Source organism: Phyllostomus hastatus, unplaced genomic scaffold (genome assembly GCF_019186645.2).
Source record: "Phyllostomus hastatus isolate PE091 unplaced genomic scaffold, TTU_PhHast_1.1 phas_scaffold_78, whole genome shotgun sequence".
Lineage (NCBI taxonomy): Eukaryota > Metazoa > Chordata > Mammalia > Chiroptera > Phyllostomidae > Phyllostomus > Phyllostomus hastatus.
Genome location: NW_025334041.1, coordinates 101132431 through 101204519, shown reverse-complemented (window position 1 = coordinate 101204519; position 72089 = coordinate 101132431).

The following is a 72089-nucleotide window of genomic DNA, read 5'->3' as shown; positions in this document are numbered from 1 at the left end:
TGGTACAATTGTCCAGAAAATAAACTCAAAATTTAGTTTCCAACTTTTCCCAATAAAATTTTATAATTATAATTTTCAGTGTAGATATACTCCTATTTTGTTAATTTTTTCCTCTCTCCAAAAAAAGAGTTAATTTACCAATTAATTTATGTCTATTTTTTAAAAACTTTTGTAAGACAGGTTTAAAAGATGCATATAATATCATGAAATGATATCATTGAGTAGGATAGAATGGTTCTCTCTATGAATCAAAAGTGGAAATTTAATTTTTAATTCTAAAAAAATTAAATCTAAGACTGACTTTGTTACACAGTGACTATTACATTACTTTCTTTTCATGACAGAATGCTATTTATCTTTCAACACCATAATTCAAGGCCAGCTCTACTCTCAAGATAACCCCAACCACCAACATCAGAAAAAATTATATAAAAGGAGAAGAGTGAGAGAAAAGAGCATGCCTCTCTATGCTTTAATACTTTACAGAACAGTATTATTTATATTGGATACTTTCCTTTTCATTCAGGCATTGGCTATGAGCTCATTAGATGGCAAAAGACCATGATTTTATCATCTTCACCTTCCCAATATGTAACAGAGTGCCTATTACTTGGGACCATTGAATTGTGCTGAAAGGATGTCTAAAAATAAATTGATCGTTATTTTATGTCAGTGACCCAAGTCAAAGACAAGCAGGAGCACACTTGTAATGGTGCAACATGGATTCCTGGATTCCTGGATTCCTTCCGTGTTGCAGTGAGGGAGAACTCACACTGGGGGGACATGGGGTGTTCCTATAAAAGACTGTTAGAATTTGTTATAGGATTTAGCTTTGGTTGGGTGATCTGGGGACAATTTAGGCAAGTGGGGGTTTACTTTACATTGGGTGCTGCCAGAAAGTGGGGGCAATTCTATAATTGGAAGTTAAATAAATTATCTGTAGGAAGGGGGAATAGTGGAAGAATAAAGTTGTAATTGGTAAAGAAGTAGCAGTCATACATTGTGGCTGGATAATGGGCATTTTTATTTTAGTGGGTGGTAAAGGAAACTTTTTATCTCAGCTTGGAAAAAAATTATGACATGGCCTTACTTTGTCTCATTTTATCATGAACTCAAGTAACCTTTTCCAAAGTTAGTATTCTGCAAGATTATTTACATCTAATAGGAGAATAACACGTCCCTGCTGTGTGGCTGGCTTCTGAATGCCAGAGGCTGCCCTTTTCTTCTTTTAGTTTACTTATATTGATCATCTTAAAATTTAGATAACTATAAAATAAATTATAAACTGCTTACAAATGAAGCTTCTAAAGTGCCTATAAAATATTTTAGAGACTATATTGTTGAATAATGATTATATATAAAATGCAATTTACTAGGAATTTTGGGGGTAAATATCACCTCTGTCTGCTTTAAATAAAAAATATGGGATGTCATTAATAGATGTGTTTAGATGACAAACTATGTGTGTTTGATTTATATTTTTCAGATATATTTATGCATAGAGTGAAAACCTAGAAGAAAAAAATGATTATGGAAAGCACATTCAGGATATTACCAAAGAAAAAAATAAGTTGTACAGATCATACTGAAGTCACCATATCTTATTACACATTATTGATTTGTAAAAAACATCATTAGATATAATAGACACATAACCAAATTTAAAAGGGTTTTGATTATTTCTTTACAGAACTTGTTTCAATAACTTAATTTCCTAATATCATATTTTTACTGCATCTAAATGCAAAATGACAATAACTTTCATATATCCTCAGAATCTCTCATTTCCAGCCAATCCTAAATTTGTTTTCGTAGTGCACTCCTGATACATACTGAATACACAATGCATTAAATGCTTATTCCAAGCAATACGCTCCAAGTCCACAGCATTTTCTCCCTACCAATACCTGTCCAATACTTCTTTCTGTATACTACATGTTCCTTATCAGATAGTAATGCATAATTTAAATAACTATACAAATTTAATTTTAATTACATGAAAATTATCCTAGTTAACCACACTTAAAGCTTAAATCTCCTTATTGTTTTAAGGTTTATTTTTTCTTCTCTATCCTGGACTTTTAGTCTGTCATATTGATTCCCAAAGCAAAGTGTTTACAAACTTGATTTCTACAGTTTGCTTAGATTTGACTTCACATGTATGAATTCCAGCCCTGTCATTTACTAGTTCTTTGAACTTTCTATGCTACAAGTGCAATATCTGAAAAATAGGAGCAATAATAATATCTGTTTAAGGATAGTTGTAAGTAGTAATGGAGATAAAATGGGTAAAGCAATTAAAACAATGCTGGCACATAATAAGCCCTCAAAAATGTTCTTGATATCAAATCTGCATATTTTCTATTTAAACCAGACATCAGTTATTTCTCATTTTCTAGTCTGCAATTATTTCCACTATCATTTCACGCATTCTACCCTCTATTTAGCCACTACCTTTCTACTTCAGAATAGTCCTTCTAAAATTGTAATTAGTTTATAGCATGAGTCAAATGATTTAATTATACAATTCCTAAACATCCATTAATTAATTTCTTTCCCAAGAAAATATTTATAAATAGATCATCTTGAATTCCAAGCCTCAAACATTTCATTTGTTCATTCATTAATGTATTCATTTAATAAATATCCATTGAGCATCTACTACATGAGAATTTTATCTTACACTGCTCTCTATTCCCAAATAAATCCATATGCTTTTCCTTATATTTTTTTTCTCTTAGTGCTTCCTACATGTAATGCCCTGCTCTCTTCATTTTTAAGTATCTTTTATTTAGAATGCCTTTCTTGGGCAACATAGGATGTGAACTCATTTTTTATTGAAACTTCATAGGATTTTCTATTACCTTTCTATTATTAATGCTTACTCTCTGCCTTGATTTTGTTTGTTTTATCTAACCATTCTGTGATGCACTGACCTAAAAAAATAGGGTCATGAAAGACTATTAGGTTATTATTAAATTTTTAAATATGAGGTTGATGAATTTTAGCTAGTCCCTGCAGTCTCATTTCAAGGTTTTAAATTAAGTAAATCTCAGCACAACATCTACCAAACATACAGATACTTATTAAACAAGTGTTTATTAGTAAGCAGTTACAACACATTTTATTCAACATATTCAGTAAATTCTAGGTAAAATTTAGCTGTTATAAATACCACCTCATATGAATGTTCATGTGAGACATATGCAAGTATTTTCCAGAATCAGGTTTTGTTCTACATTTAGCTGAGAACAGAGAACCAGAATCACTCCCAACTGATGACGTGACATAAAATCATGTAAAGATGAAGCTTTAGATGTCACCCCTAAGGAAGCAGGAGAGGGGTTTCTTTAGATTCCTAAACTTCATGAAAGATGGACAGTATCTCAAAAATATTTTATCTAATCCATATTTAATACTTTTAATTTCACCAATGAAAGTTTATTTCCAGTTATAATTACTAGGGGAGACCCTCAAAAAACTAGAATTATCTTCTGGAGGGTGGACCCATTTGTAGCACAGGCTTTCCCCACTAGCCGAGTGTTCTAGGAACCCATCTGTGTCAGTGTACCAGCTGGCACTGTTGTGAGAGGCTGTGTTCGGCTTCAGTGAAATTTTTTAAAACCCTTTCAACATGTTTGCCCATTTCATGATGGGTGATTTAGGAATGCACTCACCCACACCACACTGAGTGTTCAGCAGTTTTTTACCAAAAATGGCATGACCCCTATACCCCATCCTCCCTATTCACCCAATCTCACCACAAGTGACTTTTTTTTTTCCTGGGATGAAAAAAGTCTTCGAAAGGAAACATTTTGCTGATGTGGAAGAGGTGAAACAAAAAAAGGGGATTAAGAAGTACAAACAGCAGTTATAGAATAGCCATGGGGATGTAAAGTACAGCATAGGAAATGGAGTAGCCAACTCATGTGCATGACCCATAGACATGACCAATGGCAGGAGGATTGCCTGAGGGAGTGGGAGGGTGCTGGGTAGAGGGGGGCACAGGGGGAAAAACTGGGACAAATTTAATATATAATCAATAAAATATAATTTTAAAAAGCAACAGAAGCACTAAAAGCCATCAATATTGACAAGTTCAAAGACTGTTTTGAGCAGTAGAAGAGAGTTTTGTCAGGTGTATTACATCATATGGAGAGTACTTTGAAGGTGACTGAAACATAAAATGTAAGAATACATATTTCTTTACAAATAAATTCTGTTTTGGGCAGTCCCCCCTCATATACTAATTATTATACTTTTAAGTTAAAAATAGTTAATTAATGTTAGTAAGTGAAGTCTGAAATATTGAGATATAGAAAAAATGCTTATTTAACCTTCTTTAGATTGGGGCTGAAGTCCTAACCATGCACCGAGTTCATGTGTTAAAATAGCACAATGGATTGCCCAGGAAGATGTAAGCTGACAAATACATACTTAGTATTACATGCTGATATATCTTAAAGTAAATTACAGACACTGAAACATAGCCCATCACAATAAAAATACATTTATAAAAGGTAGAAGCCACAAATTTCAGCACTATTACTACCTGATGAGAAACAGTCTCTAATGAGACACCTAGTTTTTAAAATGGACTGATCAAAATACTGGTATAAAAATCTAGTGAGAGCAATTTTGTCACAGTAACCATTCTAATGGTGTCACTGGCATTTTACTCCTAAAAACAATGTATGCAATCAATTAATATGAAGGTTTCTTCTCTCCTGAAGCTTTAAGTCACTATTAAAAGAGTAGATATGACAAATATTTACTTTAAAGGGTAACTTCAAAATCTATCTTAGCCTTCTGAAGTTACTCTACCTCCATATTCAAATTCTTATTTTTTGTAATTTGTTTTTTTCAAATTCTATAATGTAGCAATATTATCGCTCTAGCAATATAGCTGAAATGTATTTTAGACCAGAAAATGAACATGTTATTTGCAAGAGATAATAATAAAATCTGGCACAATAATGATGAATTTTTCTTCTTTCCCTATTAATTTTTAAAATTTGATTTTATATAAATTTGGGACAATTTTATTAGTTACACATATGTTTAGAACTGTTATAGCTTTTGGTGTGTTAATTCTTTTATTTAACAAAATATTCTTCTTTATCTCTAGTAAGGCCTCTTGTGTTTCAGTCTCCTCTTTATATTTTTAACAGAAGAACTGTGAAAATTCTCAATGCAATATAACAAATTATAAAAATGTAGTAGTTTGAAATGTCACACTTTTTTTTTTTAATTTTACAGTTTCCAGGGTGAGGAATTCATGCATGGATTACCTGGGTCCCCTGCTCAGGCCCCACATGACTGCACTGAACATGGCCTGGCAGGGCTGCCATCTCATCTGCTATTTGGGATTCTTTTCCAAGCTCAGGACTTATCGGCAAAATTCTCTCTCTGCAGCTGTAGAACTAAGGTGAGTGCATTCTTTTTGGCCACTGGATGGGAGTCACTCTTAGTTTCTGGAGGATGCCCTTAGGTCCCAGCCAAGGGGCCCTCTAATACTAGCGTACAGCTTCAAAGCTAGAAAGGAAGTCTCTCTCTTATTGTCTCCCATCAGGGAAGGTCTGGACTCTCTTTTAAGGGGCTCACCTGATTAACTCAAGTCCAGCCAGGATAATCTCTTTTTGATTAACTCCAAGTCAAGGGACTTGAGACCTTATTTACAGGTGCAAATCCCTTCACCATTGACACCTTTCACAGAGTGGAATCCCAGCACAGTCCTAAGAGCCACCTTCACTACAGGGACTCTCTTACTGTGCAGTGCAAGGACCTAAGTGCCCTAAGAGCACTTTAACTCTGCATGACTCTCTTTACCTTTTTTTTTTAGTCATATATTTTTAAACCCCAAAAGGCATATTATCATTGTTTATATTCGATTTTCATTATATTCACAGATCTATTTACTGTTTCTCTACATTCCTTCTGGCATGTCTGTACTTCTGTGTGAAATAAATTTTCTTCTGTCTTTAGTGATAACATTAGTATTTCCTTTTGTGCAGTTTGGTTACTGACTAATTCTGGCATTTCTTTTTCCATCTGATTTATTGTGAAAATGTCTCTATTTCAATTCATTTCATTTTGTAGGGATTTTTTTTTCTTTGGTAGCTGAATATTCCAAGAAACATACGACCAAATGTGATTAGATATAAAAGAAATTATTGAGAGTAAATGTCTATGTGAGGAAAGGGAGGCGGAGGGAAAGGCTAAGAGAGGACAATGCAGAGTCATGGGGAAGAGGAAGGAGAACGAAAGGGGAGAACGTTTCACTAGAAGCACCTTCATTTGCAGTGTTTCCAAAGAAAATTCACCAAGTCTATGAGAGATTCCCATGAGAGGAGTCCCTAATCTCCTTAAAGATCCTGCCTTAGTACCCCTGCCACACTCAGTCATTAGCTAAGAACAGCTCTGAAATTAATTTAGGCATGAATTTCACAACACAGAAGCTGGGGCCTCCAGTCAATTACAGTCCTGGCAGTGGGAAATCTGAGAGGAGCTGCTATGGCAGCCACAGTCAGATTTGTTTTCTTATTTACTTATTCCCAGGTTTAGAATATTACCTGTTATTTTCTAGTTGCCATTGTTTCTGCCAAAAAAAAAAAAACAAGAATCAGCTCTCAGTCTTTTTATTGCTTGTTTGAAAGTAAGTAATATGTCTTTTGTTTTTCTGTCAAGTTTTAATAATTTTGTCTTTGATTTCTAGAAAGTTTTATTGTGAAGAGTCAAGATGGGGATTCCTTTGTATTCATCATGTTAGTTGTTTTTAGAACACTTTAATCTTGCTTCATGTCTGTCATAACTTCGGAGAATTCCTAACCATACATCTGTAAATATGACTTGTCAATATCTACTTGGATGATACTTTTGTACTTAGTGTACTTTCACATTGCCCTAATGTCTCATGACTTTTTCTATGATTTCCAACTTTTTGCATTTTTATGTTTCAGATTAGATAATTTCATGTGAGCTAACTTTCAGTTCTCCAATCCTCTTTCCTATTATGTATAATCTAACATTCAGTCCATTTGTTGAGTTATTTTCAGTTAATGTATTTTTAATTTTAGAATTTCCTTTTTAAAAATATACTTTCTAGTTCACTGCTTTCACTGCTAAACGCTCCACATTTTAGTTTACCATCTTAAACATTAATCACAGATAATTAAAAGTCTATGTTCTCTAATTCCAGTATTTACATTGCTTGTAGGTCCATTTTTTTTAGATTTTTAATTAAAAATAAGACCTGGTTAGTTTTGACTGGATGCCATACATTGTGTTTAAAAAAATGAAAAGATACTATAATATTGCTTTTCTCAAGACTGGATTAGTTTTTATACCTACTTCACTTATAAAATTGCATATTAAATAGCAAAATTTAGATGTATAAATAGTGAAAATTAGAATTAAATGCCTTTATCTTCACAAAAGTTGAACTGCTTTAAAGTTGGTTTCAGCCTTTGTACAAGGTCATCAATTTCTAATTCACTGTCTGTAAGCCTTAGCCCTTTCGATTTCCCATGTGAAAATATGAAGGTCTATCTCTAAGCTGAGATCTAAATCCAAATGTGTACCTTCTCCATTATACTAGATGCAGGAAATCCTCAGCTCCCCAGCATCTGTTTTTAAGTCAGCAAATTCTTTGAGGAAAAAATAATTCCAAATATTGGGCTCACCTTCCTGATCCTCCCTTTTATGGGTATTGTGGCCCTTCAAATTCTTGCTACTTTGGTAGCTTTCTGATGTTGTCAAACAAATGTCATAGTTGTGATTTTTGTGTTATTACTAACATTATTATTATTATTATTACTATTACATGCAGTGTTTAGTTCTACTCAGTAAGAGGGTTAGTCTGAATAAAGCTAACACACAAAGGGGAAAAAAGATGGTAGCTGAGTAGAGGGAAGCTGAGCCCACTTGTCTTCCCCCAGCACAGCTTTTCAACAGATCTTCCAACAAGTGACTTGATCAATCAATGGAATCTCAGCTGATATGAACTTTTGAAGCCAAGGAGTGCAGAAGTTGCTTTGCACCATTTGGCAAAAAATCTTGTAAGTTCAGGAGGAAATACCCTGAGCTAGGTACCTCAAGCAAAGGTGAAAGCAGGGGAGAGAAAGTACAGCTTGGTTGCTCTTGCCCCTCCTGGAATCGGATGACAGTTCCTCAAAGGAAACCCCCAATCCTAATCAGGAGAGATTTGGGAGGATATATGGAGTCTGGGAGACTTGGCTGCGTGTATACAGCAGCAGTAAGTCCATGGCTGCAGCCCCAGGAAGGTCCAGGAGAGAAATTCTGGCTCCTAAGAATGTCAGAGACACTGGAAGGCTATGGCCAGCCATGACTGAGGAAGACTTTTTGCCTTTTGGAGATGTGAAATGTGCAGAGAGCTGGACAGTGGCTCAGAGCTGCAGCGTGGGTGCCACATAGGGACTTTTATTTTTAAGAGGGGAGCGGAGGCATGGCTGAACAGGGAACCTGAATGCATGCAGCTGACCTGCCAGCAAAGAGGCGAAACTCGAAGCGCATTTGTGCCCAGGAAACCCAGCTTGCCAGGAAAAGTACAGGCTGCATAGTTGCAAGAGCCTGTCCAGTGTGGCTGGAAAGTGGGGGCAGGACAGGGAGGAGGGACTGCTCGTAGAACAGAATGTTTGAGTCTGAACCAAGAGCTGGATTGGCTAGAGCTGAGTCCAGAGATTCCTTGTAACCAGGTAGGGCCACCCAAATCAAAAAATACAAAGGTCTGGGAAGGGGAAGGCATGCTCATTCCCCATAGCAGGACTGCAATATTCTCAGAACAGTAAGGTCAGGCTTAAAAACCCCTGCCTGGCACATGTACATAGGGGAAAGAAAGAGAATATCCAAAGGAGTCCTTTATGAACTTTTATCAGACACTATGCTAGCTTCGCCTCAGGCCCTATTCAACTGAAAACAGCAGAGCAAAGAGATTAGAAATTATCTCATCAAGAGGCATTCAAGGCCCCACCCAGCCTCGGTTCTTACACAGAACTGCCATCAGCACCAAGTGGGAAAGAGATGACCCTTTACACAGCTAGGTCCTACACATGAAACAGAAAATAAATTTATCACAAACTGTACATTAATGTAAATCTCTGGGACAGACCAAGACATGTGGCTGTAGGGGCAAGGAATGCACATACCATCTTCCCTAAAGGCTGAACAGTGCCTCCCAGAGGGTGATCTAGGGATCCCACACTCTTGATCACACCAGAGTTGTCTTCTGGAGACTGGTGAAAGTGGTTCAGGCGATGTTATTGGGTATTAGATGAACCAACACTAGGCCTTGTGCTAATAAAAAGCCAGCAGCACAGAAGAGTGGGGACCAGCAAAGCCTGAAGGAGACAGCCACAGACTTTGGATCACTTGTGGCCTCAAACAGGCTGCCTAAAGCTATACTGGGAAACCAGCTGACATCAGGGATGGACGGATCCTGAAGGAGAATTAGTAGGCCAACAAATACTAGACTCTGCTGAGATGAATTCCACCTAGTTCTTTTTCATTGTTTGCTCTATTTTTTCTCCTGCATACCTTTTTAACATAATTTTTGTCTTCAATTTTGTTCCTATTATTTAATTTTTATTTGTTTTAATACCTATCTCATATTTTATTCTTCTCTTACTTCATTTTGCCTTCATCTTTCTCTTTCTCATCTTTGCTTTAAATTGTATTTCTTTCCTTTCTGCACCTTATTTCTATTCCTCACTATTACTATTTCTCCTACCTCCATCCTCTCTAAACCATCTTTCTTTCCATTAGTCATTTCACATTTTTTTTCCATTTCTTGTAATACTCTTATTGTCATTCTGCCTTTATTAATATTTGCTTGATTGTCATTGATATTGGGGTTGTTGTTACATTCTGAAAATTCTATCTTTAGATGTTCACTTCTATATTATTTTATTTTAAATCTCATATTTTACTGTTCCCCTGTGCTGCTCCATTTCATTCCTCCTGCCCTGTCTTATTTTCATTTTAAATTTTTTCTTCTCTCTTTCTTAGCCTGGTTTCTAAACCTTATGCTTATTATTTCTCCTCCCTCTGTTCTATTAAAACTAGTTTTCTTTCCTTTATACATTTCGCAATCTTTTTTATTTTTTCCTTTCTTTTTTTTAAAGATTATATTTACTTATTTTTAGAGAGGGAAGGGAGGGAGAGAGAGAGAGAGAGAGAAGCATCAATGTGTGGTTGCTGGCGGTTATGGCCTGCAACCCAGGCATGTACCCTGGCTGGGAATCGAACCTGGGACACTTTGGTTCCCAGCCCGCGCTCAATCCACTGAGCTACACCAGCCAGGGCTTCTTTCTTTTCTCTTTCTTATATTATTATTCTCTTTCCACCTTTACCAATCTTTGCTCCTTTGCCATTTATATCACTGAGGTGGTTGTTTTACTGCAATTTGGTTCCTATTTTTCACTATTTTTTTCTCCAAACGTTATATCATTCTATTCCCTTATCTTACTCTAGTTTGCCCTATTACCTCCCTATTTATTTACATGATACATTTTATTTTCTCCTCTTTTCCACCTAGTTTCTATTACCTAGTCTTATTATTTCTCTTCTCCCCACCCTCTCAAAGTCATTTTCTTCCCATTAGTCCCCTCATATTCTTTTTTTCCTTTTGTATAATATTCTCATTTTCTTTCCACCTTTATAAATCTTAGCTCAATTGTTGTTGATATCACAATAGTGGTTAGGAGGTATTTTTGCTGGTGTGGGTTTTGTTTGCTAAGTTGTTTTGTTTTGTTGTGGCAGCTCCTTTACAACAGCATACAAGATGTGGTGGGGATTGTGACTATCAGTCAGCCAGCCAGAGGAGAGAACCCACCAAGAAAGGAGACAAAAACAGCCAATACCCAATTACAACAAGAGAGCCCACAAAGCCTGCATAAAGGGCATCCCTAGAGTGTCCAGCTCAGGAATTTGGGGAGAATGAACCACTGAGTGCCAAAGGACTGCTACCATGGAAGGCCAACCCACAAAGACAGGGAGTCAAAGAAGATCAATATAATAAGCAGAAACAAATAAAAAGAGCCACCTAAAATGAAGAGACAAAGAAACAACCCCCAATCTAATGGAAAGGAGGAATCCCCAGAAAGAGTCCTAATGTGACTGAGGCAAGCAATTTATCAGATATAGAGTTCAAAGTAATGGTTATAAGGATACTAAAGGAATTCAGTGAGAACTACAAAGAACTTAGTGGAAACTATATCAGCATGAAAAAGGACATAGAAACTATGAATAACAACCAGGAGAAAATGAAGAATACAACATCTGAAATGAAGAATACACCAGAAGGAATTACAAGCAGGCTAGATGAAACAGAGGATTGAATGAGTGAGTTGGACGTCAAGTCAGAACAAAATACCCAGTCAGTGCAACAAAACAAAAAATGACTCAGAAAGAACCAAGATAGATTCAGGAAGCTGCATGAGATATGCAACATAACAATATTCACATCATAGGGATTCCAGAAGGATAGGGAAAGGAGCAAGATAGAAAACCCGTTTGAAATAATAATGATTGAAAATTTCCATAAGTTGGTGAGGGAAAAAGTCATGCAAGTTCAGCAAGCACAAAGGGACCCAACCCAAAGACATCCACTCCAAGACACGTCATAATTAAAATGGCAGATTTTAAAGACAAAGAGAATCTTAAAGACAGCAACGGAGAAAGAGCTAGTAATACACAAGGGAACTCAGATAAGGCAACCAGCTGATTTCTCAACAGAAATACTACAAACTAGAACGGAATGGCACAAAATATTTCAAGTAATGAAAAGTGAAGGCCTACAACCAATACTACTCTACTCATTGAAAATGGAATATGAAATAAGGAACTTCCCAGACTAAAAAATGTCTAAAAAGAGAACATCACCACCAAACCATCATTGTAAGAGATGCTACAGGGACTGCTTTAAGAAGATAAAAAAAAGGGGGGGGGGAGGAACATAGGCACAAAAGGGAAAAATGGCAATGAATAAATACCTATTAATAAAAACCTTAAATGTAAATAGATTAAATGCTTCAATAAAGAAACATAGGGTAGCTGAATGGATAAGAGAACATGACCTGCATATATGCTGTTTACAAGAGGCCCACCTCAGAACAAAAAGATCTACACAGGCTAAAAGTGAAGGGATAGAAAAAAAACATTCCAAGCATATGGACATGAAAAAAATGCTAGGCTAGCAATACTTATATCAGACAAAAATACACTTCAAAACAGGCCATAACAAGAGACAAAAAAGGTCACTGAATAATACTTAATGGAGTTGTCCAATAAGAGGATATAACCCTTGTAAACATATATACATCCAACATAGGAACACCTAAATACATAAGGAAAATCTTGGACACTTTAAGGAGGAGATTGACAGAAATACAGTCATTGTAAGGAATTTTAACACCACAGTGTCAACCATGGACAGATCATCTGAAGACAAAATCAAGAGGATATATGTGGCATTGAATGACACCCTAGATCAAATGGACTTAATTAATATTTACAGAGCATTTCACCCCAAAGAAGCAAAATATACATTCTTTTCAAATGCACATGGATCATTTTCAAGGATAGACCATGTGGTAGGACATAAAACAAGCCTCAACAAATTCAATAAAATTGAAATCACATCAAACCTCTTCTTGGATTACAATGGTTTATAATTATAAACCAACCTCAAGGAAAAAACTAAAAAACATTCAAATACTGGAGACTGAATAATATTTTATTAAATAAAGAATGGGTTAACAATGAGATCAAGGGGAAAATAAAAAAAAATCTAGAAACAAATGAAAATGACATACAATAACCCAAAACTTATGGGACACATACAAAGCAGTCCTGAGAAGGAAATTCATAGCAATGCAGGCCTATCTAAAGAAGACAGAAGATCTCAAATAAACAACCTAAGCCTACATCTGAAAGAACTAGAAGGGCAATAACAAACAAAGGCCACAGTGAGTAGAAAGAAGGAAATAACCAAGATCAGAGCAGAATTAAATGACACAGAGACTAAAAGAACAATTCAAAGGATCAATGAGTCCAGAAACTTTTGTTTGTTCTTTGAAAAGATAAATAAAATTGACTGACCTTTAACCAGACTGATCAAGAAAAAAGAGAGGACCCAAATAAATAAAATCAGAAATGAAAGAGAAGTAACCACCAATATCACAGAAATACAAAGAACTGTAAAAATTACTATGAACAAATATATGCCAAGATATTGGATAAAATGGACAAAATGGATAAATTTCTAGAAGCACACAATCTTCCAAAACTGAATCAAGAAGAAGCAGAAAGCCTGAATATACTAACAACAATTAGCAAAACTGAAGCAATAATCAAAAACTTCTAGCATACAAAAGTTCTGGACTGGATGGCTTCATGGGAAAATTTTATCAAACATTCTGAGAACTAACTCCTATTCTTCAAAATTATTCCAAAAAGTTCAAGAAAAGGGAAGAATCCCAAATTCTTTTTATGATTCCAGTATTGCCCTAATTCCAAAACCAGGTAAAGACAGAACAAAGAAATTTACAGACCAATATCTCTGATGAATATAGATGCTAAAGTATTCAACAAAATATTGGTAAAAGGTGAAAGATTTATGCGATCTGAAGAGAAACCAGAGTATAACTCAACAAGATATTGGCAATCTGGATCCAGTGATACATTGAAAAGATCATACAACATGATCTGGTGGGATTTATCTAGGGATGCAAAGATGGTACAATATTCACAAATCAATAAACATAATACACCACAAAATACAATGAAGGACAAAAATCACATAATCATATCAATTGATGCTGAAAAAGCATTTGATAAAATCCAGCACCCATTATGATTTAAAAAACTCAGCAAAATGAGAAGTAGCATACCTCAACATAATAAAGGCCATATATGAGAAACCTACAGCCAACATCATGTTTAATAGGCAAAAACTAAAAGCTTTTCCACTAAGATCAAGAAGAAGACAAGGGTGTCTGCTATCACCAGTCTTATTCAACATAGTACTGGAATTTCTAGCCACAGTGATCAGACGTGAAAAAGAAATAAAAGGCAGCCAAATTGGGAAGGAGGAAGTAAAACTGTCATTATTTGCAGATGACATGAAGGTGTACATAGAAAACCCTATAATCTTCACCAAAAACTACTCAACCTAATAAATGAATTTAGCAAAGTAGCAGGATATAAAGTCAATATTCAGAAATTGATTGCACTTGTATATACCATTAATGAACCATCAGAAAGAGTAACTAGGGAAGAAATCCCATTTACTATAGCAACAATGACAACAACAATATAAAATACCTAGGAATAAATTTAAGCAAGGAGGTAAAAGACCTGTATTCAGAAAACTATAGAACTCTGAAGAAAGAAATAGAGGAATATACAAATAAATGAAAGCATATACCATGTTCATGGATTGGAAGAATTAGCATCATTAAAATGTCCATACTACCAAAAGCAATCTATAGATTCAACAGAATCTGTATTAAAATACCAATGGCATATTTCACTGATCTAGACCAAATATCCCCAAATTTATATGGAACCAAAATGATGCCAAGTAGTGTCAGCAATCTTGATAAAGAAGAATAAAGTTGGAGGGATCACAATATCTGACATAAAACTATACTACAAGGCCACTGTAATCAAAACAGACTGGTACTGGCATAAGAACAGACACAGATCATTGGAACAGAATAAAGAGACTAGAAATAAATCCATGTCTCTATGGTCAATTAATATTCAACAAAGAGGGCACAAGAATACAATGGAGTAAAAATAGCCTCTTCAATAAATGGTGTTGGGAGAACTGGAATGGTACATGCAAAGAAATGAAACTAGACCACCAACTTATACCATATATCAGAATAAACTCAAAATGGATATAAGACTGAAAAACAAGCTATGATACCATAAAAATCCTAGAGAAAAACACAGACAGTAAAATTTCAGATGTCCTACTTAGCAATACTTTTGCCAATATATCTCCTAGAACACAGGAAATAAGGGAAAAAGAGACAAATGGGAAACATCAAATTAAAAACTTTCTACATGGCTAAAGAAAACATAATCAAAATGAAAAGGGAATCGACTGTATGGGAGAACATATTTGCCAATGACAAATCAGACAAAAGTTTAATCTCCAGTACATATGAAGAACACATACAACTCAACACGAGGAAGACAAGCAATCCAATTAAAAATGGGCAAAGGACCTGAACACACACTTCTCCAAGGAGGACATACAGGTGGGCCACAGACATATGAAAAGATGCTCAACATTACTAGCCATCAGAGAGATGTAAATTAAACCCACAATGAGATATCAATTCATTCCTTTCAAAATAGCTAACATTAATAAACAAACAAGTGCTGGTGAAAAGGAAACCTTACTGCATTGTTGGTGGGAATGCAGACTGTTACAGCCACCGTGGAAAACAGAATGGAATTTCTGCAAAAAATTAAAAATGGAACTTTCTTTTGACCCAGTGATTCCACTGCTGGGAATATACCCTAAGAATCCTAAACACCAATTCAAAAGGACCTATGCACCCCAATGTTTATGGCAGCACAATTGACAATAGCCAAGTGCTGGAAACAACCTAAGTGCCCATTAGTAGGTGAGTGGATCAACAAACTGTGGTACATTTACACAATTTAATATTATGCAGCAGAAAGAAAGAAGGAGCTCCTACCTTTTGTGACAGCATGGGTGGAACTGGAGACTATTATGCCAAGTGAAATAAGCTAGTAAGTGAAAGACAAACACCATATGATCTCACTTATAACTGGAATCTAATGAACAAAATCAACCAATGAGCAAAATAGAACCAGAGACACAGAAACATGGGACAGACTAACAGTGGTCAGAGTGGGGGGTGGGGGGAATGATGGTGGAAAAAGAGTTAGGGACTAATCAAAGAACATGTATGAATGACCCACAGATATGGGCAATGGTGTGGCAATTGACTGTGGGAGAGCAGGGGTGGCTTGGGCTGAGGAGAGCAAAAGGGGGGAAATTGGGACAAGTGTAGCAGTAACAGTAACAAAAAATAACTAACACACTATTGTAGGAATTGGCAATTCTCTTAATAATTTTCAAATAGGAGAAAAATATATATGAAATTCTTGCTCTATTTATTCTAGCAAATTTCATTTCCCTTATTGAGATGTAAAAATGTAGTGATATTTTACTTTCTTTTCTTTATTTGTTAATTCATGGGACTATGATTAATTTTCATTAATAGGAGAACACATATGCAAATGTATTATAAACCCTATTTAAGTTAATCTATTTTTAAACAGGCATGTATTTGATTCCTCTTATATTCTTACTTTTACCATAGATTTCAAAGAGAAATCCATGTTAAAAATTATATTACTCTTGATAATAACTAAGATCAACTTTTGTTGTAATTATATTCTTTCAAATCCAATGAGACTATAGCTGAAGTATCTATAGGACAGTTAATAATGTAAAAGTACCTACTTTACTTTTAAAATTGCATATTAAATAGTAAAATTCAGATTTATAAATAGTGAAAATTACATTTCAGTCTGAAAGTTAAGGTCATTTTTAGCATTTTTTAAACCTAAGAGTAGCTAGTATTAAGTTTATGCCTAATCATCATCCAATTTGGAAATAAAGGTATAGGCTATCATGTATAAGGAACATTTTTATTTGAAATGTATTTTCCCCCAATACAAATACGGGAGCAAGTTACACTTATTACTTTAGCATAATTAATGGTTCCAACTACATTTGAAAAAATAAACAGAAAAATTATACAAGGTATTAGGAAGTCTAAAAATTACGCAATTGGAAAAAAAATGTTTTTTATGCTATGACTATGTTGTTAAAAATTTTTACTTTTAATCCTGCAGGAAAGGATTCTATTCAATGGTCAGACATACTAATCATTGCACAGCTTATTTGGTATGGTTATCAGTTTTAATTGTGAGATAAAAAAAGGAAAGTCAAATTCTAGGTTAATGTATCTTCAAGAATAGGGACAAGCCTAAGCAAAATTCAATAAAACTATATTCAAAATAATATACATCACTATTAAAAGCATATCAATAAAAATTATTTTCTTCATTGTCACAAAATTGAAAATGATTTTACTCTAACACTTGCAATTTTCTTCACCTACTCCTATAAATCTTTTCAAAACTTGATATGCATAAAAATTGCGTGGAGAACCACTACTCATCAGTTAGAATACCCAAAATCGAAAAACCTGTAAATATCAGTAGCTGATGACAATGTTGAGTGACAAGAACACATACACTGCTGATGGGAATGCAAAATGGTAGAGCCACTTTAAGAGACAGTTTGGTAGTTTCTTACAAGGCTAAACGTAGTCTTAACCATGTGATCTAGCAATCATGCTCCCACATATTTATCCAACTGATTGGAAAATGTATGTCCACTGAAAAACCTGCACGTGATTGTTTATAGCATCTGTATTCATAATCGCCCAGAAATGGAGGTGACCATTATATCCTTCAATAGATGAGTTAATAAACAAAGTGTTACAAATCCACACAAAATTATATTTTTTCAGCAATAAAAATAAATGAGTTATCAAGCCAGGAGAAGCTATGCATGAATCTCATCTACATATTGCTAAATGAAAGCAGCCAGTCTGAAATTGTCACATACTCTCTGATTCCAAATATAATGACACGCTGGAAAAGAAAAACTACAAACATGGTAAAAAAAAAGATTTTTTCCTAAAAAAAGTTTTTGTTTTTGTTTTTTAAAAAATTTAAAAAGGATTTTATTTATTTATTTTTAGAGAGGGAAAGGAGGGAGGAAGAGAGAGGGAGAGAAATATCAATGTGCTGTTGCTGGGGGCCCTGGCCTGCAACACAGGCATGTGACCTGACTGGGAATCGAACCTGCGATGCTTTGGTTCGCAGTCTGCTCTCAATCCACTGAGCTATGCCAGCCAGGGCTTTTTTCGTAAAAAAATGGTTTTAGGAAAGAACAGGTTGATTAAGTGATGTATGGGGATTCTTTAGGACAGTCTAACTTTTCTGTGTGAAACTGCAATTGTGGAAACATCACATCATTTAATTTTCAAAGTCCATAAAACTTTTCAGCACAAAGAATAAACCTCAATGATATGTATTAATCAAAAATAATTTAGGAGCTCAGAGGAATCCAAGGCTATATTGTAATATATTTAAAACAACCCTTAATTTATTTATGAATACATGAGAAAACTTCAATAAAGGGGTTAAAAGAACAACATGCTTATCTAAACTTTGTAAATAAGTAAAGTTGGTTAGATTAAAGGCAAAAGAAGCTATATGTAAGCAATGAGTATATGAAAAGTCTTTGTACTGACTTCATAATTTTCCTGTATATCTAAAACTGTTCTTCCACATACACACACACACACACAAAATAGGAACATATTACTTAGATAATCAGATAGTGGATACAGGAAGTACCCATATATTTGAGGATTACTGGATTCAGGGATTGGGTTGTTGGATACACAGGCTGGATTGGAAGTGATATACAAAGATCCAAAGCACCAGATAGATTTATAGTTGTCAAAATGAGGGCAGATGGTGTGTCCAGGTAATAAAGGCAGTCCAGGCTGATATCCAGCTCATAGTGAAACTTCTGAGCTCATGAACCCACATAGTGGTCACTTCCTCCATTTCCAAATGTATGATTGGATTGGCTAAACTTGGTAGTTAGCAGAACACTCAGATTAGAGCTTTGATCTGTGGGATAAGACTCACAATAGTAGGGAAAGCTAAATGAAATCCCCTGAAACTTATTCACTAAGTTAAGTTAGTCTATCAATAACAATATTACTAGGCACAATTTCTACCATGATAGAGTTAATAGAATAAAGGGAAAAAACCCATAGGATCATCTCAATAGATTCTGATAATTTGACAGATATAACATTTATTTCTGATCAAATGCCAACAAATTAGAAATAGAGAAGAATTTCCTTAAAAGACATACTCAAAAAAGTTATAGCTAGCAATGTTATACTGGTATACAGGTAAGAATATGGAATAATGGATCAAAACTGAGATTTCAAAAATAAAGTATTAAATTTGGTTAATTACTTTTTGGCAAAGAAACTGAGATGATTAATCAGAAAGAAGTTAGTTGTTTCAACAAGTTGTAATGGGACAATTATTTATGCAAAAAATTAATTTAGAACCTTACTTAACAATGTATGCAACTATTTATTCAAAATGGGGCAGAAATATAAATGTAAAACAACGTTCCAAAACTTCTAGAATAAAATCTAGGAAGTACTCCTCAGATTCTTGGGTTAGGCAAAAATCTCTTAAATACAACACCAATGAGATTCATCAAAGAAAGTATTATTTAATTTAACTTCAACATTGAAAACTCCAGTGCTTCAAAACACATCATTAATAAAGCTGAAAAGATAGGCCATATTTCAAAGTCATATACAGGGTCTGACAGAAATAAGGCTTGCTTGCCTTGGGTTGGTAGGGTACATGAATGTCTTACATGAGATGGACAGCAGTTTGAACATTTCACCTACAATGTCACATGGTGTGCTTGAGTGTGAAATTGTTGTGTTACAGAATTACATGCTTATGATTTTATAGTAAAAAGGGGTGTTATTTGTGCCAGAACCTGTATTTAATACAGGATTAGTATCTAGAATATATCATTAACTCTTTCAAATTAATATTTAAAAGATAAAAATTCCAATTAAGCAACAGGTAAATAATTTGAATAGACAGTACATCAGCAAACTTATATGAATGTCTAATATGCACATGAAAAGATGCTCAATATCCTTTGTAATTAGAAAAAAAGGCAATTGAAAAACATTGAGATGCCACTAGACACACATAATAATGGCTATTATCACAAAGACATAAAACAACAAATGTTGGTCAGGATATGGAAAAATATGGATAAGCTATGGAAATCAAAAGCAGACAATCGGTTGTCCAGGGCTGACAAGAGTGCGAATTGACTGAAAATGGCAGGAGGAAACTGCCGGGGTCGTAAAAAGGTTTTACTATTGGATTGCAGTGATGGTTACATAGCTCCATAAATTTACTACAAATAACTTAGTTGTAAACTTGTTTCTCAGTTTATGGTACATCAGTGTTAAGTCAGTTAAGCTATAAAAGATACCTATCACATCCTGGCGAGAAGTGGCAGAGCACAGTGCCACTCCCAAAGAAAGGTGGCTCCATTTATCTCTCCATTTAGTTCACTGGTCTGGCAACTCTACAGAATGTGCTCCACTCACATGTCTGCTTTGGGCTCAATGCACCTGTTATGGGTGGAATAATGATCCCTCAAAGATGTCTACACCCTGACCCCCAGAACCTGTAACATGTTAGGTCGCATGGTAATGGGAATGTAAAGTTAAAGATGAAATTAAGATTGATACTCAACTAAATTCTAAATGGGAAGATCATCCTGGATTATCCAGGCAGGCCCAATTTAATCAAAGTATTTTTATAAAGTGAGTGAGGCAAGAGTGTCAGTGTTAGAGTAATGCAGCATGAGAAATGCTCCACTGACTTCGAAGATAGAAGAAGGTAGTAAGACAAGGAATGAGGACAGCCTTAAGAAGCTGGAGAAGTTAGAAAGAAAATGGATTCCTCCCTAGGGCCTCCACAGCAGAATACAACCCTGCCAACACCTTGATTTTAGTCCATGAAACTTGTTTCAGACTTTTGACTTCCAGAACTGTAAGTAATAACTGTTGCTTTAAGCCACTAACTAAGAGATCATTTTTAAACACAGCAATAGAAAATTAATGCAGCATCCATTCCCCAGGCTGTTGGGAATACAGACTACTGATGACTCAGATATGTCTCTAACTGGGAAATGTCCTAATTTGCAGGACATTATCTAGTCCATAGTTTTTCTTCCTTCCAGAGTGTGTGAATGATTAGCTGAAGTGGGGTTACAAAGGCCTCAGTTAACATAAATTTCAGGTCAATTTGTCACTCTGCTCAGGCTTACTTTCATTTCCTTAAAGGTGTATATCATGAGACTATTTCCTAATAAATCTTCTGCACAAAACTCCCCATCTTAGAGTTTGTTTCCTGTGTCACAGCTTCGTTAGCATAGACTCCACCTAGAGTCTGCCACTTCACTGACAGCCACCTAAAAACCCGTGTCTCAAATATCAGAAATTTTAAAAAGTCTAACTCATTAGTTTTCCATAATACACTATTTTCAGTTTTTCCTTCATTGCACATTTTAGTGTCTGCATTTGCAATGAGGACAAGGCTTTTAGTACACTCTGATTTTGCTAAATCAGTCTTTAAAAAATGTATTTGACTGTACATTCAAAACAGTGGTTTGGGTAGGTGAGGCTGCAATTCAATGTGTGTGTAGAAACGTCAATTTACGTTATTTTATATTGGTAGTCCAATACTAAATCCACGTGGGAGATTTCTGTAGACTTGCCTGAACACTGTTATACATTCAGTCCTCGTCCTTTTTGAGTGACATCACTCTAATTAATTGCTGTTCATGACTCACAGCTATCAGACACTGGGTTTCACCTGAATCAATAGTTAATAAAATTCATAAATCTTGCAGAGAGGTCCAGATTCTGAGAAGCACTATTATTCTTTCTTAATTTCTCCTCTTGGTGAAATATGGATAACTTAAAAAGTTATATTAGTATTATATTAGTATTTTTGGTCATATTAGTATTTTTACTATTTCTTCATTTAATGAATTTTCCTTGAGCAAAATCAGGGAATCTTGGTATGTATTGGCAAAAAGTACATTTTTATTACTGAACTGCTTGTTCAAATCATTCAAAATTAGAACTGAAAGAGACCCCAGAGTGATTCCTGCATGTCAGGAAATCTGTTGAGAGAAAAAGTAGGTCTCAGTGTCCTCGTTCTTTACCTAAGGAAAGAAGTCTTAAATTTTATGTGATCCCAAGGGTTATACAGCTAGTGGTTGCAAAGGCAGGATGAGAACCCAGGGCTAATGCTATTTCTACCAAATGAGACCTTAAAAGCTGAAGAAGGAAGAGGAAAAGGGGAATCAGGTGGATTCATAGTCAAAGAGAGACTTGATCCACTATTGTTGGGCTTTGCAGAGGGCCATGTTGAAAGCATGAGGAGGAATTGAATTCTGCTAACAACTAGTGATTTAGGAAGAAGGCACCAAGCCCCAGAAGAGAAATGGAACTGTCTGACATCTTGATTTCAGCCTTATGGGACCCTGAGTTATGAAGCCAACCATGCCATTCTGGACTTTTGAACAATGGAAACTGAGATCAGAAATGGATATTGTTTTAAACAGCTAAGTTTGTGGCAATTTGTTACACAGCAATGGAAAATGATTTACTTATTTTGTTATTTCCACTGTATGATGCATGAGTAAAATATTTCTCTTCAGTGTTTTCTTGATTCTAGTCACAAAGACTGGGCCATCTAGAAAGGTGGGTACCCTCTACATATGGCATTCTGCTGGAAGGGCGATTCAATGTGGAGCCTCAAAGTAAGGATGAAGTTGGGGACAGTGCTTTTGGTGACTGATTTAGGCAGTTGTTGGCTGTGTATCTTTAGTCAAATCTCTCTGTCTTACATTTCATGGCTAAAAAATGAGAAAATTTCCATTCTGATGATCTCTTACATGGTGAAGATAAGTAGAAACAATATTTATGAAAGTAAAACATATATCATATTCATGCCAAAAGACAAATTCTAATTGAAGAGCTGAGAAGAAGAATGAAACAGGTCCTAAATATGTCTTTTCTATTATAGCTTTGGCTAGAAATCTCGACTGTCAAGGGCCTCCCATTTCAGATATCCATATACATCATTTCTTGGGAGATCCTGACTGGCTTAACCCACATTCATTATTGAGACTATGTTCAGTGAACTGTTTTCTGTTTTCAGCATACTAGAAAATAGGCATAGACTCTGCCTAATATTACATCTATTGAATACCTCTTCACTGTTATAGATGGTTGATAGGTGAAAAGTCTGCTAGTCACATTTATAACTCACAACCCTTACAACTCACAAATAAAAACATTAAGACATACTAAGTGCTGGCATTTGCTAGTCTTAATACAAATATTTATCCCGGCACTTGTTTTTTTTTTTTTAAGCAGGAACTTTATATTGGCAGTCCTTCATTTGCCTATTAAATGAATTGTGGGAAGCAGTAATTTTTAAACAATAATAAAAGTTGATTTCTCCAAAACTAGTTTCACTATGATTGTGGAGGTTGGTAGGTCAGTCAATCACAGCCACCTAGGTTTGCTTTATGGAGACAGTCCATGAAACTAACACAGCATGTCCAACTGTCAGACTCTTTCATTCACAGGATCAGCTGAGATGAACAAAGATAGATAAAAAATTTTAACTTTTTTATGTCTATAACATAGGTGTGATAATAATACCTGTATCAGTCAGGTTTTAGCCAGATGTATAATAAAAGATTTATTAAAATTGGCTTACAACATTGTGGGGTGGCTAGGCAAATATTAATTCAACAGAACAGGGAAGCTCGAGGCATTGGCTGTAACTTCTGCCCACATGTGGAATTTCTTCTTCATTAGTGTGGCTCAGCTCGCCTATTAAGGCCTTTTAACTGATTGATCCAGGCCCACCCACAAAGAATGATCTACCAAGACAACAATATCACCTCTATGAAATTGCTTCATGGCAATTTTTAGATATTGTTGAACTAAATAATTGGTGACTATAACACAATCAAGATAACATCAAAAAAACCATCACAGCAACTTAATCACAGGCTTCTTTTTAACATCGTGAAAGGGGATACACATGTTCGTATGCACGTGTGTGTTGGTGGATGTCTGACACATTTTTGTGTTCAGAAAATTCCAGCTATGCTTCATCATGATTGCCTGTAAACGATTGGAATGAATGGTAGAAACCGCTGAAAATGCTGCAACTCTATGTGTCTCTGAACTGAGGTGCTTTTCCTGGAATTTTTTTTTCTATTACAAAAGTGTCTTTTGCCTCTATCTGATGTATTATCCAGTTTTATTTTCCACTGGGAGTAGCACTTAAGTACCACTTTAAATGGAAAAAATAATTAGAAAAATATTTTCTCATTTTTTGGTACTACAACACTTCCATAGTAACATCGAATATTTAAGTCCTGTGTGCAGGTTCTGGTTTAGGGGAAATCAAAACAAAGATCTCCCTGTAATCATACCTCTTACTTCCTCTCTTCCTCCATTTCCCTTTGCTCATTTTTCATCATCTAAGCATATACTTCTCTGCACGTACTACTCACATGATTGCCTGGAACACTGTCCCCAAGACCTCATAATCTACTATTACCTTATTTTCACTCAGATTTTCTTGCCCTTCAATTTATAACTTAAGCATCAGTTTTTCCTTGATGTTCCTCCAAATAAAGCAGGTGCCTTCCCTTGGGAGCTACCCTGTGTGAATCAATATATCATCATACTGATAACCCTGAATAATATGAAAACATTTACTTGCCTTACTTTTTTAGTGCCTACCAGCTTTTATACCTTGCATTAACATGTAACATATATGTAATAATAGGAAAAATTGCTCTCAAGTGCACCAAGAGATAAGAATACCATGTGTGATACTAACTGTCCTTCCCTATTGAACCAACATTTCCAGATGTTCATCAACATTGCACTCACATACTACATTTGTTACTCAAAACCACCTCTGCTGATGGCATTGTTTTCATCTTCATTCCTTTTGAAGGTCTCTAAGTACAAAAGTATGTTTCTGAATCAAATCTAGCAACATTGAAAAATTCACTAGTAATTGCTATTTGCATCAACCTCTAATTATAGCTTGTATGATAAATAGATTATAATACATAGCCCATATGATAAAGCAAAAGTTGGAGAGTAAAGAAGGCCAACAGAAAAAAAAACAAAAACAAAAACACAAACCTGGTTCATTTGAAATATGGTGTGGGGGAAAATATCTGTGGACACCCTTGATTGCCAGAAAGATGAACAAACAGGTCCTAGAGCGAATTAAGCCTGAAACATTGCTGGAGGCAAAAATAACAAAACTGAAGCTGTTCTACTTCAAGCGCATGAGAAGGCAGAATTCTTTGGAAAAGACTATAATGCCGTGTCTGGGAAGTGAAGGCAGCAGGAAGACCAACTATGAGGTGGATGGACTCCATATAAGAAGCCACAGGTACGGGTCTCCAGGAGCTGAGCAGGGCTGTTGAGAACAGGATGTGTGGACACCACTCATTCACAGGGTCCCCAGGAGTCACAGCTGACTCAACGAATGTAACACAGATGAAAATCAGTTTCCTTAATATTTCTTTAAAAACTAATAAGCATTGCCTTACGGCCATACATTGCCTCATTTATAGAAGCAAAAGTTTATTTCATATATATTTGTTTACCTGGGTGACGTGGGTGCCAGAAGCCCATCATCTCAGACTTCTCTAGTCGAAACCAGTCTTGGTCCTATAACCTATCAAGAAAATCTCAGGCTTAATGGGCACCTTGCTAGTGAAACTCACAGTCACCCTGAGATACTGCCTCACCCCAGGGGCCTGGTCAGGTGTGGATAATTGACTCTGGCTCCAAGGCTGTGAGGGGGTGGGACCACCTGAGGCTGGACAAAGACAGAAATGTACGTATACTCTGTCATTCTGCAGTCCTCCAGAACTGGAGAAAGCAATTTAGGAGTAGGCCAGCCTCTGGATCACCCTGGGCTTTCTGTTCCATAGTCTGGCATTGACCAGGGTGGTAGCAACCCGTTTTCACTGATCCTTTCTGAGCCACATATCCTCCAGGTCATTTATTGTAATGTATAAAATAGTTCAAGATTTGCTAGTGAGAATTCCCAATAGATTATATTTGCAAAGTGGTAAAAATCATTAGTAACCTTGAAGTTACATCTGTTTAATTCTAAGGTATTTGCACAAATGCTTCCCATGAATTAATGAAATTTTAGATCTCAATTAAGTCTTACTGAAGCATTTACACTTACGACAAGTATTCCCTATGTGAAGAAAGAGAAGAAAAAAATGTGTGAGTTTTTTCTTTTAAATTTTATCTGCAAGTGTGAATTTCTATTTCTCAAATTCAAAAGAGACAAAATGGAGTATATGTGGATGATGCTTAGACAATATCGTACAAAGTTAAAATTTTCCTATATATTTCCTTAGGAATATGTAGGTCTTAAGTCCTTTAAAATATTTTCAGAAGAGAATTATTTTAAAATTTAAGACTTTGTTTTTCAGGGTACAGAAGAAACAGTGATATTACAAAGGAGTATAAAAATAACAGGAAATATGTAGCAGACTAGTGGTTAGATTTCTCAGTGGGAGGAAAAACAGTCATGAAAAAATACTTTGATTTGAAAAAAGAGCAAAGGTGATATAGAGGCAATAACTAGCTGTATTATAGCTGTATATACTCTCACACTTATTACTGTTTATTTTGTAATTAAATAGATCAAGTATTCAATATATCCTTGTAGAGTAAAAACAAGACACCATAATTTTACACTTTGATTTCAACAAAATTCAGTATTATAGCATTTATTTTGGGTTGCTTAAGGACTTACAATTTTTAATGAGTTAAAATTGAGACTTTGAATTTGTAGTATAAATATTCAGAATCAGGTTTAGATATATCTAGAATAAAATGAGCCTTGAGTGTTTTGAGCAAATTCTTGCCCTTCTTTATACAATATCTCTGTAACAGAAAGCTGAGGAAGACTTTTTGTGTGTTTTGAGAACTTTCTAGCACCATTCCGAGCTTAAATCAAAACCCTCTATAATTTGGTAGTGACATGACAACAATTGGGTCCAGAATCCTTAATAGAACCCATTCAGAAGTAGAAGATCCAGCATTACCTAAGTTAACTCACACTCAGTTCTCAGTTTCTCTCAGAATTTTGAAGCTCTTTATTCTTTTTGACTGCCAATCCCATGGAGCAAAATCTCCGATTCTTTACTCCTGAGCTAAGAACAGGGCCAATGCTCCCCACCCTTAACCTTGAAGTGACACCCTTCCATTACAAGGACATAGTGTGGGTGTACTAGCCACTAGTCTTAGCTAGCCTCTCTGACTATCAATTTTTTTTTTGCCTTATGAGTTGGAGCACCCAAAATTCTCAGCCTTAGTAGATCCTCTGCTCGTTAGGGGATAGGTTGAGAAAGGGAACCCCTAGGTTCGTAGCCAAACTAACCAAGAACTTAGCCTCTACAACTTTTCACTAAGGTTTGGAGAAGAGAAATTTTGGTAGCCTGTTCCTCAGGTTGAAATATCGTATTGGGAGCTGAGGGAGAGGGGGTCCTGTTTTCTTGTTCACACTGTCTAGATTGGAGATTCTGTTACCACATTTTTAAAGTTAACAACTTCATTACTTTATTAGAGCTAATAAGTATATCTAAGGCCAGGATATTAAAGTGAGGAAGGAGGGCCAGCTGCTGGACTGGAAGTGAACCTTTGTAGGTTTGGAGGGATGAGGCATGGTATGCGCGTGCTTACTGCCCAGGGAGCGGCAGAGGACGAATTAGAGAGCAGGCCAGGGCAAGGTGTCACAGACTCAGTTTTCACCAAGATTTAGTAGATATTCTAAAATAAATGTTTATAATGTTCTGTATGTTCTTAGGACAATTTTCAGAGACTCAAATGGTTATTTTTAAAAATTTTTAATTTTATTTTTTGTATTACCACTTAGCCCCTATACCTTTGTCTCCCCAGAGCAATCCCCACACTGTTGTCCATGTCCATGAGTCCTTTTCCCTTTTTTCTCCCTCTTCCACTCTCTAATTTCTAACCCCACCCCCATAGCTGTCGTCCTGTTCTCTATCTATGAGTCTGTCTCTATTTTGCTTGTTAGTTCAGTTTGTTCATTAGGTTCCACATATAAGTGAAAGCATATGGTATTTGTCTTTCTCTGACTGGCTTATTTCACTTAGCATAGTGTTCTCTAGGTCTCCTCTGTGCTGTCATAAAGGGTAAAATTTTCTTCTTTTTTTATTGCTGACTAATATTTTGTGTAAATGTCCCATAGTTGTTTTATCCACTCATCTACTAATAAACACTTGGGCTGCTTCCATGTCGTGGAGATTGTAAATAATGCTGTAATGAACGTAGGGGTACTTATGTTCTTTCAAATTAGTATTTTAGTGGTTTGGGTTTCTTCAGATGTATTCCCAGAAATGAGATCACTGGATCAAAAAGCAGGCCTACTTTTATTTTTTTTTTAGTTATTTCCATACTGATTTCCACACTGGTTGCACCGATTTGCATTTCTACCAACAGTGTACAAAGGTTCTTCTTTCTTCACATCCTCACCAGCACTTGTTTGTTGATTAATTGATGATAGTTTTAAGGTCTGATAGGTTTGAGGCGATGTAATATTGTGGTTTTAATTTGCATTTCTCTAATGATTAATGACATTGAACTTGTTTTCATATGTCTACTGGTCATATGTATGTCCTCTTTGGAGAAGTGTCTATTTGTCCTTTGTCCATTTTTTTTTAAGATTTTATTTATTTATTTTTAGAGAGGGAAGGGAGGGAGAAAGAGAGAGAGAGAGAAACATCAATGTGCGGTTGCTGGGGGCCGTGTCCTGCAACCCAGGCATGTACCCTTACTGGGAATTGAACCTGTGATACTTTGGTTCGCAGCCCACACTCAATCCACTGAGCTACGCCAGCCAGGGCACTTTGTCCATTTTTTAATTGGGTGGTTTGTATTTTTGGTGTTGAGCTTTGCAAGTTTTTTAATATATTTTGGATATTAACCCTTTATCACATATAATGGTAAATATGTTCTCCCATTCTTTGGGTTGTCTTTTTATTCAGTTTATGGTTTCCTTTGCTGTGCAAGAACTTTTTAGATTCAGTACAATTCCTATCAAGATTCCAATGGTGTATTTTACAGAACCAGAATAAATATTTCAAACATTTATATGGAACTACAAAAGGCTCCTCATAGCAACAGTAATCCTGACAAAGAAGAATAAAGTTGGAGGAATTATGCTACCTAATATATAATTATACTATAAGGCCATAGTAATCAAAACAGCATGATACTGGAAAAAAAAAAAAGCACATGGATCAATGGAACAGAATCCGGAGTCCAGAAACAAACCCACACCTTTATAGCCATTAATATTTGACAGAGGAAGCAAGCACATAAAATGAGCTAAAGATAGTTTATTCAATAAATGGTGTTGGGAAAATTTGACAGATATGTACAGAAAAATGGAACTAGACCATCTTTTTATACCACATACAAGAATAAATTCAAAATAGATTAGAGACTTAAATCTTAGACCCCAAACCATAATAATCCTAGAAGAAAACATAGGCAGTAAAATCCTGAACATTGCTCATAGCAATATTTTATCTGATATATCTTTCCAGGCAAGGGAAACAAAAGAAAAATAAACAAATGGGACTATATCAAAATTGTTATTTTTTAAAATACTTTTCACCAGTCATTACCAGTGTTTTCCTAAGTCTGGCTCTGCAGAGCTCCTCAGCTGCCACCACAAATATCTAAATTATATAAAAGCATACTTTATAAATTCATTGGAGCAGATTACAAATTTTGAGGGATAATTGAGACATCGAATATATCAACCAACAAGGACTGAGCCAGTCAACTAAAGCAAATTGTTTTGTATGGTCCAAAAAATTCAAATATGGTCCTTAGTCCAACAGAAAAAAAATTGAGAGTTGATCTTTCACATTGCCAAATATATATTAATATCAGTAAATAAAATTGTTGATAATCTTGTCCTGCCCCAAATACTATTTTACCTTAATAAAATTATGGTCTACACTTTATCAATTACATGTGTACCATATATGTGTAACATATTACAGGAGATAGTTGTTTTATAGTACAGAATATTTGGAGAGTACAGAGCTTCTTTGTCCTACCACTATGATCTGAATGACTTTCTATGGTTATCCTTTCAAGTTATACCCTTATCTGGAACTTGAGATTTGATTAGATGATCTCTAGGTCAGTTGGAACTCTAACACCCTTTGATTTTATAAAATAATAGCCTGACATCCAAGTGCAAATGTTGAGGAGAGAGTTGGAGATAAGGGATTAGAAGCTGACCGAAAGTTCAGAAGTAGAGATTTATAGTAAAGATTGGTTATTATTGATTTTGTATTAAAAAAGAACCGACAATAGGTTTGCCTCTTGTAGAAAGGCAAATAAAACAAGAAAATTCCCAGAAAAAAAAGACAGACAGAAATACAATGAAAATCACAACATTTAAAAATTTTTGAACTTAAAGACAGAGAATTTCAAGAAGGAAAACTGATCTATAATGTCAAGAGTCAAAAATATCAGTAATGTACTTGGGAAAAAAGGACTTTTGACCTAATCATTATGAAATTGATGATAAAATTTCAACCAGGAAGACCAGGAAGGATAATAGTAAGTTTGCTGAAAATAAAGGGAAAACTAAATAAAGAAGAATTGAAACATTTGAATATAAAATAAAGAGTGGTAAAACTAGGTTTTGGAGCTTTTATTACATATATACATTTATAGGCAACTAGTAACTGTAACACTTGAAAAAACTAGTTTAATAATTCTTTCTCTGAATTTTAAATAGAACTTACTTTTATTTATACTGAATTAACCTCTTTTGTATGTTAGAAGGAACTTACTATCTATTATTAATATTACTCTTGGAGTTGGTGTATAATTTATTTTACTATGATTATGTTTTCATGGGTAAATAAAATTCTAGCACACCCCTTTAACCTCTGTTTTTTAGACTGCATTTCATTTTTCTTTATGTAATTGAGTCACTTATTGTTACATATGTAGTTATATTTGAATGACTATACATAAAAATAATCAGGACATTGATTTGATTAGTTTTTCCTGGGTATAAGCAGGATATCCAAAATTTTGTCATCGTGTTCAAAGAATATGCTACAGCCTACACAGTTTAATTTTAAAAAATTACTCAAATGTGTGTAACTTCTATTACTTTTTCTCAATCTTCCACTTCTCACTTTGTGGTTTGCCACACCCCATCTGCAGCTAGGCTGTAATACTCCTACAATTTTCCTCAGCCTTCTCCTTGGCAAGGTTTCTTCTAAATGCAAGTATTGATACAAGATTCCAAATTCCTTCCCTGATTTTTTGTTTGTTTTTTAGTGAAACAACATCTGATTGATTCTCAGAACTTGTTCCTTTTTAGTTGACTTATTGAGAAGAAAATTTATTATTTTATGGTGATAATCTTTACAATTTTCTTTAACTTGGAGAAGATACTGTGTAAGAAGGATGCGAGATCAGTCCTGAAACATTTGAAGTGTTATGAGATGGACAGGGGGATGTAGTTTTCAAAGTGTAGAACTTGAACAAAATAGTGGAAGCTGTATTATTTTGGCTAAGCTTAAGGAGTTTACAACAATGGGATGAATAGCTTCTGAGAGAAAAAGCTCTCTCTGAGCGATACTGATAGATCGTCTGTCAAACATTCTCTAGAGAAACTCCTTGACTAGGCAAGAGGCTGTATCAGATCTCAGTGATCAAAATTCTCATCTAGCTTGGTGAATTTGAAATGCAAGTATTCATGATGTGTGGAAAGGCATGAAACATAACTGCATGATTTTAATTACATAAGAATGGGAGCTTGGCTGTAAAGATACACACAAGGGACCTAAATGGACACTTCAAACGGGAAACTGCTTGTGATTATGGATGACTTTGTTCTTTGCTTCTTGTGTTTTTCAGTTTCCTGTTATATGCAGATGCTAACTTTTAAAAAGTAAATGTATTTTTAAATCCTAAAAATATAACTAAATGAATGAGTCACCCAATTATTTACATATATGTTTCAATCCACAGTCACTTTAAAAATCATTTCATCTGCAGCTCTTACATTTCATTATGAGTTTATTATGAGGTTAAGTGAGGTGCCTTGGACGATTTAACCTAATGAGGTGTCAACTCATTAGAATAACCTTCAATGCTCAGCGTGCCTGTGTGTGCAGCCTGGTGGGCATGTTGACGGGAGAGACCTGGTTCTTGTTGGTGACGCATGTAAAGAATTACATATCAGCAAATCTAGTAGTATGTAATCAGTTTATTAGTGGCTCACTTCCATGGAAGAGAACAGGATTGGGTAGAGTAGGGGGTAAAAGAGAAAGTTTTAGAGCAAAGCAGGATGAGAAAACAAGAGTGACTGAAGACTAGGGGGCAAGCCCCTGGGCAGCCTGAGGCCTCATGCCGGGGCCCTGTGACCCAAGAGCCAAGAGCCAAGAGCCCCCTGTGCCCCTGAGAGAGCAAGTCCTTTGTTCTCAGGACTTATATAGTTGGTGGGATAGGAGGGAAAAAAGTTACATATTGATTAACGGATAAATGCGGGGCCAGCTTTCCTGGGGGTTTGCTAGCCCAAATTCTTATCTTGCTCCAGACTCTATTTGGTCATCTTGTTGTAAAACAAATATGTGACAAGAGCCAGTTAATTAAAATTGGGGCACTTTCCAAAGTTATTTATGGCCTCTTTCTGTAAGTACCAGGGACTCCCTCATAAAACAGATAGTGACCAGGGGTAGGCAATTAACCAATGTTGTTTTATGGGCTCTTTCTTTGGGCACGGGGAACCTCTCCCACATTCAGGCCTTGGGATGAAAACACAGTTACAAGGCTTCCCAGATAGTGGAAATGCTATATAGAATTTCAAGGACTTTCCTTCTTTCTTGTAAATATAGTGTTTCTTGTGATGTTGGAGCACCTGGCAATGTTATCAGACCAGGCTTCGGACTGCTGAGTTAGCGTGTGAGACTTGTCTCCTTCCTCCTTCCTGCCTCACTTTACTTATTTATTCTACCTAATTGGTAAAAGGCATTTTCTAGCAACCAAGGTGCTAAATGCTGGCCAGTGACAGTATTGCAGTCTCAGAGTTCTTCCTATGCTGTCTCCTGCTTCAGGTGGAGGGTTAACAACAATTTACTGACTCACCTCAAGTCTACTCAATTGGAATTTCTGCTGATGGCACATGGAAATGTGATTCTGATGACCAACTATGTCTGGAGACAATTGACATTGCCAGGGACACCAGGTTCCTAGTCACATGTTCTTTCTACCATACTTTATTGCTTAAGTCCATTCTCCATGAAACTTGTGACAATTTTCTTTAAAACAGTGTTTCTCTGGTCAGCAAAATATGTGATCTACTCAATTTTATTTTAAATTGAATCAACATTGGTTGTCCAGTTAGTTTTCATCCAATTTTAATTAGAGACTATTTTGTGAAATATGGACATTAACAAGAAATCATCTTAATGTAGGATTAAAGAGTGAGACCAACACAAAACATACGGAAAAGAAATAAATGATTCAGTGTAACAAAATTGGATCCAAACAGATTCTAATGTAAGAGCTGTTAACAGACACAGGGAAGTAAATGACTGATTTTTGTCTTTTTTTTTTTTTTGCCTATTCCTGTAATTTCACTTAATTTTCCCTCTGACTTTAATAAATAGCTGCTAGGGGTTTCTGCTGTTTTCTAAGACATTTTTTTATTATAAATGGCACTTGAGTATCCTATATCAGTAGTACCTGCTTGTCTATTAAGCCATACACTCCTTGAGGAGAGAAATTCTAGTTTATGAGAGCCTTGCTTGAGAAATCATGCTAAAAATTGGATAAATATAGCACAATTGAATTGACAGTGCTGATTTCAGAAGAATTTAATAAATTATATTCAAGAAGTGTAATTCCTCTACATTATGTTTCATTTAGTTTTTTAATGATCACTTCATAATACTATTTTAATGAAACTTGTCATTTGATAATAAATCATATATTTTTCTTTTAAAGCTATATCTTGTCTTGTTTATATTTAACTTGTTTATTTATTTAAGTATAAATGCTTACATAAATCTTTTAGTTCTTGTGTAACTTTAGAAAGCTAGTTTCTTTGATCTTAATTTCCTCATCTGTAAAAGGATTGGATATCCCTATTCCTTGTTATTTTTTAAAAGATTTTATTTATTTACTTTTAGACAGAAGGGAAGGGAAGGAGAGAGGGAGAGAAACATCAATGTGTGGTTGCCTCTTGCGAGCCCGGTGCCGGGAACCTAGCCCACAACCCAGGTATGTGCCCTGAGTGGGAATCAAACCAGCTATGGTTGGTTCACAGATCCACATGCTATCCACTGAGCTACACCAGCGAGGGCCCTTGTTATTTTTTTAATATATTTTATTGATTATGCTATTATAATTGTCCCATTTATTTCCTCCTCTTTATTCCCCTCCACCCTGCACCCTGCCTACCACCAGCATTTACCCACCTTAGTTCATGTCCATGAGTTGTACATATAAGTTCTTTGGCTTCTACATTTCCTATACTATTCTTAACCTCCTTCTGTCTATTTTGTACCTACCATTTATGCTTCTTATTCCCTGTACCTTTCCCCCCATTCTCTCTGCTCCCCATGATAACCCTCCATGTGATCTCCATTTCTTGAATCTGTTCCTGTTCTAGTTCTTTGCTTAGTTTTTTTTGTTTGTTTTTTTAGATTTGGTTGTCGATAGTTGTGAGTTTGTTGTCACTTTACTGTTCACATTTTTTATCTTCTTTTTCTTAGATTAAGTCCCTTTAACATTTCATGTAATAAGGGCTTGGAGATGATGAATTCCTTTAACTTGACCTTATCTGGGAAGTACTTTATCTGCCCTTCCATTCTAAATGATAGCTTTTCTGGCTATAGTAATCTTGGATGGAGGTCCTTGCTTTCATGGCTTTGAATACTTCTTTCCAGCCCCTTCTTGCTTGCAAGGTTTCTTTTGAGAAATCAGCTGATAGCCATATAGGAACTCCTTTGTAGATAACTGTCTCCTTTTCTCTTGCTGCTTTTAAGATTCTTTCCTTATCTTTAATCTTGGCTAATGTAATTATGATATACCCTGGCATATGTTTCCTTGGGTCCAATTTCTTTGGGACTCTCTGAGCTTCCTGACCTTCCTAGAAGTCTATTTCCTTTGCCATATTAGGGAAGTTCTCCATTATTTTTTTCAAATAAGTTTTCAATTTCTTGTTCTTCTTCTTCTCTTTCTGGCACCCCTATGATTTGAATGTTGGTACGTTTAAAGTTGTCTAGGAAGCTCCTAAGCCTCTCCTCATTTTTTTGAATTCTTATTTCTTCATTCTGTTCTGGTTTTAAATGTTTATTTCTTCCTTCTGCTCCAAACCACTGATCCGAGTCCCAGTTTCCTTCTTGTCACTGTTGGTTCCCTGTACATTTTCCTTTATTTCATTTTGCAGAGTCTTCACTTCTTCCTCCATTTTGTTGACCATACTCTACCATTTATGTGAGCATCCTGATTATCAGTGTTTTTTACTCTGGATCTGATAGGCTGTTTATCTCTTCATCAATTAATTGTACTTTTTCTGAAGCTTTAATCTGTTCTTTCATTTGAACCATACTTTTTTGTCTTGGCACACCTGTTACATAGTAAGGGGTGGGGCTTAGGTGTTTGCCAGGGTGGGGCAATCTATGTCACTGTGTTGTGGTGCTGTATTTGGGGAAGGGGTTGGAGAGGGAACAATGGTGCTTGCTTGGCTCTCAGCGGAGCTTTCAGTCACTTCCTGCTCTACCCACAAGCAAATTGGACCCTTCTGGTGCTGATTCCTGTGTGTGTGGGTTTGTGTATGTTCTAGGACCCTATGGGTCTCTCCAATGAACTCTCCCGTGAGGCTAGTTGTTTGTCCTGCTGCTGCAACCCTCACAGGTTTTTTCAGTCATAGATTTTGAGGCTTTATTTCCCTGCTCTGGAGCCCTGGGTTGGGTGGTATGTCTCGCTCCCCAGTTCTTCTCCCAGTTTATCTGCACACAAATATGGGATTGCCCAGTCGTCCGGACTCTGCCTTGCCGCTCGTCCTCTCCACTCCGGCTGCCCATCTCTGCCCCTCCTACTGGTCTGGATGGATGTTTCTCTTTTAACTCCTTGGTTGTCGGGCTCCCATACAGTTGGATTTTCTGGCAGTGCTGGTTAATTTTTGTTTTTAAATTTGTTGTTGTCTTTCCTTTTGTTGTGTGAGGAGGCAAAGTGTATCTACCTATGCCTCATCCTTTCTAGTAAGGCATTCCAATGAAAGAACTTGCTAAGCAGAGAGATCAGCTTACAGTTATACCTTAGTATTGGCAAGTGCCTCAGTCAGGAATACAAACATAGCACATTTTCCCAAGATTCCTAGAATAGAAAGTCTTATTTTTTTAATTGGTGTATTGTTATTCAATTACACTTGTTTGCATATTCAACAATGTCCCAATATCATTCATTCACATCTTCTGACCTATTTAGTTATACCTACTTGCCATATGTATTTTCTGTTATTAATAATTTATTTAGTGCTTTAGGACCATGATATATACAATGACCTCTCCATCTAAGTAGAGTAAATTAATTTTCTAGTCCAGATACGGCTGCTGTCATATTTTTTTATTTATTTCAAGTTATATAGATGCTCCTTAATTTTTTGTATATCTTAAACATATCTCTAGCTTTGTATATTATTGTACCATCCCACAAGCTTTCACTGATTTTCAGTTTACAAAATGTGTCAAAAAGAGCCCTTTACACATTTTATACTGCCTGTTAGTTCTTCTGAAGCAGCAAATGGTGTGAAAAATGCCATTGTTCATCAGTATGTTGGAAAAGCAGCTGTTAGAATTTTTATTGTTTTTTTTTAGGGTAATAGTAACCAATAGAGAAAAATTGGGATAACACACACACATGCACAGATGATACATTTTTAGCTATTTTACATAAGAAAAAGAATTTTAGGTGAAGTTATCAAAAATGTTAGCAAACAGAATTATATGAGTACTCTCTGTCATTTAAGATGTAAAATCAACCTAAAATAAATTAGAGAAGAAATATATTAAAGTACCTCTAGAAACATAATACTTCCAGTGTCAGTGAATATATTAACTTATTCACATATAGAAATAAGTCAGGGAGGGATGTGACCAGTGATTATTTATTATCCATGGATGATGAAAAAGGTGTATTCACAGAGTTGTTAGTAGTGGCCTCAGCTAATAGGCTGGGGGTGATATGGCCTTTCGGCAAAGACTCCATGTTGTAGACGGGCTTGATTTTGAAATGTAGTCTTATTCTAGAATAGTTTATCTAGAGTGAAACTAGTGTGATTATTAAAAGAAATTTTCTTTCTTTTTTGTGATAATTCTCAAAGAAAAAAAATACAATGGTATGGAGAAAACTGGATTGTCATATTGGTGTGAATATTTAGAGTATTATGTGAGGTATGGATTAGATTTAATAATTTGGCTTTGTGGACTTAAACATTGGTATTATGATCTTAGTAAAAGGAAGACTTTTTTTCAGATACAACTTTGTTGTCAGTTTATTAGCAAACATCAGGCTTTTGAGCATTTAAGAGTGACCTATGAAGAAGTAAATTCCCCAGGATTTTTACTACTTTTTAGGTATGTATTTCCTTTTCAAAATGATAAAGTGCTACTCATTCATTCATGTTCTGTCCATTCTTGTAGAAATAGAAATACCACCACTAATTTTGTTTTATAAAACTGAGTGGAGTGTTCTAGATAATACTAGGATTTATTCATTTACCTCATCATTTTCTTGAGAAAGACTAATCTTTGAAAGTAGCTGTTAGAGTAAAACAAATGAATACTGTTTAGAGAAGGCATCCTTTACATGAAAATTGTGAAAAGTTAGTTGGATGAATAAGTGAAAGGAGAAGAATTTTTCCATCAATGTAAGATACTTCAGAAGAAATACAGTATTAAAAAAAGTAAGAGATAAACAGGAAAAACAGTCTGTAACTAAGCAGATTCCAGCATTCATCGTGATAGTTGTATAGTTTATCCTAATTATGTGGTCCCTGAGAGCAGAGAAGGAAAGCATTGTATTGGCCTGATAGGGCCATAGAAGAACCACAAAAGCAAACTCATTAAGTTACAGGGTTTGAATGTATGGAAGCCCACTGTCTTTCTTAATAAAAATGAAACTGCGAGTACCCAATGCAGGCAAAAGAGAGAATCGTCATATGGGAAAGATAGTTGAGTCTAGCATTCCCAGACAAGGTATACTTCCCTCTAGGACTCTGGCCACCACTGCTACAGTTTGTGCGTCCTCATGTAAGTTACTTAACTTCTCTGTGCCCCAGGTTTCTCATATATTAATGAGTTTATTAATAAAATAAAGAATGTCAACAATAAAAAGTCAAGAAGAAAAAAGAAAAAACAGAGAATTATAATTACCTGCACCTCAGAAAGTTAAGTTGGTTACTTGGAATCCATAGCCATTTTTCCACATTCAAAACAAATAAATAAATAGTTGATAAAATTAAAGAGGATAGAATTTAAAAGAATGCCTGGAATATTCTCACTATTATTATTAATGTAGTTGCCACTACACAGACCTTAGGGTGGTACTCTTGCCCCTTTAATATTCCTTCTTAAGAGATCATTTGCATAATTGTCCCAAACAATCTATAATGAGAGATGTTAGAAAAGATCATTTTAAACTAAACTTTACTAAAGACTCAGGGCTAACAGAATAGAATACATGGAACGATAACCTATAGTTATATCACTGGCTTATAAAATGTGCGTCTCCCATCTTCAGCTTGGACTGACTCTAAAGATCTATCCATATGCAGCTACTAGTTGTGGAGACATGGTAAAAGCCTTCATAAATTTAATTCTAGATAACCCTCCTTTAGAAGGGGTTTTCAACTCCTCAAAATCTAGTTGCAAGGGCTTGTTTTTCAAAAATAGCTGAAAAACTACTATTTGATCTGCTTGATGTATTAAACTCTCATTTTAAGTTTCTGTTTCCTCTCCAAGACTTTCTTTTTCTATAGATGAAGTAGAAAAGGCCCTCTTGGCTGTTCAAGGGAGAGCCCACAGTAAGCCTGTGGGTCAGGCTCTACCCTGTGGCTGCTCAGTTAGCTTTGTCAGAATGCAGCATGACTATGTAGCACCTGTGTGAGGATAGAAAGGTACCACTACTGATCTCCTTCCACAGGGTGGTCAAGGACAAGATTTGTGCAGACCAGGTAACCATAATGGGAGATCACTGAAGATAAATCTAAAAGCTAAATTTGGCTAAAAGCCTTTCTCTTATAGGTTGAAGCATGTGAAATGTCTGGAGTAAGATGCAGTCAAGGAATATGACACTTTATGGCAAAGTATGAGAAAAGAGTATTATATTAAAGCAAATTACTTTATCTTGCTTTTGTTCTGCACTCATCTGCGATAAATGCAGCAAGACAATAGACTACAGGTGACTGGTGGTTATTAATTAAATAGGCAGAACATTGCCCTGGCTGGTGTGACTCAGTAGATTGAGTGCGGGCTGGGAACCAAAGTGTCCCAGGTTCGATTCCCAGCCAGGGTACATGCCTAGGTTGCAGGCCATAACCGCCAGCAACCACACATTGATGTTTCTCTCTCTCTCTCTATCTCCCTCCCTTCCCTCTCTAAAAAATAAGTAAATAAAATCTTTAAAAAAAATAGGCAGAACATCAAAGCTAAACTATCTACTTCTGCAAAATACCTTTAGTAAAAGAGAAGGACTTCTTATCATTGAGAATAACATTAAACTTATTAATAATTACCTAAAAAACCAAGAATGGAGTCTAGGCTAAAATTCAAAAGCTTATTGGCCAACAATGCATTACTTTAACTTCAGCCACTAGTAAATTAAGTTCATCACAAGTTAGTTTATTTATTAGATAAACCAGTTAGTAAACAGAGCCCAGACAGAATCTAGGATGGGCTAGGATGGGCTGGATTGTGGACTGGGCCACTACTCTCTTGCCTAGGAGCGCTGTGATAAAATATTTTGGCTGGATAGATGACAGTATGAATCAAGGATTGTAACCATAAGGCAGAGGGTCTATGTGGAAATGTGTAGACAGGGGAGCTAAGAATAGAGAGAAGGCAATACGAAGCTCTATTTTATTATCCTCAATTATATGAGTGACTAAAACAGATGAAAAATCTGATAAAGCTAGACAAAACTTAAGAGGTCAAACCTTTTGAACATTCCTGCCTAAAATTCTTGGACAGATCAAAGGGTAGTCATGCATGTGGAATTAAAAATTTAGAAAAACCCCTAGAGTTATGGTAAGACAAATACATTAAGACAAGACTTATATGCTGAAAAAAAAGATAGGATTTCAGGTGTGATCCTCCCTCCCTCCCTCCCTCCCTCCCTCCCTCCCTCCCTTCCTTCCTTCCTTCCTATTTGTTCAGAAATGAACATATACACAAAAAAGCCTAACAAGGGAGAACAAAGCAGGAGACTGTCCTCTGTAGCTAGAAGTATTTATAGATAACCCTTTGGAGATCACAGTTGTGGAGTGTCAGGGTCAGAATGTGCAGTAGTCCTTTTACTGTGATGACATTCAGGAGACACTGTAGGCACTGCCATCTGGCTAGCACTAAACTATCTATAGTGAGCTTAGGCATTTACCATTGAACATGAGTAATGGGCCTGTGTTAAAAAGATAACCCTGCTATCTGTGTAATATATCAAAGGAGGTAATGAAATTAAATCCTTGCCCGTCTTATCCAGATTGTGCTGGCCTCAGCTCTTTGCTTAGCTTTGGGCAAAGACCCAGATATTAAATGTTATACCCACAGAGTATTAGAATTAAAATGTACCTTAGAAGTTTTTAGGCTGTAAGTTTTATCCTCAGAAGCATGGAATTGGACAGACACACAATATATACAATTGCTCATCTTCAATATTGGTCTTATAAAATGTTTTCTCAGTCACTAAAATGAAATGTGTAAGATTCTGAAACTGGATAAAAGCTAGGTCATTAAGAGCTATCTGTTTCAGCTTTGCCTCTCCCTGACTTTGTGGATGATGAAGTCAGCGTATCCCTCTGGAGTCAACCTGCTCCCTCAAAGGGAAATTGAATTTAATATAATACAGCATCTTCCTTGTCAGACTATGGTTCTGTGTGGGAGGCATAACTAATGCTTATTTTATAAGTCTTTTTTATCTTCCCAGCCCTTTGTGGTTAGGCTGGACCACTGTACTCATTCTTGTCAATAGGCTCAGAGTAGAAATGACATGGTTCACTTCAGCCAGAATCATAGAAGAGCAGAGCAAGAGCACGATGAACTCTGTAGTTACAACATTCACATGATATGGTTTCAGAGGTGGACACTTGATTGGCCTGGGTCCCTGCATGACAAAATAAAACAAAGTTTACCTACCAAGTAATGCCGAATGTGTCATGTGAATGAAAAATAAATCTTTGCTATCACAAGTTACCAAGATGTCAGGGATATTACTACAGCACAATCCAGCCTTTCCTAAGTATTAAATGCTTTTTAAAAGTTATTTCTAAATATGATATGTTGACCCTTTCTTCTATTTCTATGTGTCCATCATTAATTTGTAAAAGCAACTTATAATAGAGGCCAATGTGATTTAAAACATGTTATTTTTAAAGTATTTTATAGATGCATTAAATCACAGAACTGGAAGAAATATTTGAGTTCATTATTCAAATATCTCATTTTATGGTTATGAAAATGGTATCTCAAGGAAAGTAGATAATGGCATTGACAAGTAAGAGTTTAGTGTCATTTAATACTCAAGTATTGATTGAACTTCAATTTCTATGATATTCTAAAAACTAATAAGGCAAATATCTGTCCTCAGAAAGTAGGACCTATAAGTAGGTCCTATGTGTTTCTGCATATAGGATTCTAAATCATCTTGAAAATGTTAAAGTTTTTGGTGAATATTTTGGGGGTATATTTTAATAATTTTCTAAAACTTAGAATTTCTCTTTTATTTGGACAAAAAAAATCACAGTACTGCAATTATTTCCTCCCTTCAAGCTTATGATAGTTGACTTTAAAAACTCAGTCTTTTAAATAAAAAAGTAAAAACACATGAAGAGTCTTTTTAAGCTACCATATAATCATAAATCTTTTTCAAGGTCATAACAAAAATTATAAAGATTATCTTGACTTCAGGTCACTCAGTTTAAAATTTGGAATTATTAAATGACTTTTGTCACGTGATAGGTTAGTGGCAGAACTAACACAGATAACATATATTTTTACTGTTTTTTTTTCCTATTCAGCCCTAACAACTACCATGTGAGTATGTGAGCAAAAATGATCACTCCTTCCCTTCTGTAGATTGGGGGATGGTGCTGACATGTGGCAACACCAGGACAAAACACTAGTCCTTCTCTCTTTTCATTTGGGAACCTTTAATCACCTTTATGACCTCAGGCAGGCACTTCTCATTCATGCCAGTCTTCTAAACTGATATATGGGATAGGTTCCCCAGTTGTTTGACAACGTAGCACTTCTATTTCTCTGTACTTTTCATAAGTTGAAATACTTTTATAGTTATGCTCTAAGAACTCCGCAAATGAATAAAATGTATCATCAATCTTTTGTTCTTTTCACCTAAAATTTGTTTTCTGCACTGCTGCATTATTTTGGGTTGCTCAAAATGGTAATAAAATTAAAATTTATAAATAAAATATATGGCTAAATTCATTTTTATTTATACAGATTTTCTAAGTTAGAGATATGTGAACAGATAGAGATATCTTCAATATTAGTTTAGGATGCAACTTTTCCTTCCAAGGTATGTTTTCTTATAGCTGGGAATCAAAGTGGTCAATAACTGTTGCAAATACGGAAAATAGGTGTCCAAACCTACTGAACTTGTGTGAACCTGCTTATCACTGCTAATGCAAATGAAGGTTGGATTGACATCCTGTAGACACTATAAAACATTTGCTCACTGCAGCTCAACATTGTTAACTATTTCAAGGTGTTACTGACATCAGAGAGCCGTGTGTCTCAAAACCCTGTGAAAGAGGATAATTTGTTGAAATTGCACCTTTTCTAACTTGTAACATACAACTTGAAATTTTGGAATTATTGGCTGGCCAAAGAGTCTGTTTAGTTTTTTTTCTGTAAAATAAAAGACACATTTTTTATTTTCACCAGTAACTATTGATTTGGGTATCTTGAGTATGTTGGCTATCTCCTGTGGTATAGAAAGTTGATTGTTCTCAATTAATGTCTCCATTTAGTCTCTGTCAATTTCAACTGGTCTCCCTGACCATGGAGCATTGTCTTGCAAGAAATTTCCAGCACAAAACTTTGCAAGCCACTTTTGACATGTTTGATCAACATGTCAACTTTTTTTGACATGTTTGATCAGTCACAGCACCTTCTCCATACACTGCACAAATCATTTTGTGTGTTTCAGTTGCATTTTTACCTGTCTTGAAGTAATAAAGCATAATATGCTGAAAATGTTGCGTATTTCCTTCTGTCTTCAATATTAAAATACCAACACAAAAAATTCTATAATTTAATAAGTTTTTGCAGGCTGATATGACAGCTGTCACAATACAATCTAACAAAATTCATTCATTGTTTTGAATGAAGTAAAAGACAACTAAGTGCTACTATAGCCATCTTATGGAAAACAAACAAATGATTTGGCCAACTCAATACTTGTATTGAAGGCAACACTGTCCAATTCCTTTCCTAAATCCTTTTACTTCCATGACTGTTACTAGTTTGATTCTTTTCTAACATATCTGATCCTGTCACTTCCCTGGCTAAAAACCTAGGGTGAGTTCAAACTCCACAGTCTAGCACTTAGTCTCCAAATCAATGACAAATCTGCTTACATATCACACTTCTTACTCTTCCCTAAACCGAAGTGTGTGTTCCCCTGACCTCCTATCTCTCCCTGACATCCTTTACTCATGTTGTTCCATATTTTTTCATGCGTCTTTTCTGTTCTTCATTTGCCTTCATCCTACTGCAACCACCTAATTTTTCATTTTATGTTTTGACCTTATCTTACAATCAATAGTTCACTCCCTCCCTCCTCAGAAGTCCTTTCTTGTCCTTTGCCCCCCTACCCTACTTCCAACTGAAAGTAACATAACCCCAGCCCAATCATATGTCCTCATTTGAATTTCTCTGAACTTTGTGTCTGCACTGACCCTTTTGGGTTTTCACAGTGTCCAGTAGACTCTTTGCACATTCTAAGTGCTCAATAATATATGATAAAATAAAGGTATAAAGCATTAATGGGGCCTTTAAAGAACTATCCTCCGATGTGTTAAAATGGAAACAAAGAAACACTTAAAATAATTCCAGATTTTAAAATGTTTGTTTAAAATGTTTGTCAGCAAATGATTGATTTGGGTACCATGAGATTTTATAAAATGAGATTTCTTGATAAACAAAGGAAAGTAGAGAAATATTTTCCCCTAATTATCATTAGCAAGTGCAGTAAAGGAGGAAGGTGGGTTATTTTATTATCTGTCAAAATCTTATCTTTTGTAAGTGGCTGTATTATAAATTGAAAGTTTTTCTAAACAGTCATATACAGATGTTGAAGGTAGAAATTGGACTGATTCTTTACAGATAAAAGTTATAGTTGGAAGCTTTATTTTTCTAATTAAATCTCTGGCATTTATTATAATTTTCCCTTTCTTCCAAAGTAGAATAATTAATCACTGCTTGTCCAATTTCAATATGAGCGAGATTTTACAATTAATCAGGATAGAATAACTAACTTTTTCCATCTTCTTCACTGATGACTTGTAAAATCCTATCCATGAATCCCTTTAAAGAAAGCTGAGTTTACTTTTATCTAGCTAGCTAGGAAAAAAAATCAAGTTTACAAACATCAACAATAAATTAGGAGATAAACTGATGAGAAACATAATTTTCCCTTTTTCAAATGATATTTTTAAGGGAAAAACGAAAACAAAGAATTTTGAGGAAGTATTTAAATGAACACAGAGGAATGTAATTTCCTTAAACTCTCAACTCTGGTTTCCTAGCTTTTTCCAGGAATGGCAACAAATGAATGAAAAGGATTTTTAGCATTATACATTTGCATTAATATGGACAAATATAAAATATTTGCTGTATTCCTTGATTATTTTTCTTGATTATTTTTCTTTATATACATATAACTAGTAATTTAATTATGCATATTGGTTTTCCTTGTGCATTTTCACTGTAATTCTTTGGCCAGGATAACTTTCAAAAAGGAAGAGATTGCCTTCCCTCTTCAAGGTCTCTGTGTGATGATTGGCAAGTAAACTTGGTTACCACACTTGACTCACACAGGCAATTTCTCCTTCATCTATACTTTTACATTTTTTGCAGACCCTTCAAAATCTGAAACTCTGAAGATGAAACATTTAGGCAAAAAAGGTTTGCAGTCCTTGAGATTCAGTAACCGCATGTCAGTTTGTCTGTCTCTTTCAGTGCCTCTTTTCATTGATGTGAAAGCACTGGCTTAATTTGCAGAGCTGAGGACATCATTAACTGCAGCCTCAGATAAAACACTTCAAAAAAGCTCTAAAGCAGAAAACTTACAACACTCTAAAAACTTGAAACTTTTAAATTTCCCATCATTATTACAAAGTTCAGAATCAAAAGTGAAGTCAGACTTTAAAAAAATGTCTATTCATAGAATATGATTTCTCACAAGCCTCCCACAATTATTATTTTATAAGTTGCATCTTTTATTAGACAGGATGTCATTTAAAAAATCCTTGGGGAATTTGCTAGCACTGTCATGGTGATCCTGCTTGAACTTACTAAATTTTAAAGCTTACAAACACATTTTACTTCAGAGTTCAAGTGTTCTCAACTTATATAAATTCACAGTTTTATATATATGCAAATATATGTGAATATGTAAATTTGTAATTCATATATGTAAATATATATATGAATTCCACCATAAATGTAGTCACTTGCTTATATAGTAAATGTGACCACTCAATGGAGAATTATAATTTTTTTATTGAAGTATAGTTGACATACAATTTTATATTAGTTTCAGGTGTACAATATAGTGATTCAACATTTATGCGAAATGATCACTACATTCAATCTAGTAATCATCTGTCATCAAAGTTTTACAATATTATTGATTATAGTCTTTGTGCTGTATATTGCATCCCCTTGACATAATAGCTGAAAGTTTGTACCTCTTAATCCTCTTCTCTCATGTCACCGGTTTCTCTCATGTCACCACCCCACTCCCCTCTGGCAACCATCAATTTGCTCTCTGTGTTTATGAGTCTGTTTCTGTTTTATTCTGTTTTTTATTTGTTTTGTTTTTTTAGATTCCACATGTAAACAAAATCATATGGCATTTGTCTTTCTTTGACTGACTTCACTTAGCATAATACCCTCCAGGTCCGTTTATATTGTCACAGATGGCAAGATTGCATTCTTTTTTATGGCTGAATTATATTTCATTATGTACATATTCTATTGGCCAAAAAATTTGTTTAGTTTTTTTCCATAAGATACTTCTGGTAGCCCTTAGTTGTCTTTAACTTTATTCAAAACAATTTTGTTAGATTGTGTTGTGTCAGCTGTCACATTGGCAAACATTTAAAATAAACGTATTACAGTGGTGAATTTTTGTGTAGCCATTTTAATATTGACAATGGAAGAAAATATGTAATATTTTTGGCATATTATGCTTTATTATTTCAAGAAAGGTAAAAATGCAACCAAAACACACAAAAAGATTTGTGCAGTGTATAGAGAAGGTGCTGTGACTGATTGAATGTGTCAAAAGTGGCTTGTGAAATTTCATGCTGGAGATTTCTCTAAGGACAATGTTCCATAGTCATGTAGACCAGTTGAAGTTGATAGTGATGAAATGGAGACATTAACTGAGGACAATCAACTTTGTACTGCACAGGAGATAGCTGACATACTCAAAATGTCCAAATCAACAAAGTTATTGATGAAAATGAAAAATATGTTTCTCATGGTAAAAACTAAATGGACTTTTTTGCTGACCCTATCCTGTATGTATACTATATATATCATATATCAAATGTATTTCCTACCTATATATCCTATATATTCTATATATATCATATATATATATATTCTCACATGTTACTTATCCATTTGTCTATCAATAGCCACATAGGTTGCTTCTTTATCTTGGCTATTGTAAATAGTGCTGCCATGAACATTGGAGAGAATTGGAGTTTTCTTATAGTAAATAAAAATCTGAAGTATTCACACATTCCAATTCAAATTTGTTCATTATTTTCAATATGCACAGCTACTATCTTATTCACACTGTCCATATTTCTTTCTAGGAGAGTTAAAAAGTTTCGAAAGTCTTGAGAAGCTATTGCACATTTTTAATCCTGAATTCAGGGTTTCTCAAATACAAATTTGATTATGACATTCTTGTATTTAAAACTCTTATACCTATGTTTTGCTAGGATAATGTCCAAACTTTTTAGAAGTCACCAAGTCCCTGAGATGGTAACTCTGTAAATGCCTTGAGTACAAGGACTTCCGTCCAACCACATGCTGTATCTCTCTAGTACGGTGTCTGGCAATCCTGAACATATGCTTAGGATACAGAACATTTGTAGAATGACTATTGAATGAGTCATAGGAGTAGAATCATCTCATCTGCTACATTTCTAAATATATTCTCCTCCATCATTAAAAAACACATCCTCTTACAACTTTATATCTCTCTCTCCCAAATGGAATTTCTTGAAGTCTATTTTTGTTGTTTTCTTATATACCACTAACTCCTGTAGATTTATTGAAGTCCCCATCTTATATTTTTACTGCACATATACACTATCATTTTATTGTTGTTTTTTTAAATTTTAACATGCAGACTTAGTATTTTTTACCATCAGTATTTTTTACCATAACTCCAACATAAATATAGTAGTATACCTTTATTTATATCTTCCATATTCAATTTATATGCTCCGGTTGTTCAATATTTTAGATTTAACTTGTTTTCCTTTTTTCAATCTCACAAATTTGACATTATACATATGGTTTTAAACAGTCATCATTAGTTTAAATTTTCCCATATAGTTATTAAATTCTGTAGTTGTCATCTCATCTTGCATCTTTTCTTTTTAAAATTTTATGTATTTATTTTTGGAGAGGGAAAGGGAGGAAGAGAGGGAGGGAGAGAAACATCAATGTGTGGTTGACTCTCAAGCGTCCACCCACTGGGGACCTGGCCTGCAATCCAGGCACGTGCTCTGATTGGGAATTGAACCAGCAACTTGACTCTTTGATTTGCAGGATGGCACTCAATCTACTGACCCACACCAGCTGGGACTCATCTTGCAACTTAATTGTGGAATTTTTCTGTTGTTCCTGAAGTACACCTCTGTAGTCAGGTTCTCTTGATGTCAAAATTTGTTGCTTAATATAGTTTTGAAAATGTCTTCATTTTGGCCTTGTTCTTAAAAGATATTTATAATGGGCATATGATTTAAGATTGAGTTATTTTTTTCAGCTCATTGAAGATGCTAACTATCTTTTTGATTCCTTTGTCATTATTAAAAGGTCAAATATTAGCCTAATTGACTGTTTTACAGGGAATCTGTCTTTCCCCTCTAGTTGCTTTTAGGATATTTTATTTATTGAATAAACTGATTTTTTATACATTCAAAAACATTAAATATAATTTTCTATTTTATGATCACTATAATATTTAAAACCTTTGTTTTATTTTTTCCTGTTTTGGGCTGTTACTACTAGCTCTTGTTCATTTTGTCTTTTATTCCTACATATTTCATGTTTTTTTTATTGTGGTCTCAAATTTCTTGGAATTTAATTTATTGTCATTCTTTGATAACTGAGTAAAAGTTGGTTTCCATCCAAAAAAGTTTTTACTTGAATCTTCCAGATATTACAGGCAATTGAAAAATTCAGATATCTTTTTCATCTTAAGAATTCCCAGCTCATACAATACACCAAACTCAGGCAATGATTTCTCAGGGATTCAAATTATGCATTCAAATTTCATGGGAGATTTTTGTTTTTGTTTTAATATTTTAATTTCTGTTCTACCCAGAAAAAACAATAAAATTAGTAATTATATTTTTTACAGTATATATTGTTTAATTTTAGTTTATATTTAGGGACCTCAGCATTGTATAGAACCTCTTTTTGGATTATGTACTCAGCTCTATCATTGTCTCTTGCATCATGATCAGTGAGAAGTTTATTGTTAGTAGAGTTTGGAAGAAACCCCAGAGCAAAATGTGACCTCTGTGAGCTTTTCTCTCTGACTTTCCACTTTTACTGTGTTGTGAGGCTTCTGAATATTTATTTTTAAATTTCTCCTTAGCTCAGCAAAGGTTATAGAATAGTTTGTGTTAATATATTTTAGCCAGCATTATTAGTTGTTTTTGGCAGTAGGTTTATTTAGGTTATTTCTTTAGTCATTCCTTAGGAAACAGGTTTTTTCCTTTATGCATTCCTCTCTAAATCTTTTGCCTATCTTTGTGAAATTGCCAGTGGCAAGAATGATTTCTTTAGAAAATAGGCACTTTCTAATTTAGGGCTCATTTGCAGTCTCTGTCTACTCAGGTACAGTTGACAAAAAAAAAAAAAATTCCACAGCAGGATTCTCTCATTACTTACATAATTTTGACTTACACATCTCAGCTTTTTATTGAATCATATTTTTCTATCCTTTATTTTTGTTGTTTCCATGTGTTATGGTTAATATTGTGTGCACTTGTCTAGGCTGTAGTGCCCAGTTCCTAGATCAAACAGCGATCTAGATGTTGGGATGAAGGCATTTTTTAGATGTGATTAATATTTACATAAGTAGGTTTTGAATAAAGTAGATTGCCCTTCATAATGTGGTTTAGCCTAATCCAATCAGTTGATGGCCATAAAAGACAAGACTGAAATCTCCAGAAGAGAAGGGAAAGGCACTCTGGCTCCAGACCACTTTTAGATTTAGTGCTGCAATGTGAAGGCACGCCAGAGTTTCCAACCCAAAAGTTAGCTCCATAAATTTCAAACTAGCTAGTCTCCACAATTGTGTTAGCCAATTAATTTCTTTCCTAATTCTCTCTCTCTCTCTCTCTCTCTCACACACACACACACACACACACACACACACACACGTATTTCTCTAAAGAACACTGATTAATGCAAGTTTGGTATTTCTAAGTAGGGTGCTGCTGTTACAAGTACTAAAAATATGGAATTGGTTTTGAAATTAGGAAATGAACAGAGATTGAGAGTTTTGAATAGAGTGATTTAAAAAAATCCTAGATTTCCCTGAAGAGGTTGTTGGTATAAACCTGAAATATCAGAATATTCTGCAGAAGGATGAGAGAAGAGCTGGAGAGAAAGCTTTTTTTGTCTTTTTTTTAAGGATAAATATGAGTATATCAACATGAACAGAATGTCTCCAGGAATATGAATGTTTAGGAGCTTCTAGTGAGGCCTCAGATAGAAATGAGGAACATGTTACTGGAAACTGGAGAAAGGACAATTTTTGTTATAAAGTGGTAGAGAACTTGGTTAAGTTGTGTTCTAGCGTTTTGTGCAAAGTAGAATTCTTTAGCAATGAAATTAGATATTTAGCTGAAGAGATGCTAAGCAAAATATTGCTGATGCAGCTTGGTTTCTTCTTGATGCCTATGGCAAAACTTAAGAGGAGAGAGATACATTGAAGAAAGAACTGCTGAGCAATGAGATGATTTGGGAGATTCTTTACATACTAAGCTAGTTCTAGGAACAGGAATAAGAAAGCAGGATCACTTGCTAAAGATATGTGTGTGGCTAATGGATCCAGTCAACCATCTTGCCAAAAAATAGGAAGAGAGATGTAGGTGTCCAGGAAGGATCTGTGGAGGACCCTTTTGTCTAGTGGCCTGGGCCTCTAAATTGCATGGGAGGCCAACAAAGGTTTTGAGAATTTTATCCCAGCAGAAACACTGCCAGCTTAGACTGAAAGGGCCAGAGAAGGAACAAAGTAAAAGCTGTCGGACTTCTGGTATCCTACATGTAGCACTAATAGAGATATCTGGTGGCAAACCTGTGCTATCCCCCAGGAAAAGGGGAGTGTGACCCCACAGATGGTTCAGAGGTCATTAGGACTGCCACTGACTACACAGGCCTAGAGGGCCCAGGCTGTAGGGTGTGTGGGGGACAGGACCACCTTTCTGTTAGTTCCTGAGGGTGAGGCCACCTTCCCAGTTCCAGAAGGCCTCCTGCCAGAGGCTGCAGCCACCAAAGCCAAAGCCAGAACATTCACCCCAAAAACATTGTTCTCAAGCTTTATAACTTATGAAATTTGCCTTGAAGATTTCAGACTTGCTTGGCTCCTATGACCCCTTTCTTCCATTTTTCTCCCTTTTGAAGTGGAATGTCTATTTTATGCTTGTTCACTATTGTATTTTGGAAGCAGGTGGCTTATGTTTTCGTTTCACAGGTCCATGACTAGAAAGGAATTTTGTCTCAGGGTGACTCATATATCAGCTCTTACCCATGGCATATCTTAGATAATAATTAGATGGTATTTGGGACTTAGATTGATGCTAGAATTAGTTAAGTATTTTTTAAGTGTTGAGATGGTCTGAATATGTTTTGCATATGAAGGCATGAATTTTGGGAAGCAGAGTATGGAGTGTTACGGGGTAAATAATGCTCCCAAAATTCATGTGTTGAAGTCCTACCCCCAATACTCCAGAAAGTGACTTTAAGATAGGATCTTTAAAGAGGTAATCAAGTTAAAATGAGAACATTACCATGCACACTAATTCGGTGTGACAGGTGTCCTAAAAAAAAGGAAGAGTTGAACATAAAGAGAGAGAGAGAAAGGAAGGGAGAGACAGACAGACAGACATGCAAGATTACGAGAGAGACATGGTGAGAAGATGCCTGTCTACACTGGCTATCTACATTGTGTATATAACTGAGGAGAGGCTGGGGACAGACCCTTCCCTCACAGGTCTCAGAAGGAACCAACCCTGCTGACACCTTGATTTTGGACTTCCAGTCTCCTGAACTGTGAGGCAATACACTTTTGAGGTTTAAGCCACCCAGTTTGCAGGACTTTGCTATATCAGCTTTAACAAACTAATCTACCAGAGTTCTATCTCCAGTCCTTCTTTTCTGTTTATCCAGTATTTTAGGAAGAAGGTATTTGCTCTCAAGTTTTATAACATCTGAATTTATTGTACTGTGTCAAACTGTGTTGATGACATATACAGTATATCTATTTCAAATTCCATTTTTAATGCTTATTAAACATCTCTGCCTATATGTTTTATCAAAATGTATCTACATAAAATGTTCCCTATTCTGATCATAATTTTCTTATATAATTTATTTTGATTAAAGATGTTCATTTATTTATTGCCTTAGTTTTACATTAAGCTTTTCCTCTGTTTCTTTTCCATACTTAATTTACCCAAAACACAAGTCTCAACAAATCCATCTTAATATCTCTGCCATCCTTAGTTTAGTTTATCAACATACCATTATGTGTGTGTGTGTGTGTGTGTGTGTGTGTGTATATGGTGTATATATATGTTAAATTGTGAAGCAGTACACTATAGCATTATTTAGATTTATGTTTGAATCTAAGATGTCAGGAGGATTATTTAAGTATCTACAGTCTCCGTTTATTTGTTTATAAACATAATGTTTTAAAAATTCAAGTCTGATTATGTAAATTTTCTGATTAAAAATTAAGATAAAAAGTAATTAGAAACTTTATGTCCATAAGAAAATACTTAAGTTTAGATTAGGAAATATATTTATTTTCAAAGCTAGTGCTCCTGCCTATTCCTCTAGAGTCCCACTTTCTGCTCGCATCCTATGCACAAGAAATACTAAACTATTTTTACTTTCTTTAAAAAAATATATATTTCTTACATATTTGTGTGTTCTTTGTGCTCACAATGTCTTTTTGCCATTGTAGCTGCCCAGCAAAATCTTCTTACTCTTTTCAAAATCAAAGATAAGAATGTTCTCTTATGGGAAGTAGTTTCTGAACTCTTGCATTTACTCATTTCTCTACCCTTTGTAAACAATGGTCATTGTCTGTGAGAACATTCATTGTTTACAAGTAGTTTTTGTTTACAAATATTTATCTTGTTTTGAAAATGTGGGTTTCTTGAATGTACAGGCTGTGTTGTTTTTGTTTCGATTTCAAAGCCTGGACATCATTTGCTGTCATTCAGAGTCAATAATTCCTCATCATGTTAGTGAACGAGCTTACTGATTGCATGCAAACTAGATGACTCAAGTCAAATTAAAAGTGTTGTGGAGGTGACAGAAGGAACCTGAATGTTGGACAAAGTATAGTTTGCCATTATTTCTTTGTAACTGTAAAACATTTTGTAAGACTCAAATTAAAATGTAAATCATAATCATTTAAGTGACAATGGTTAGGTGCTAATTAAGTCATAAATATGAATATAGTTCTGTGTTAGCTATGATTAAAAACTTTTGTACTTTGATGATATTCAGAAAATAACCAGGAATTTCTCAATACTTTATTGTTTATTTTCCTAGAGAGAATATACAACCATATCTAATTAAGTTATTGTTTGGGCTGGCTGACACAGGACTCATTACCTTTACCCAATGACTATATATTTCTTTGCTTGGGGTTATAAGTCTTGATTTTAAAATTTAACTCTTATAATTTCCAGCTTCCTAGTGAATGGGTTCCTCCTTCTAATCACACAGTAGAGCAACATTCACAACCCCAGCTCTGTTATCAAACGTGGTAAGCCCTGAATAATTCATGACATTTCTGGTTGCCTCATTTATAAAATGAGAATACCAATGTTTACATACTCTACCTTTCAGGAATGTTGTGAAGCGTAATGACAGTAAATATTGTTGAAACATTGGAAATGTGAGAAAACAGTTTAGACTGGTGTACACTCTATGTTGGGCTCAATGCAATCTGTTTCAAGCATCTTACAATACTACCTTCTTCGGCTTTAAAGGGACTATGTTGTGCCTCCCTTTCACTGGGTATTTATAAATACAAAAATGGTTTTTCTATTATCATTGCTTGAGATATGTCATGTTCTATAAACAGATTGGAAATATGGTTGGAAAAAAAGTACTTTTAAAATCCATTGGAATATGTCTTTTTAGCTTACCAGTCAGTCAGGTGACATTAAATTATCAGGTGAATTTCAGTTTTATAACTCCATTTTTATTTTGGCATCCATAACAATGCAGAGATACTTGTAGTGGAACTGCCATGAGTGGAGATATGATTTTTAGGCCTTTGCCAACATATTTTCTGATATTTTAGGTGAATTATCAGATAAATTATTTTGACGTTACATAGTCATCTAACACTTTGGCTTGTGGAATATCTTATAGCTGTCAAACCAAACCTTCTTTCCTTCATAAAGCATGAAATTGTTGCTTTGACTTATAAAGCTCCATTCCAGAATCCAAATACTTCATATGACCCAATGAGATAGGTGTATCAAAGTTCACTGAAGCTTGGTAAATTTGATCCGCTTCAATTCCCACTCCCCCGTAGCTATTAGAGTTCCTTAAGAAAATCTGATGCTTCCTTTTTCAAAAATACACCAGCATCACAAGTCAGAGATAGTCAGGTCTATCAGTGTATTTTCTTCTTCTTTGGAATCCATTTGGTCAGTGTGGACTGTGGGCTTAGGTGTAAATCCTTCTGTGTTTCTGCATGTGTGGAGCAGAAGTCAAGTCCCTAGAGACACTTAAAAGCTGCCAGTTTGGCCTTGATGTTTTAAGGGTGAAAGATTTTAATAGTGGTCATGGTTCCTAAAATGCTAATTATTAATATTCCAATTAGCTCTAAGAGAAATCATATATATCACAAGTTTGCTAGAAGACAACTTGCTTAATTCACAATATTGTTAAAAAACAGTTTTGAAATATACCTATGCAATCACAATCTGGTCATTAATTTCTTTAGTTAGAGTTGAATCTGGCTGACATTGATATTGTGTCTCTATTAATTTCCCAAATTAAAAATAAAGTCATGATTTGAAATACAGTACTTAGAAATCAGAACTAAGTACTAAGTGAATAATTCCCTTTCTGCACTTTGAACCAACCATGATGTTTTTGATTTGACATTTTCTTTCATGGGAAAACCTGCATATCACATGGAAGTAAAGGGTTGCATGAAGCCACTGACCTACTCCTAATAGTAATCATATGAAATAAGCTACAAATCATTGTGTTGCTTATAATGATTGAATTCCTTGATTGATCACTTGTTCTTAATTGGATTGTTTACCCTGCCTGTGTTCAGTCAATATCATTTCTACCCCTAATTTAGTAATTTTTAAAATTAGGAAAGTAGGATTTTTTTGTTTGGGATTCATACCAAAATCATGCTAATTCTATATGCACTACTATTTATGAGAGCAATCAAAGATAACTTTGAGAAAATGTATTGAAGATTTTAGATGCTAACCAAAGGATCTTGGGTTTTAGTATATAAATAACAGGAAATCATTGGAGGCATTTGAAGGAAGGATAAATTGGAAAATGAAGGCTCTTCTGGCTCTTTTGAGGTATAGTTGACAAACAACATTGTGTAACTTTAAATGGTACAATGTAACGATTAGATATACATACATATATATTATAAATGATTACCACAATAACATTAGTTAACATATCCATCACCTCACATAAGTAACTATTTGTGTAAGTGTGTGTGGTGAGAATATTTAGGATCAACTCTCTTAGCAACTTTAAAGTATACAATACAGACCTGTTAACTGTCGTCACCAAGCTGCTTGTTAGATCCCCAAAACTTATTCATCTTATAACTGAAAGTTCATATGCGTTGGCCAACATCTCCCGATTTCTCCCATTCCCCAGCCCCTGGCAACCAACATTCTACTCCCTTTCTGTGAGTTTCTTTGTTTGTTTTAATTTTAATTTTTTGTTTTTAGTTCCACGTGTAAGTTAGAACATATGGTATTTGTTTTTTCCAATTTATTTCATTTAGCATAATATCTAAGAGGGCTATTTTTTTTTTAAGTTGGGAATGAGTATGTACATATTGGTTATGTCTGAGTTAAGTAAATTACTTGCCCATGATGAAGTTCACAAACACACTGAAAAAAAAAAAAAAAAACTGGCTTATAGTATTCTCTTGGAAGGGGCCAGGGAGCTATTGGAAGCATATCCAGCAACTAGTGGATCCTAGGTCACAGTCTGGGATTCCTACTGTTTTAAGGATTCAGAATCATTGCAGAAAGTGGAGGCTGTTTGAGAATCACCAAGGATGTCAGGAAGCTTTGAGAGTTATGGTGAGCCCCCTAAGAAAGGTTAATATAGATCAGTAACTGCCTTAATTAGGAATATGACAGGCACACATGCACAAAGGAGCTCTTTCGATCTTGAGTAAAGTACATTTTATTAAATTTCTCTTCAATATTTACCTTTATTCACTGACCAAATATTCACTGATGCTTACTGCATTACAGACAGTTTTGAGCCGTCAGTAAACAGTTGTAAACTAAATATAAAAATCTTCTTCTGTCATCGGATTTACATTGTGGTTAGGTAGATAGATGGTGGGTGGTGAAAACAGGAAACCAGTCCACATGGAGATCAGGGTAATCTTACAGCAATAGGGTCAGTTGAGTGGAAGTAACAGAGGTGGAATGAATTGAGGAAAGGATAGAGCATGAGGAAGTGGAGATTGTGGCAATAGACAACTCCCCCAAGAAATACTGCTGCAGAGAAGAATGAAGAATGGGCTGTACATGGAGGGCGATGTGTTGTGTACGGAGTTTTCTTTAGGATATTTGGACATGAATGGAAAATAAAGTCTTAAATTTGACAAGATACTCATGATGGTTTTGTTTCATTAATTATCTTTGACTTTTAGAAAATAGACTAGTGTGGTTTCTACTGTCATTAAAATCTTAAATTGACAACCATTCAATTCAATTCAATTAAGTGATATATGTGGTCAATAGATTTTGATGCTCAGAGAATTTTTTAAATCATAAAGGAAATGATAGGATTAGATAGTATTTTGAAAATAAAAGATACTATGAGAATTTTAAACCACAGTTATGTTATTTTAGAATTACAATATTGTGATTTAGATAAGACTTTCCCCCAAATGTGGATAGAAACTACAACCTGCTAGTCTCAAAGGTATTTTTGTGTGCTTACAATAATATGTTATATTTTAAGGGCAAAAATATGGCATCATTTTCAAAAAAGTACCCAGAAATTCTTTTTCAGGAAGACACAGAGCTGTAAGTTACTGTCTCAAATGACTAGAAATGTGGCTTTCTATATTGTAGATGACCTCTTTGCCAATATGAAAAATATTAGTAATTTCTCCTTTTGAAAAACTCATTTTTATTACTTTTCTTTATCATTAAAATTGTAGAAATACCACGATAGATCACAAAGCTATCTAATGTTCAATCACATCATAACAGAAATTCAAACAGAAAGAACATGCCTTTAATAACAGTTTCTCCAACAAACCTGAATATACCTAAATCTTAATTCTTACTTATATTGTACTTTGCTACTTTATATTAATTTACATGTCCATAACTACTTGGTCGTATATTTGGATGCTACTATATTTTTATATATTCTATTCTTCCTCAAACTTTTAATATGTATTTGTTGTATTTCTTCAGTGTGTCTTGTAAACAAGGTATTTCAGCGTGACTCTCACTTTATTAAATTTTTACGTGAATAAATCAAACCACAAAAATTATTTTCTTTGTCAATCTTCGCTATGACATGAAGAAATTCTTTAAAAGGTAAGGCTGCCAAAAGATAGTTATCTTAATGAGTTGCTGTTTTCAAGAAACTGTATTAATCATTAAACACAGATTCCCTGGAAACCCAAGGCAACAACACTCACCTGGAAAGTAACTCGATTCAATTATAAACAAAGTTTCTGTGTGTAAAAGCATTAATTTCTCATTTTTATACTTTCCACTGCCATTTTGAACTCATCATCATTTTATTGCAGCTCTAGATTCGCCAGCTCACCGCATCCAAACCTGCTTTCACAAGAAGTAGGAACATCTGTGCAAACATGAACTAATAGTGCCTTGGGAGAGACCTTGTACCATTACAATTTAAATGCAATACATGAAGAGGCAATATTAATACCATGGTAGAGGATGCTACATTTCTTTGATTAAAAAAAGACATAAAATAAGTATTTTAAAAAATTGGCTCTAAACTGATACATCAAAGCAGTTGATAAGTTAGTAAACTTATTTTTGGAGGAGTAACATGGACAACTGGACCACCCAACATTTAGAATAGGTCTATAGATATACACTAAGCTAAACCAGAATTTAAGCAATCCAGTGCAGATTCCAAAAGCATGTTTCTCTCATAACTTAAAATGGGCATTTTTATTGATTTTATGTTTTATTTTAAGGCATTTTCACTAAAAGAGTCTCAAGAGAAAAATATATCATTTCAATTTGAAGTCCCCGGGAAGGCAGCCATACAGCATTGCCAGCGTGATTATTGCACTGTTTGTGGCGCAGACAAGATACTCAGATTGAAATAAGCGACTCTGTGCTGCCAGCAAAAGGCATGGTACAGGAAAATTCGGAAAGCAGAACTAGGCTTCTCTCATTTTACTCTAAGCTGGAGATGTGCACCTTATATTTGGTGGTGCAGTTGCCCCCCCTAGTTCAATATTAAAAAATAATAACAACAAGCTATCATTTTCACTTTCCCAATAAAATGACCAGACATTAAAAAATAACTATTATAGATGAGAGGTTAAATTTAAAATAAAGATAACTACATAGCATGCAGCAGTTGGACATTTAGAAGAATCTACAGATAGGGTGTGTCTATCTTGTTTAGCTGCTTCATATATGCAAATGCAGCTGCCATGTAGAAAAACAGCTGAAAAGTATGTGTTAAAAGGAAGCAGTGGATAACAAATCTTGACCCACACTAACCAGACAGACCCTGAAATGGTTAAATTCTCCTCCAAGCTCTCAATATACTACCTTAACCCTTGTGTAACTTCTTTGTAACTTCCCTTAAAGCAGATCGCTAATCTTGAGAAAGTGCATCGTTTCTCATCTCACAAACTCTATAAAAGTTCTGAAAAAAAATACCAATTTTTCTTTTTAAAGCTTGCCTAAATCCATCATACATAATTAAATTATACATTCAAAATGTAAATTCTAGTGGAAAAGCAAAGGAATAATTAGAAAATAGAGATCAGTTTCACCTTTGAGCTTATTAAATTGTTAACACACATCTTGATGTTTCATTCAGTTTTAAGTTCTGTGTGTGATGTGTCTATGAAAAACTGCACAAGACAAGTTAAATGGGCAAGGAAGACTTCATTCAAGACTGTGGCAATAGGGGAGAGATATTAAACTCAGCACCTCCAAACACAAACCAGTGGAGTGTTACACTGACGTGAGCTAGTGCAAAAGTACGAGAGGATGTTGGGGGAGAGGTTGGTGGGTGTGGTCAGGCCATCTGTGTTTGCTAACTGAAACACAGAACTTAGCCCCCCCGCAACTCACATACATACTCATATACACAGACATGTGTATATCTAGGAGATAAGGGTGCTGTCTTCCTTGATGATTACATTTGAAAGGGATGTCTCCAAGATCCTTGAGAATGACATTCCTGGGTTGTAAAGCTGGCAAAAGGCTGAGAGAATTTCATGTCTCAAAAAGAGAGGGGAAATTTTTACAGTTGAAAATTTTCTCAAGTAAATGGTCTAAGGAAAGAAAAGTCTGGGACCAACAGTTAGGAAGAAACCTGTTTCAAGATTTTTAGTCAAGGTGAGGGGAACATTAAGACTGTCTTGTTCACAAGTTAAATATAGAAATTGAAATGTATTCTCTAGTATTCAGTAATAGTTAAAGGGAATCTTACATTATATGCATTTCACTTTTAGAAGAAAAATATCATTAAACTTCTGTAACAGAATATGTGCTAGTAACTCTGCTGGTATAAACAGTGGCCTTGTTACATAGGAAAAGTCAGTTTGCTTAACTGTCAGAAAAGGGACAACAGTCTCCCCACATGGTTGGTTGTCACCGAGATTAAATAAAAATATATGCAGAGCTCTTATTACAGCCCAAGATCCTAGCCCACACTCAAAGAATAGCTGTTAGATGTCATTCATGAGCATAAGTCTCTAGATTCTGTTTGAGAATAATTACATGATTCAGTGATATAGATTATTGTGGTAAAATGCTTTGCTACTACTTTTCAATGGAAGTATCTATTAAAATACCTTTGTATTCACTATATGTAGCTATATGTCACTTCATTTTGATTTGGGAAATATTTATTTATTTATATTGTCCACCCAAAGTGCCTGTCTCTTTCTAATCAAAGTATATTTCCCAAGGACATGTAAGCCAGAAGGAATGACCAAGGTCATGAAGAAAAGTGTAATAATCCTTAAGGCTAGAGAGCTTTTGAGATCACAAGGCCTTCATTCATCTCCCTTTCCCCTAGGCTTCCTGATGGCTTCTGTGCCTTTCTTAGTAACTAATGCAAGCCACTGTTGAGGTCCTCAGCTGCCACACCTCTGCCTTGCTGTCTGCTGCTTCTGTGGCTCCCCCTTTCTATTCACAGCCCATCTTGAGGCTTACACACATCTGGCATCTCTGCTCTCCTTGTTAACCTCAGCTATTGTCTCTTGTCTCTTGCTACCGGTTGTACTTCTTCTAATCTCGTCACCATTTCCTCTTTCATTCATTGGTAGTTGACTGTATCGATAACAAGATAAGTGGTTATCTTGTTGACTTCTCTTTGGCAACCTTTTGCCCTGGGTGGATAATTTCTTTCTTTAGAACTGAGGATAGTCTTTCAAGAACCACATAACAGAATATGCTTGCATAGCTACTTCATATTTAGAGGGGCAAACATAAACTATAGCTACCTAGAGTCCAAGGACATGAATATCAGGATTCTTTACAATAAACACTTTTGCTTTTAAATAGCTAGGCCTCATTGGGACGCATAATGTTGATGAGACTAAAGCACAGAAATGCTAGCAGCCTTATAATACCATCATTTAATATCTCTTCTGTCTCTGTACCTGTTTTTGAACACTGAATATTCCTTCAGTGTACATAACTCACTAGTTTGATAATTTCATATTTAGATATACAAGATGATTTGATCACTAACCACCCATTTTTGATGTATATATTGTGCTGAGGAATTTTTTGTTTTGTTCTGGCCCTGATTTTTGCTCCACTTAGCTCTGTCTAAAAGCAGAGGTTTGGGACTAATGGTCAAGGGACAAGTCATTATTCAAATCGGTGGGCTGGGAGCATGACAGAACCTTTGTACGGAAGCCTTCCTGTGCTCATCACACAAGAAAGAGAATGTGATTGGCTGTAAAATTATAGTAGACATTGTACAAAGGTAAAATGTGGATAAAGTCATGTGTATAGAAATTTCAACTTTCTAACACAGAGCTACATGTATGAAAGTACTGAACAACACTTTCTGTGAAGGGGCAAGTTTTCTAACCTTCAAGTCTCCTCATTTAACAATGCTCCTGCCTATAAATCTGCTTGGCAAAAAATCATCAAAGTTTTCAGGAAGCAACCTTTGCCATTCACATAGATTTTCTGTATTTTCATCCTCCTCTGATTTTTCTGAGGAATCTAATCTTTATGCCTGTCTTCCAACTAGTGTGAAGTACTAGATCAACCTCAGCATGTTGCTGAGTGATTGCTGAAAGTTTGAATCAATATTAGTTTTCCAAAGTTATTTTCCTATGTGTACCACATTCCAACCGAGTCCAAGCTTCACATCTGCCTGAGCCTAGTTCTGCATTTCCCCACTAAAAAGAATGCTCAATGGACATCAACTGGTGTTGGTGTTCAAGGTGACTCCCTGCAAAGTCCACAAAACAGGTTTTCTAGAGAACAGATGGCACACCTTCCTTCCTTCTCAGGGTGACTTCCCCGATCATCCATAGCACTTCGCTTCCCCTGGGTTCATGACTTCTCCTATTAAGACTTTTGCCTTCATTCACGAAGAGTATTTAAACTCCAGAGTTTTTGTTACCTTTGAAAAGGTTTCTTTCAGGGTTCTACTAGAGAAATAATTAGTGTTTACCCATTTTGATGCAGTTTTGCTCTTCAAATAGTAATGGGACAAAGGAACACACTCTCACCTGTCTATTGCAGTGCTTGCCCTGAAGATAATAAGGGGGTGGGGGAGATTGCATGGTTTATCTCCATCTTTACAAGTCTGTTTGGGAGAGATAACCTAAAATGATAGTGATTGAAAAATTTAAAAGTCAAATTAGGATCACACTTGAAACAATAGTTCTTGAAAATTATATCAGAAAATTTCAGAGTTTCACTTCTGCACTGAGTTCTCTGGCCTCTGACTTTCTAATGTATAAAATTAAAATGTTGACAAAGCATTATTTCCCATTTAATTACCAGCTTTGAAACTACATGGAAGAAGGCTTGAAACTGTAAATATAAATATGTCAGGAGGCTGGTTCAACACACTATTTTCTCCTATTTTAAAGGAACTGTTAAAACTTATACTGAATATGGGGAAACCAATAGAAAAATAATAAGGATGTAGAGAAACAGGTATTGTAAAGCAATGTTTGTAAACATGTAAACTTGTACAACTTTAGGGGCAGAGTTTCCATATTTGGAGTAAGTTGAAAAAGGAAGTTACATATATATGTATGTGTATACACATATATATGTGTATATATTCACATACCTAATGAAGAGGGGTTGGAAAGGCTCTATATGTGCTTCTATGTCTGTGGCATAGAAGCTTCTATGTCTGTAACAGGGTGCAGCCTCAAATACGGATCTGTAATAAGATCCAGAAGAGCCTGGAGATAATTGGCTCCACACCACAGGGCCACACCTGCCCAGAATCTGGCAGCTGTAGCCAATTGTGAGAGGAGCCGGAAATGGGGCTTCAGAGGAAGACTGGCGCTGGGATTTAAACCGAGATGCGGCAGCCATTGAAGGGGAAGGACCATGCACAGTCCTGCAAGAGAGAACCACACAGCTTTAGCAGAGAGAAGACTCTCGTGGCCCTGAGGGAGAGAACCCTGCGTCCTTGATGGAGTGGAGACTCCTGTAGTCCGGGAGAGAGGACCACGTGCCTTTGCCAGAGTAGGGGCCCCTGCAGCTTTAGGAGATACGGTACTCTGGACTGGGCAAAGGGGGAAGGAAGGAAGGACTGTGTCTGTGGGTTTTAAAAGGGACTTTAGGATTTTTGATAAAGACATTAGGTCCCTACTTTAAGTTTGTATAGCATTAAATAAACATTTCCTTTCCTTTTCACAAATCTCTGGCATTGAGAGACATCTTTCCTCTGGTGGCGGACATAACGGACCTGGGGGCTTCTTTCAGTAATAGTATATCATCCCAGGCCCCCCCTTGTTTGTTCTGTAACAATAGAACACATGTGAAACCCTATTCTAGGAAAGTATAACAGAGAATTAACAATAGGAGATATACAGGTTTTCATGTTGGTTTGAGAAAATATTTTTAAATTTTTCTGTTATTTGCTTGAAGTTTAATACATTTTGTAGGAATAAAGAAGAACAAAGTCTTCTAAGCAGAAAAAAAAACCCTGTAGGTGAGTACATTGAAAAACATAAACCCTTTATTTGGAAATTTGAGAAATCTGGTTAACATGGCAAACTCAGAATTTTAATGAAAAAATTTCCACTTTCATTGTAAACAATAAAAAAGCTACAAATTCAACAAATGTGACAATTTTCTTTCTAAGATATAAAGAGAAAACCAATCTTGGAGATATTAAAATAAGTGTGCTTAAAGTCTTTTTTAAAATATTTTATTTTTAGAGAGGGGGAAGAGAGTGAAAACATCAATGTGTGGTTGCCTTTTGCACACCCCAAACCTGGGGACCTGGACTGCAACCCAGGCCTGTGCCCTGACTGGGAATTGAACCAGTGACCCTTTGGTTCACAGGCCAGTACTCAATCTGCTGAACTATACCAACCAGGTAAAGTCTTCAAATAGATAAATTAAATAATATAAATCATCTAATAATAAAAAATGGCATAAAAATGGATGGATTTATTTTTAAAATTAATAAAATGTGCTCTGGCTGGTGTGGCTCAGTGGATTGAGTGCCAGCCTGCAAAATGAAAGTTCACTGGTTCAGTTCCTGGTCAGGGCATGTGCCTGGGTTGCAGGCCAGTTCCCCAGTTGGGGCCATGCAATCAATGCTTCTCTCCCTCTTTTTCTCCCTCCCTTCTTCTAGCTCTAAAAATAAATAAAATCTTTAAAACATTATTAAAATCTAATTATAGAAAATGAAAAAAGTGAGCAAGAATAATGGTTACCTATTTCAACTAAATGGAGAATTAGTGATTAGAAAATACAATTGAAAACGTTATTAACTCTGAAGCAGAACGTTAATGTGAAACAAAATAAAATGTGAAGTTTGCAAGGATGGAATAAATTGGTATCACAACAGGACAGAATGAAATAAATCAATGTAAGAAAAAAGAGAAAGTCACTAAATTTGACAAGAGAGTGAAACCTAGAATACACAAAAAACCTGTGTGTGTTTGCTAATGGTCAAATGACATGGAGAGTCTGATCACAAAATATAAGATTTAAAAATTATCCATGATATGATAGAAATCAGAGAAAGGCAAATTATGCAATAAGATATTTTGTTGTACTATTAGAAGATAATTATTGGAAGAATGCATTAAAAAAGTGCAGAGAAGAATATTTCCTGGATATTGAACATTTCCTTGATATTGCTGGCAAAGAAGAAAATGTTAGAAATGATTCATGAAATAATCTGGTAGTACTGAAGGATGTTAATATTTGTATATGAGGTCTGTCCAGAAGGTACCAAGGTATCCAACCATGTTATAGGAAAAATAGAGACATTTATTAAAAATACAAGATATAAGAAATATTGTACATAGGACATTCATGCCTCAGTATCCTTCAAAGTAGGCACATTGGAACCTCACAAAGTTCTTCCAATTGTCATCAGCTGCCCCATCATATTTTCCTGAATCTTTTCAATGGTCTGAAATCTCTTCTCTTTCAAAGGTGATTTTACTTTTGGAAAAGCCAGAAGCCTTAGGGAACAAAGTCTGGGAGATAGCAGAGCTGAGTCACCTGGGTAATTTGATGTTTCATAAAAAATACTCTGCACAAGAGCTGATTCATCAGCAGAGGCATTGTCATGGTGAAGTTGCCAATCACTGGTTATCCATAGCTGTGGCCTTCTGAATCATCTGAATAGTTTCTGTGGAAGAATGTTCAAGCTTAACACAAAATTTGATGCAAATTTGTTTCACTACTTGCTCAGTTATTTTGAATGCAACACAGTTCACATGCTTACTCAACAGCAACTACCATCCCTACTGACTAGTACAGTGAAGTCATCATTGTTCATGCATGCGCATTCTAGTCCACTCTCCTTGGCTGCCAGGTTACATTGATGTCACGCAAACTATTCTCTTATGTGAACAATGGCTGGACTTTTTCTGAACAGACCTTATATTCTATCAGGCTGTCACATTTGTTGGCATTTTTCCAGATAACTTTTTTTTGCTTATTACAAAGGAACATTAATATGTTGTTAATCTTGATCTTTTTGTCCTCACTGGGAACTGGTGGCAAGTCTAGGTCCATGATTAGGGAAATGTATTAAAAACATGTAGAGTAATTATGCTATGAGTATGTTATGCAGTAAGTGAGTATAATGAAATGTAGCAGAATGAGTAAATCATAAAAATAGGTTGAGTAAACTGAATAAAATACAATAAAATTTAATTCATACCACTATTAATATCACACAAGCATGTACACACAAAAGTATATATAAGCATATGTAATGACCGATATCAAACTTCATTAGAGAACATGGCTATGAGAGAGAGAACTAAAGCAGTCGAAATTGGATAATAAGAGGGAAATGTGAATGAAATAATGAGAAAATGTGAATTTAAAACATGATTTGCTCTGAACTGAAGTTATGATGAACTCAATTATATATGTTTCATATATAAAGAAGATGGTTGCTGTAAGCTTTGCTTCAGTTTCTAGAGTCCAAAAAAAGTTGATTCCATTTTTTTGACAGTTTATTTTTGCTTTTATACAGGGTTTGACTTTGGAATTCCTTACATTGCCCTTTGCACTGTTATCCAGAACCACAACATTTTAAAATATGAAGAAAGTTGCCCTAGCTGGCATAGCTCAGTGGATTGAGCGTGGGCTGTGAACCAAAGTGTCGCAGGTTCGATTCCCAGCCAGGGTACATTCCTGGGTTGCAGGCCATAACCCCCAGCAACCACACGTTGACGTCTCTCTCTCTCTCTCTCTCTCTCTCTCTTTCTCCCCCTCCCTTCTCTCTCTAAAAATAAATAAATAAAATCTTTTAAAAAAGGCACTTTAAAATATGAAGAAAGTAAAATCTTCATCCTTCATTATATATTTGACTCCCCTTACTCTTTACTACCTGTTCACCCTCCTTCCCTCTAGTAACCGCCATACCGTTGTCTGTGTCTGTGAGTTTTTGTTTGGTTTTCCTGTTTGTTCATTTGTCACTTTCAGTTTTATATCCCATATATAGAACTGTGCACTAGAAAGCTATATAACTTACTAATCAATGCCACCACAATAAATGTAATAAAAGATAAAAAAATATGAAAAAGCATTTGGAATTATCTATTGAATCTGTTTTTTGTATAAAATTTGCAATAAAAATTCAGAGTTTAAATAAGTATACTTGAGCATCAATATGCAAAATGTCTTAGGCAAAGATGTGTCTTAACATAGCATATATTGAAATACATATTTGAAATTATTAAAACATGAGTATCTTGCTGGAAGCTAAAGTTGGATGTGCTCTTTCTCTCCACTTTAAGCCTGTTTCTGTTTCCCATTTCTGTTGACACTAGTCTGAAAATATCAGCATCAGTTCTTATTTCATATCCTATAGTTTGTACATTGTCAGTAAATACTAGGGACCCCATTTCTAAACACTGTTACCTATTCCAGATTCTCATCTTCTCTGAATGAACCCTGTGTAGTAAATTCCTCACTAAAGGTTCTGCCTCCAGATTCTTCTTTACAAAAGGCTCCAAAACTAAAAATTTCTCTTTTTATCCCATTGTTGTTTACTCAAAATCTGTAAAGCAATAAGATAAATTTATTTACTGTTTCTCAACTATTACATATGCTTCCATGTCTACTTCAAGCACCCTCTTTATGAACAAATTCTAAATTATTTCTGTCATTCATCCAATTAATTACACATACAATTGACCTAAAGGAACCTTTATCCTACACAAGACCTTTTTACATATAACCTGATTATTTTTGCTAATAATACCCTATGCTAGGCATTCTTTTATTGTTTTTAAGTATATATACACTTCACTTCCCTAAAAGTTAGAATCTAAGTGCAGAAATAGATCTTCTATCTTTGTATCTATCTGTTATTTTTTAAGTCCTTTGCATAAATTTGACACTCAGCAAGTATCTGTTCAGTTGACATTAAAACTGTAATGTAACTTGCTTATCAAAAGTTGGCAATGTGTCATCTGTTAAATATGTTTCATATATGTAGAGAGAGAATGCTCATAATTATGAATTTTTCTTTTACTATCTTATTCCAAAAAAGAAGCAATTAACAGTTATTTTAGGACTCTTAAATATATATTTTTCTGTGTAGAAATGCCAAAAGAAACGCCCCTGCAAGCTGAAAAATATGGCAGTTGTCTCTTTTTGCTTTGTTGAAAAGAGAGCCTATATTTATAGATCAGCTGACTTATGATTTCATGGAAATCTTTATAAATATTTTAATTCTTTAAGGCTAAAACATGGCTCCTTATGAAATATCATTAAATAACAAGTTGTAATTGAAATTTTATGTGCTCTAGGATCAAGGTTATTCTGTGACATTTCCCTGTCTACCAAATGATAATAAACATATTCATATCCATGCTGGTAGTCAAATTGTTGTAAATGGGCTATAAGGGAATATTTTCTCTCAAATTCCTTGACTGAATTTGTGTTAGGCTGTGAGCCAAGCCATTCTTATCTCTTTAATATTCTTAGTAATTGCTCCAGACAGTGCTGTTATTGCCCATTCTGCTCTATATTTAAAGTAAGGAACATACATTGATTAATTATTACCAATTTTATTCATCAGATTCCATCACTAATACAAAACTTATCACTAGTCTTGGAGGGTGGGTCATTTTTAAAGGGCTTTCCATGCAGTGTTCTTATTGTACATGCCTAGAGTGGACTCATCACTCCTGTGATCCTTTCTGCACTGACTGGGCCCCAAAAAACTCAGTCTCTGGTGATAACTGCATAAGTCCTGACTGTGCAATATCATCCTGACTTCTATCATTACCCTTTGAACTTTCTCAAGACTTTCATGCTAATCATTTGATTCCCAGTACACCCAGTGAGGCAGATGAAATGAATAAGACCATCTCCTTTTACATAAGAGAGAACTGAAATCTAGAACAATTAAATTAATCACTTTAAGTTTAGTGTCAGAAACCAGTTATCTAGGCTTTTATTTCTTTTTTTTATTTCTATAATGTTTTGCTGTAATTTTTGGCTGATTATATGCTTTCTGGGGAAAATGGAATCAAGTTTTTATGTAGTTGTTTTTGCATACTGTGTCAAAGAGATGTTGGAAAACAAATGATGCTCATTTGAGTAATTTTGAAGACCACAGGGGAGAAAAAACCTAAATATTGTTTAAACTTGTATAGTTTCTATTTTATGATGTTTTTCTTAAGCACTTGAATAATTGTACTAAGATATTAATTATTATTACTATTTTTATTACTATATTGGAATGGGCCATTCAGTGAAGCACAAGTCTACCAAAAATAACACCAAGAATGATGAAAAATCAGTGAAAAAGTAAACAAATAACATGATATCTATGGGCATACATCTCTTCCTTCTCCCCCAACTTCTAATAAACCTGCTTGAAGTTTATTAGTTGAAAACTACACATAATTTTTGCACCTTTCATAGTTTGGAATATATCTTGCATAAAGTTAAAAATAATTAACTTCAAGCAAGATATATTCCAAACTATGAAAGAAGCAAAAATTGTGTGTAGTGTTCAAATTACTCAAGTTGCTGACTTTTGATCCTACTTCCTGGCACCTTGTCATACCTACAAGTAATATGGATAAATATATGTTTTTAAATACATTTATTTTATTATAGCATTCTGATAATTTTCTATATATAGAAATATAGTCCAAATAGTGATGAATTCGTAGAAGTGTATTATCTTGCCACATATCTCAGAATTTAGTAGGAGCAAAGTTCTATTGTGGACTACATATTGGTGTTGTAGAGAACCTCACCCTACTTTTATATTATGTAAACAGCTTTTTTACCCATAGGAATTACCTTGCTAGAAGATGCAACAGGGTGAAATTAAAGAAGGGGCCTCCAAATATCAAAGAATAAATGGCCAGTATGTAGCTGGATCCAATATTTAATCTTGCCAATCTCTACTCTCTTTTACAGAGCCTCGTATATTAGAATTAATTTTTAGATGTATTATTTTTTTTAGATAAATCTCAACTCAGATGATGATGCCCCATAAACAATCTCTACCTAGAGAGCAGATTGGAATTTAGTATTACTGCTGTAATTGTAAAATTCTTTCATCACCTCTTTACTGTGTTGAAATGTTCTTGATCCATACTTTCCCCTCTTATGGGAATTTGATGGTGTAGTCAACAGCAATATCAGTACATATGTTCCTGGGTGGGGAGAGACAGCTGTACGCACCTGCCAGTGGTATGTGCCATGAATGACTTAATTCAAACAGATGCAACCTAATGAAGACATTAAGAGATGTCTTCCCCGCCATGCACACACATCTCAGAGCTTAGCAGAAACAAAGTTCTAAATTGACTGTTGATTTTTTACATGCTTACCTTTATTCACAAGACAATATATTTATAAATTATAATCAAAAGGGTTTATTTTAGATAAAAAAACAACAACAGGAATTCATGACTTGTTTTTCATGGAGATTCTCTTTTACTTCTCCAGGTCTTTGTTTAAGCTAAAATCCTGTCTTCTTTAAATTCAGTCTATTTGGATAATTTACTTTTTGGGACAGCAGGGTTATTGGATATTACTTATGATGCATGATCATCTCCATCACAAACCATCATCACGTTCTGTTTGCTTAAGGCAGAACTTCTGAATGAAGACCATTTGGCCGTCCAGGAAACACATATATGCAATGTTTATGTCTAGATGATTCTAGTCACTTGGATCTTTACCTGTTTGTCAGATTCCTTTTTTTTTATTTGACTACAGACCATTTTCAACTCATTTGCTCAATATTGCAGGGACAGGCAGCCTGCAGACTACCTTTCCCAATTCATTGCCAGCTGGCTTCTTTTGAGTTTAACAGGGTAAGACATGTCAGGAAAAAAAACAAAAAAACGGGTCCATTTTGCTTCTGAACTGCTAGTCCCATTTCAGAATTCAAACACTTGGTGTTCATCTCTCTCCAGTAGTTTCAGCACTTACCACGAAGTGATGTCAGTTGTACTACAGTTAGTTTAGATTTGTTGGTTCAAATTCAGGGGTTAAAACGACCTCTTCCTCCCTGAGTTTCATTTTTTCCTCTCCTAAGTTCTCACCTTCTCTCTCTTGTAATTCTTTTAGTTACTTATAGCACATTTGTATTCAGTTCCCTGCACTAAATCCTTCTCTGCTTGGAGTATCTAGAAATCTGATTGATGCTGCATTTGTTATAGGAAATAATACCAGGATATTGATCTTTAAAGATGACAATTTGGGTGGGCTTTTTGACTTGACTAGTCTTGAACGTGATAATAACCTAATTGACAGTGGAAACAAGGTCATTTAAATGCATGCAGTAAAAGAACAGTTATTTAATTCACTATTTATTTTTGCTTGGGATGGGGTTCCAATTGAAGGCACAGCTTTGAGACACTGGTTGATTGCTGCAATTGACTTTTTTGGTGAGAAAGATGATTGCAAAGACTGAGGCTTTCCTGCAATTTATGATTAAGTTTTGTGGAACAAAGAACAAGCATGGGTCTATAAAATTTTAGCAAAAGTCACAGAATTGGCACCAGTGATATTCTGTGATTATGCTACAAGTATATCTTACCTCATCGTAAGAATATTGCAGCTGAAATTCAAACTGAAAGTTTGATTTTGTATGGAGAGTTAAAATATATGTTCATTAATAAACTTACTGCTCTGATTGAAAATTAGAGAATCAATTGGGAAACAAAATGAGATCCTGAGAATTGTAATGAGGACATATATGAAGACTCAGGTAAATCTCCAAAACTTAAACAACCAAATCCACTTGAGACTTCATAGCTAGGGAACAAATGTCCCCTGTCTAAGGAGACTGGCCTTTCTCTGTTTGAAGATCCTGTGGTGATATCAGGTGTGGATTCACCTTTCAAAGGGATACACATTTGCATCAGGACTCCCCCTGTTATCTCTCATTGTCCCAGGAACAGAAGTAGAGTTACATCCATTATCCTTGTTCTAGGGAGATACATGTAGAGTCTGAACCAGGAATAGATAATTAATACCCCCATTTTTTTTCAAAATGCTACTTCATTTCAGCAGAAATCTGATAAATATATTAGGAAGTGAATTTTTATGGTTCTAGACTAGAGGTCAGAAAACTAAATCATGTAAGCTAATCTGTTTTTGCAAATAATATTTTATTGAAACATAGCTGTATATTCATTAATGCATTTGTCAGTGACTGTTGTGCTAAAATGACAGAATTGAGGAGTTGCAACAGAAACTTTATGGCCATTAAGCCTAAATATTCACCATTGGCTTCTTCAGAAAAAAATTTCCTGACTCCTGATTTAGACCATGGAAGACGGAGTGTCACATTGGATCAGGCTAATTTTGTGATATTGGTGTTTTACCCAAATCCAGAAGTAATGTGTTTCCTATACTAGCTCAATTGATTGGTAGAAGCCTGGATCAAAAATTGTCCTACATTAAGTGAAGCTGAGATAAAAAAATTATTCAGTATTAAGTAGATGATTTAAAGATATAAGGATATTTAATTGAATTGACTTAGGTAACTTCCACCACCCTCCAATATACACCCCAAGAGAGCCTAGACTCCATCTCTT